At 35.6% G+C, this 72,089-nt stretch overlaps 5 protein-coding genes across 5 annotated transcripts; 1 reads left to right on the top strand and 4 right to left on the bottom strand.

Annotated features, from left to right (window-relative positions):
- Positions 1 to 1,081: 1,081 nt before the first annotated feature.
- On the bottom strand, positions 1,082 to 1,880 carry LOC103975054 (dirigent protein 11-like). The gene has a single exon (XM_009389965.3). The coding sequence runs from the start codon at positions 1,826 to 1,828 to the stop codon at positions 1,301 to 1,303; it is 528 nt and encodes a 175-aa protein (XP_009388240.2). The 5' UTR covers positions 1,829 to 1,880; the 3' UTR covers positions 1,082 to 1,300.
- Positions 1,881 to 23,223: 21,343 nt separating this feature from the next.
- LOC103994672 (pterocarpan synthase 1-like) lies at positions 23,224 to 23,748 on the top strand. The gene has a single exon (XM_009415077.3). The coding sequence runs from the start codon at positions 23,224 to 23,226 to the stop codon at positions 23,746 to 23,748; it is 525 nt and encodes a 174-aa protein (XP_009413352.1).
- Positions 23,749 to 37,557: 13,809 nt separating this feature from the next.
- LOC135587847 (dirigent protein 11-like) lies at positions 37,558 to 38,352 on the bottom strand. The gene has a single exon (XM_065079658.1). It carries the CDS (start codon positions 38,298 to 38,300, stop codon positions 37,773 to 37,775), a length of 528 nt encoding a protein of 175 aa, XP_064935730.1. The 5' UTR covers positions 38,301 to 38,352; the 3' UTR covers positions 37,558 to 37,772.
- A 20,322-nt stretch (positions 38,353 to 58,674) lies between these two features.
- LOC135680343 (dirigent protein 1-like) lies at positions 58,675 to 59,214 on the bottom strand. The gene has a single exon (XM_065194222.1). The coding sequence runs from the start codon at positions 59,212 to 59,214 to the stop codon at positions 58,675 to 58,677; it is 540 nt and encodes a 179-aa protein (XP_065050294.1).
- Positions 59,215 to 62,800: 3,586 nt separating this feature from the next.
- On the bottom strand, positions 62,801 to 63,629 carry LOC103994674 (dirigent protein 1-like). Its single transcript, XM_009415079.3, has one exon. The coding sequence runs from the start codon at positions 63,569 to 63,571 to the stop codon at positions 63,056 to 63,058; it is 516 nt and encodes a 171-aa protein (XP_009413354.2). The 5' UTR covers positions 63,572 to 63,629; the 3' UTR covers positions 62,801 to 63,055.
- Between the last annotated feature and the right edge of the window lie 8,460 nt (positions 63,630 to 72,089).

Raw genomic sequence — 72,089 nt, 5'->3', positions numbered from 1 at the left:
GAAAAGGAAAAAAAAAATGAAAGTGTGACATGTGATATAATTCTTGTTATTGTTATATGATGTGTTTTTATTAAAATATTATTATTTTACAATAGAGTAAATATTTGAATAAGTAGGTGTTATATATGATTGATATGATTGATTTTTTTGGTGACATCAACATATGACTAATGCAGATAATTTTAAATTAATTATTGTGAGTATACTTGTGCTATACAGGTCATATACATCTATGCATTCTTTTTCTACTGGATATTCATGGTAAAAAAACTATAGATTTGTTTGAAGATCGTATGGTATCGAGCAAGAGACTGATTCGATGATGGATTTGGTAATTATATATGTAATGATTATTAATTACAGAATTTTGTTTATGCACGACTCATTGAAATGGGAGGATGGTTTTATAGAATATTAGAATCAGATGATGTAAGTTTAACGTCTTGAGATAATTAATCTGAGACGCCGTAGTCATAGTATGATTAATGACCATTAGACGTACCGATCACGACAACTATGATTGCTTGGTTTTGCAAACCCATTGATCAGCTCACCCAAGTCGGAAGCGGTAGTCGCCCTGAAGACTACGCTGCTCGATGCTTTTGTTCTTCTTCTTGTTTCGGGCAACTTTTTTTAACTTTTTCTTTCTTCCAACTCTATAAACTAAGTATTAATTAATTGCAGGAAATACAAAGAGGTTTAAAAAGTTCAAGTTGACTTTATGGATAGATCTCAGATTTCTGCTACAGCTTCCACGTATCAACAATGTTTCGGATTGTTTTCTTCGTTGAGAGAGATGTTCGCACGGCCACTGACGTTTAGATTAAGCAAACGGAATGTCCTACTCTTCCCAGCTACGAAGATAAAGAAGATAACATGAAGCGCAGCTCAGTAGTGGATTAAAGTATCGTCCAGCTATGATCGCCATCATTTGCGCTAAAAGTGAATCGAACATGTGGATATAAGCACCACAAGATGGCTTAGTGCATGGGCTTGTGATCATCCTCTATGCAACCTTGGTTTGCCTCCTTTCCCCATGTCCCCCCACCATATCCCACTTAACCTACTCGATCAAATGTGCTTATTACTCGAAACGAACGAGTTCCTTATTAATTCCTTGGTATGAATCACAGATATAGAACTCACAGTACGAGTATAAGAAGCTCTTACATGGACACGAACCTTAAACTTATCAATCGTGGAACAACCACGAGGATGTCTTGACAGAGACGGTAAGAATGTCTTATTACGACGCACAAAAGTACTAAATCACACAAGAACGGACCGCCGAGGCAGCTCATCAGTAGTGATAGATGTAAGCATCGTACTCCATCACAAGCTCGAGTTCGGTAGTTCCAGTTGACCTGATGAGCTTGCTGAGGGTGTAGCCCCGCGCCATTCGGAACATGCCGGTGCCCCCGACGATGCCCCGCTCCATCGTCTCCGTCAACACCGCCCTGCCGAAGATGGAGAAGCCGCTCCCGTTGTACTCTCCGGCGGTGAACACGAAGTTTAACGCCGAGAGATAGGCCGTGCTCTCCTGGCCCGCCTGCACCGCGAGCTCCTGCGCCCTCCCGATGAGCCTGGAGCTCGACTCGGGCCCTTCCCTCAGAATGTTGTCACCCACACCGATGCTCCCGAAGGAGGAGTTGCCGGGAGGGCTGACGACGGTGACGGTGGTCGCGTTCGGGCCACCGTAGTAGTCGTAAAAGTAGAAGTGGAGGTGGGTTATCTTCTCTTTGGGTTCATCACTGCTGCTTCCAATGGCAACAGTGGCCAAGATGACGAGGGGAAGGAGGAGAAGAGGAGAGAATGGAGATGAGGCCATGGAGAAGCTTCTTGCAGGGAAGTGAAGAGGCTAATGGAGGATGGGGTAGAGAGGGATGAGGAGCTCATGGGCATTTTATAGATAGAGAAAGAAGTAGGTAGAACAGTTCGAGGGAACACATTTTGATTCAGACATTAACTTCTTGGACTAAAATTTTTGACAAAGTTTAAGATTTTCTTGGAAAGAAACTTCTTTACGAAGAAAAATATATATATCTCGGACTAAAGTCTTTGACATTAACTTGGTTAGGTAGGGAAAAAAATTATTAGAGCTTATCTTTTTTAAGAAACTTTTTTAGTGATTATACATCTCTCAGACTAATATCTAAAATATTAATTTAGTGATAATATTTCAAATCCACTTATCAAAAGTTAAGATTTGAAATCTCATCCGATATATTTTCAGGGTGTCAGTTAATTTAGCTAATAAAAAAATATATAGTAAGATCTTGAGTTCAAATCTTATTTTCGTCACTTATTTTATGTAAAAAAAAATTATGACACTCTAAATATTATTAGTATAACTATTTTAATGATCAAATGACAAGTATTTAAGAGTGGTTAACTGCAAAGGTATGAATGCAAATTTTTGGAATTTGCAAAGATACATGCAAACTTAAGTTGAGAAGGATAAATAGAAAATTTACCAACTTTGAACACACGCGTATACATTTACTTTTTTATGTATGCATATTGTTGTCTTCTTTTCTACCTTTTAACATAACATATTATGTATTTTTCATTTGATATCCATCAAAAAAATTTAAATTAATCACCAATAATCATGGTTTACCTTAGCTAGCATTGATTGGTTGGTCTACCTTACCTTACCTTACCTTACTTTAGCTAGCTAACAACAAATGAAAATTATTACAAAAACATGCATACAAGTTTTTTGGGTTTTGTAATGACAAACATATAAATATGCTATATTACATAAATATACATAAACATAAAAAATATTATCTCCTGAAGACTAGCATTGATTGGTTGGTCTACCTTAGTCACAGGACAAACATATAAATGGACGGTCGTCCATGTGTTTAATATATTATAATTGGTTGATTTCGTAATAAGTTCTAAGAAGGTGATATAAGCATCGACTTTATTTATTTTAAGCGACAAAATTGTTCCCAGTTGTGACTAAGAATCAACGTAGTTACTATATAAGATTATTTCAGACAATTATTTTATTCCTCTACTGCTATTTTCAACAATATAAGTGAGTCAGTCAAGTGGACATGACAAAATAGACGATTGTTGCCATAAAAATTTGACTATTTAATTGACGATTTTTGCCTTGATAATGTTACACAAAATGTGGAAATTTTTGTTGCTGTCAAATAATGATGTACAAGAGAAGGCTGAATAATATAAGTGTGAGCAATATACATGGAGCTTAAAATGTACCAATACACCAAATGCTATCGCCGATTTCTTTTTCCACATGATAATTGGGCTATTCCCAAGAAAACAACTCTACACTCTTAATCCACATTGCTAATTGGACTAACTAAAGGTGTGACATATTATGGATGCTCTGATGTTCCATGATTTTGATTGGTATATGAGTCTATATATATATATATATATATATATATATATATATATATATATATATATATATGCACAATTTTACCTTTGGACTGGAGAATTACTCCAAAGCAATGAGATGAAAGCTTCAGAAGATGTGGAAAAAGTCAACAAACTGTTGTTTACTTTGTTCAAGCTCAGTTCAGTGGATCTCTAGAAGGAGTATGTGCTGGCTTCATCTTATAATTTCTTGGTTAAGGGAGTAAAATTCGTTTCATTCAAACTTGATGAGGGTTGTTGGTGGAAGCCCTCGAAGAAGAAATAGTGCACGTTACGGAACAATGATGTGCCATTACAGCAGTGGAAGAATTGGGATCCTAACACTGCAACTTTCTCGACGACGCCCTCTCGTTTCAACTCGAGGCACCAAGAAAAAGAATAGCTCTTCGGAGATCAAATGGTTTGGGGTTCAAGGTGACGTTTTGATGCTTTGTTCCTGCCAAAGTTTACTAAATCTATTCTCTGGATTTGGTGTCAACAATGATAATGACATAAACGTCCTTGGTGAGTAGGTGAAGAAGATCTAGAAGAATATATATAATCCGGTCATAAATAATATGACCAGTAATTTTGAAGTTGTTCAGAAAAAAATATATGTAGAGAACATAAAAATGAACAGCAGAAGCAAATTTATGTTAGGCTTTCTAAAATTCGAAATATTTGTTTTGACAAATCATCTTTTTTCGGTCTTCTTATTTAAGAATGGAAAAATCGCCCACATCAGACAGTCAAGTTTATGTGATCAACAAAATAAACGAATGCAAAGGTACAATTAACGTAAGGAAATTCTGAGGGCCTCTCGCTATTTATGCTCTTGAATTGGTAGAGAAAAGCTTTCGAACTGTAACGACGCATCGTATACTATCTCTGAGCACGTCATTGTGTCCAAACCATCATTTTTTATCTTCGCCACCATCCTAATTGAGCCATTTCACAAGCCAATTCAAATGCTCGTTTGAATTTATACCACCAATTTTCTACTGTCACCAAGAGGGATCAACCCATGATCCCTACCTATCCTAGCTCCCCAAAAAAATCCCCCAAGACCCACACATCAATGACATCATGGCCGAAGAAAGGGCCACACATTAATGGGTTGAAACAAAATAGCTCCTTTCGGATGAAATCCGCTCACGACATGATTTGCCTCTCTCACACCCTCCTTTCGGATAACCGAAGGACAGATCATTGCGTTGGGTGACTCAAAATAGCTAAAAGGTCATGTAGGGAATGTCATCCTGATCGCCCAGCATCGATGCCGGCCTTGGGACGGTTGAAAACCCATAAATAGCATGGACAGCAAAAAGTAATTAATTTCTCAAAATAATATTATCTAATCATTGTAGTAAAGTTCAGGAGTGAAAAACTCAAAATGATAAAACTCATAAAGTGGTTGAGACGGTGATCTACATAGTGGATACGATGACGACGTACCTCCTTGTGCAACATGTTCCTTCCTCGCATTTACGCACCATCACACTACAGTAACCAAGAAGGGATTGGTCCCTCTTGTTGTCCTCTCATGCTAAAAAGGGGGTAGTCAGCTGGAGGAAGAGGCAAGGCGAAGATGTAGGAGGTGATGAAAATAGGAGTCTAGCTTAGGATCCTTTAAGCCCCAACTCCTATTGCTAGCCATAGGTGCCCTACAAGCTAATCATGTGAGTGATGACACATGTGACATGATATATACTTTTTTTATTTATTATATTATTTTATATTATATTATTTTATATACATATATATATATATATATATATATATATATATATATATATATATATATATATATATATATAATGATGTCCATGGATTTGTGTAATGGGAATCGGGTTATGATGAGATCATGATAATGAGACCGATTTATCTTTAAACACATACCCTAAATAATCATGATCATATGTTACTTGAGAAGGACATCGAGATAACAAGACAGACTGATATGTTATATATCCATTCATATGATAAAGGTGACTATTCTCATAGCTATTCCTCTTGCAGGTCACTTCAAATTGTGCTCAGAACAAAGTCCGTCAAGTGATGAGGAGAAGGAGAAAATGCAAAAGGTTCCTTAAGCTTCAGCAGTTGGAAGTTTAATGTATGCAATGGTATGTACGAGGCTAGACATCGCATATGCAGTTGGTGTTACTGGCAGATTTCTTGCAAATCTAGACAAAGAGCATTGGGCAGTAGTGAAGTGGATTTTTAGATATCTCAGAGGGAGCTTTAAGGTTTGTTTAAGCTTTGGAGGTGGACCACATGTGTTGACAGGTTATACAGATGCAGATATGGCAAGAGATGTAGATACGAGAAAGTCTACTTCGGGTTATGTACTTACTTTTGCAGGGGGAGCTGTGTCATGGCAATCCAGGTTGCAATGGTGTATTGCTCTCTCCACCACAGAAGCAGAATATATTGCTGCTACAGAGGTATGCAAAGAAATGTTATAGATGAAAGAATTTTTACAAGAATTGGGACTGAAATAGAAAAATTATGTGGTGCATTGTGACAGCCAGAGTGGCATCCATTTGTGTAAGAACCCAATGTTTCATTCCATGTCAAAGCATATAGATGTTAGATACCACTCGATTCGAAATGCATTTGAAGAGAAGCAGTTGCAGCTTTAGAAAATTCACCCAGATGACAATGGAGCAGACATGTTGACAAAAATTTTACCAAAAGAAAGACATGAGATATGCCGACAGCTGGTCGGCATGGCTTCACATTGAGGAGTCATGGGACAGCCTCCCTTATGGGCTGAAGGGGGAGGTTGTTGGGTTGGCAGCCCACAAATTCAGCCCATAGTGGGCTTGGGCAGCCCACAGTTCACCCCCTCTTAACCTAACCCTAATTAACATTAGGGGGGTGTGGTGGCTGCGTTTTGGAGGTAGAAAAAGGCATAAATAGGACAGCAACGTGGGAGAAGAAAACAACAATAGGATTCCAAAGAAAAGGAAGAGAAAGAAAGGAAAGAAGACAAGGACAATGCAAAGAGGCTGTTCTCAATCATCTAGCAGTGTTCTCATCTCAGGTTAGATCAAATCTACAGTAGACTCTTGCTGTGATTACTTGGGGAGGTTTTAGATATCGTGGACAGTGACATGATCCTTGTATCCCAATTGTTCTCTTATGATTGTTGCTAGGGTTTAGGGCAAGAGATTGAGATTTGTATATTCATTATTCTCATAGTGGATTATCTCTAGTTTACCCTGTGGTTTTTACGCTTCACATTGGAGAGGTTTTCCACGTATATATTGGTGTTCCATTTGATTGTGGTTCCATTTAATTCTGCTGCGTATTATGGTCTTCTAGTATTTGTTCATATACAAAAGTTATTCCGCTTTATATCCCCATCATTGTGTTTTAGAAAATCTTTTAACATCAAAATCATTGACGCAAAAGCGAGAAATGGCTACAACTATTGCTGCCCTTACTGCCCTCATAGATGGCAGCTTGCTGCCATCTACATGCATGCAACGATGGTTGTAGGCAAGCAGCACAGCACCCGCAAGCGTAGCGATTGTTGCTGCGAGCAGTTGCATGCATGCGTTGTGCCTATAGCGCAAGCGGCAACACCCGTGGGTGATGCTTGCGAGCATAATGCTTGCGGGCGACCTGTTCGTAGGGGCTCTCGCCCGCTATGGCGGTAGTGCTTGTAAGGGCGACACTGCCAGTGGGCACACCGCCCGTGGGCAAGGGAGGCATCACCCGCAAGCGCATCACCCACGAGCGAGCCACCCATGGGTAGAGACAACGCCCTCATCCCTCCGTAGTGTCCATCGCCGACGGGGTAGCGACAATCGTCGCAACGCAGCAAGGGTGGAGAAGGGAATTAGGGTTTTTGGCCAATGATAGTTTTGCCCATTAGAATTTTAGAAATATTGAGTTCTATCCTTTCTATCTAAATTACCAAAATACCCTTCATAATTCAAAAAATTTGCTATATGTCCCTAATTTTAAAAAATATTAGTTAATTAAAAAGTTTAATTAAGTAATAATAATAATAATAATAATAATAATATTATTATTATTATTATTATTATTTATCTAGTAGTCATATATTATGATATTTACATGTGATGTATGATGTAGACGGTTGATCATGGACCGTGTGATGTGTGTACATGTGATTATTATTATTAGGGCATACGAGCCTCTAATTTTATTCTCATTTATTGTTGAGCTTATGGACTTATGATTAAGTTGTAATTACATGAGTAGGTGTAGCGGGAGCGTAGAAGCGATAGCGGGACCCACGAGGCCGGGACGGATGATTACGATGCATGGAGATGCGTTGAGATGTCGACAAAATCGACAAGGATGAGATGGATGATCATAAGACATGAAGATGCATCGCTACACACATAGATCATGATGTGAGTGATTAGGCCCACTGGCTCAGGTTTGATTATATTAGGTTGTTGTCTATGATCATCTGGTATGATTACTTGTACACCTACTAGATATGTATATATATTTACATGCGATATAGATGTAAATTAAATATGTATGTGTGTGACATATCATATTACGAGACCAAATCAAAATCTCCTCTCTCGATAATATTAAGTTAGTAAATGTGAAGAAATTAGATTGACTCACGTGGCCTTCCATCGTTATAGGTAGGGATCGATTCCCAATGTAGGTTGAGTTGGTCAAGTCCCTCGAGGCTCACCTATATCGTGATTCACTATCTTTCCTACGATATATAGATGTCACCGATGACTTGAGGACATGGTATGCTTGGTCGAGTCTCTCAAGATTATATGATCGAATCAGACTCATCTTGTAACGATGGTGTTAACTTAATCAAACATTATGGTTGGTCGAGTCCCTCGAGACCATGGTGGTTCGGAGACCGAATAGGATAGGAATCATAAGGAGTTATGATCAACAAGAGTTGTCTACCTTTTGGTCTTAGTGTGATTGGTCGAATTCCTCGAGATTACACTAAGACGCTGATTGGATCTCTATCCCCACTAGAAGTCTGCCGGAGACTTCCGTTTCACATGCTAAGGGTGTCACGTGAATTGCTAGAAAAATAGGGGAGTAGAATAAGATAGAAGTCCATATCTTGATTGTTTATTTTTCTATAAAATATGCATGTTATTTTTTTATAAAATCTGCATGGATAATATACTCATAATAGCACTGATCATCATTTGTGAGGATTTGATAACTATTGTCTTCAATTTAGTTTCTTTAAAGGGTCTTTGAAGATATGCAAAGCTCTTCTACTGGATATATAAGAGAATTGGGCTACTCGGTTTCGCTCATTCTCTTAAGAGTTGAGAAGGTAAAGGTTACTTTGATTTCGCATGCCTCCTCAAGGTTTATACTCTATGCATCGAGATGGTTACTAGCCTTCGCTCGCTCTTTGCTTACACTTATGGAGCACTCGAAGTGTTTGCACTCCTTGCGTTAAGTTAGCTACTATGATTCACCTTCTTAATGCCATCAAACTTCTAGAATATAGAAAGTTTTTATCCCAACTTGGAGTAAGTCTCTAATAGTTTTGGTCACCTTTGGGATTGTATCATCATCTCCATCAACTCGTACCGCATATTGCCTACTTCGTTCCTTAGTCGTGCACTCTTGTATCAACTCGAAGTCTTCAACTTTCGGCTATCTTGATAAGAAGCTCGTTGACATCGGTCTTACAAAGTTCCCTGGCTTCTACCCCTTAGCCTTGTCTTGGTACTTGGAGTTTGCCTTCATATTCTCCACTTCCTCGGCCCCTTTCATGACTAAGCGCTCTCTCTCCATGAGAGCAAGGGATTGTTGACTTCACAAAAGTCCCGCCTTTGTAGTAGTACCATGGTGCTATCATGCCCATGGCCCTATTATCCATCGCCTCGCATCTGCATCCATTTCTTCACGATCGGTAGATCTGCCTCTGTGGCATTATGGCACTCCTCCGAGTCCACCTCCATTCTAACCGATACTTGGTTTTTTTAGATAGCTAAGTCCCTTTGGACTTGTCGTCGCTTCCTCACCCCTTTCGACCCCTCTTGCTTCAATACCTTTGTGTTCTCCAAGCAGTTCCCCTTGATCGATGGAAAGACATACTACAACTCCTATGCATGGCCTCTACCATCATGTTGTAAGGTTTGTATCGATTCTATTCTCTTTAGCTTCATTGGTAGTAACATTCGCTTACTTGGCCTTGTCCTCTAACTTGTCGAGCTCCCTTAAGCCAATATGAGCTCTAGAGTAGTCTAACTCTCTAGCCACTCTGATCATATCTCTGCATGGCCAAGTCCCTCCCATGAGACTCAATGGTACTTGCATTAGGTATAATCCCTTGGTGGTACACAAACTCCATATGCTGATTACCAAGGCTTTTATTCGATACAAAATTCAATGCATGCACGGAAGACCCACCTCTAGAAGACCATGACATTCACTCCTTGAATCCATAGCCTTTTTTGTTGTCATGTTATTCACCGAAGTGGAGCTCCTGATCATACCTCCATATGATATAGTCCCTCACGGGACTAGATTCGTGTGTATCGCATTGCTATGAATTATTCCACCACGATCCATTGCACCATGTCGCTTCCTGGTGACATCTCCATTGCATTCTGATCCTTGTGGGATGAACTCGGATTGTGATATGCTCCCTTGGCAATCAACCTTCATCCACCCACTCTCGGGTCACACTTAGACGAAACACCGTTCTAGGACAGTCCATCGCCTAGTAGCTTCCGAAGTCCATCGACTTTGCTGAAATTGGTGCACCATTATCTAGATCTTAAGCCTCTATCTCTATCTGCACAATCTTCATTGCACACTGTTTCCTTCATGATAACTTGAATGGTAGTACTATGACATATTCTTTAAGAGTACCCGCCTCCACGTCCTCTTACCCCATGCCAAAGCCTTCTGAACCCAACTTCGCCTCCGTAAGTTGAGTCACCTTGGTTCCTCCATCAAATACTTCTTCGAGATAAGGTGCATGTTCTTATGATTGGGTTTGTGAACAACTTATAAAAAATATGGTGATGCATATTTGAGTAGACATTATAATTGACATTCTTATTTATATAATTAAAATTATTTATTTTTGCTATCATATTCATATTTATGTCTATACATATTATGGTTTAATATGAATAACAAGATTGTCTTGACAAAATAAATTATATGGGTCATTTTGGACTATATAAAAAAGGCTAATAGTAGTATAGTATATAGAAGGAAGTATGATATTGATGATATATAACCACTATAACTTGCATTGTTAGTTAGGATTAATGTAATATTATTGTATTTATTGGACATATTGGCCTATTTTTAAATTTGTGTATGTATAAATAATTTTTAAAGCTTTAGAACCTAATAAGATAAAATTAATTTTAAATAAATTTTATTTTATTGATTTTAATTTTTAACCATTTTATATCTTATCAATTAATGGGTAAGTGAGAGAATATTTATATTATATGACCCTATTTAATTATGTCAGATATTATAGATATGGTTGGATTCTTATTAAGATTATCCAATAGAAAGAAAGTATAATTATTACAGGATTCATAGTATATGATTTTGATTGAAGAAACTTTTCTAATTAACTTTCTTGGACCCTTTATGAGAGTCTAACTTCTTTACTATGTAGATTGATGATATATACATATCATGATACATTACTTCATGATATCTAAGATATCTTATTGATTATCATATTCAAAATGTATATATATTTTATCCTATATCTACTCTACTTGATTTCAATTTTGGTAGTAAATTTTAGCATAATAATTTTTATATTTTTACCATGAAAGCGAGGCTTGCGTGGCGAGCCCCTCCGCTCGTTTTGAGCTTGGGTCAGGGCCTTCCTAAAGCATGTCATTAATGACGTTGATCGCTCCACAGGTGGTGAAGGAGAAGTTTTGGCCCGGAGGGACCACCATGGTGACTGTGATCACGTTTGGATTGGAGTATATCTCGTGGAAGTAGATGAGTCATCTTCTCTTCGGGTGTAGTGTAAGTAGTAGCCATAGAGTTGACGAGAAGGAGAACAAGAAAGATGGGAGAGGAGTTGGCCATGGAGAAGCTCAATATGGCACGAATTCAAGGAGTGGATCGAGGAGGATTGGTGGGAGATGAATTTTATAGGCGAGATTAAGGGAGGTTCTAAAGATGAAGCAACTCACATTTTTTTGTCTTCAAGCAATGCATATACAAGAAGAGCCATTTGTTAAGATTAGGATCTTGACCATCTTTAATGCGTCAACATTCATAAAATTATGCACACCAACTACGTAAAGATAGAGATGGTGAACAAAACAAAATAATCTGACTATTTGGTGTGTTGGGCTGATAGCATATGAGTTTAGTTCATAGTGGGTTTTAATAGTTTATAGCTCATTTTTTTTTTAATCTAAATCTAGATCTAATAAGGGGGTATAGTGACTACGAAAAATATAAAGAAAACTGTAACACAGAGCAGAAAACTACAACAGTAATGTGATTCAAAAAGAGAAGAAAAGTATAGAAAAATAAGAAAAGGGAAGGGAAGAAAATAAGGACAATGTAGAGAGACCGTTCTAAGTCATCTAGGTAGTATTCTCATCTTAGGTTAGATTAGATCTATAGTAGATTCTTACTATGATTACTTGGGGATATTTTAGATATTATACATAGTAACATAATCCTTGTATCCCAGTTATTCTCTTGTGATTGTTGCTTGAGTTTTGGGAAAGAGGCTCTGAGATTTGAATATTCATTATTCTTATAGTGGATTTTCTCCGGTTTGTCCCATGGGTTTTACTCTTTATGTTTGAGGGATTTTCCATGTAAATCTTGGTTTCCTATTTTATTATGATTCCATTTAATTCTGCTGCATTTTATGGTCTACTTGTATTTGTTTGTATATAAAGTTTGTTCTTCTTTATATCCCATCAGAGCAGGTTTTGGTAATTTAATTTTTGTATTCGAGGTCGATAGTGTTTCTCGCATGATTAATTTGAATGGAAATAATTGGATGATATCAAAACCAAGAATGAAAGATATCTTATATTGCAAAGATTCATATAGATCTTTGTAGGAGGATAATGCAAAGTTTGCAACTATAACAGATGATAAGTGGAAGAGGTTAGACTGAAAAACGGTCGAGTTTATTCGATAATTACTCGATGATAGTGTCTTTCACTATGTTTCTACTGAAAGTTCTGCATATTCTCTTTGGAAAAAGTTGGAATGTCTCTATAAAAGAAAAACAACTAGTAACAAAGCTTTCTTGATCAAAAAACTTGTAAACCTGAAATATAAAGATGATGCTTCTATTGCTGAATATTTAACTGAAATACAGAGTATCACTAACTAGTTATTCTTTATGAAAATTTCTCTTGATGATAAGTTGCAAGGATTGTTATTTCTCAGTTCATTACTAGAAATTTAGGAGACATTGGTGGTTTCCCTTAGTAATTCTACGCTAGATGGTGTTGTCACCATGAGTCAAGTAATAAGCAATTTATTGAATAAGAAGTTGAGAAGAAAGAATTCAACAACATCTCAGAATGATTCACAGACACTTATCTCAGAGAACAGAGAAAAGTCTAAGTCTAAGGAAAGAAGCAGTTCACTCATGGGTAGAAATAAGTCAAGATCAAGAAAAAATATTGTTTGCTATAATTATGGTGAGAAAGGATATTACAAGAACCAATACAAGCAACCTAAGAAGAGCAAGTAAAAGGGAAAAGAAGTGGAGTCTACATAGTCAAAAGATAACACCACAACTATAGTGCAAGGTGGTGATTATTTGATTTTGTCTCATTCTGATGATATTTTTTCTTGTGTGTCAGGATTTTGAGTGGGTGACTGACATATGTGCTTCTTATCATCCTATACCACGGATGGAGCTTTTTGCTACCTACAAGTCTAAAAATTTTAGTATTGTCAAGATGGGCAACTATGGCACGACAAACATCATTGGCATGGGTGATATCCACAAAAAGACCAACTTTGGCTGTAAGTTAGTGCTTAAGGATATGAGGCATATGGTTGGCTTGAGACTAAATTTAATTTCAACTGGAAGGCTAGATGATGAAGAATTTGATAGCAGATTTCACAAAGGGCAATAGAAGCTCAGTAAAGGTTCTCTTGTTATAGCTAGTAAAGAGAAATGTCACACCTTATATAGGTTGTAGGCCAAAGCTTATGGTGAGCAACTGAATGCTACAGAGAAAGACTTCAACATTGACTTGTGGCATAGGCGATTGAGACACATAAGCGAGAAGGGGCTGCAAGCTCTTTCCAAGAGAGAGATATTGCCAGACTTCAGAGGTACACATCTAAACCCTTATATTGATTGTTTGATCAGTAAATAATACAGAGTTTCATTTACTAGTCTTGCTTTGTCTAGAAAAATGCATGCCATAGACCGTGTTTATATACATGTAAATGATCTTTTAAGGATAAAAACTCCTAGTGGATCTGTTAATGTTCCTAGCATCAATTATGTACTTTATTTTATTATTTTTATAGATGACTTTTCCAGGAAAGTTTGGGCCTATGCTATGAAGACCAAAGATCAAGTTATTAATGTATTCAAAAAGTTTCATGCCAGAGTTGAAAGGGAGACGAAAAGACAATTGAAATGCATAAGATCAGATAATGGTGGTGAGTACACAGATTGTTTAATGATTATTGTAGGTCACATGACATCTAACATGAGATGATAGTTCTTGGTACACCTCAGCATAATACAATTGCAGAGAGGATGAATCACACCATCATAAAAAAGATCAGATGAGTATGTGATGCTTACTAATATAGGTGAACCTTACTTGAGAAGATCTTCTAGACAACGTCAACCTTCTGAAAGATACTATACAAATGAGTATGTGATACTTATTGATGCAGGTGAACTAGAGAGTTACCAAGAAGTAGTTAAAAGTGAGTAGAAAAAGAAATGATTAGTTGCTAAGCAGAAAGAGATGGATGCTCTACAGAAGAACCACACTTATGATTTGGTGCAACTACCAGAAGGAATAAAGGCCTCGAAGAACAAGTGATTTTTAAATTGAAGACTCAAGAATATTGTTCTCAACCAAAGTACAAAGCTAGATTAGTTGTGAAAGACTTTGGTCAAAGAAAAGGTATTGACTTTAAAGAGATTTTTTATCCTATTATTAAAATATCTTCTATTTGTGTTGCTCTGGGTATTGCTGCTAACTTTCCTAATGGTGATTTGGAGGAGAAAATTTATATGGAGCAACCAAAATGCTTCAAAGTCAATGGTAAAAAAAATTTTGTCTACAAGTTAAAGAAGAGTTTGTATAAGCTAAAGCAAGCTCTAAGATAGTGATATAGAAAGTTTGATTTGTTTATAATTGAAATTAGATATAAAAGAATGGCTTCAGATCATTGTATGTACATCAAACAGTTTGGTGAGGATTTTATTATTCTCTTACTTTATGTTGATGACATGCTTATCCTTAGGAAAGATATGTCTACAATTGATAAGTTGAAGAAAAAACAAAGTGAATCATTTGCAATGAAAGACATGGGGCAAACAAAGCAAATACTAGGCATGCAGATTTCCCGTGATAGAAAGAAAAAGAAGATTTGGTTGTCACAAGAGAAATACATCGAGAAGATATTAGAAAAGTTTAGTATGAGTAATGCAAAGCCAGTTGGTTCTCCTCTTATAGGTCACTTCAAGTTCAGTATGGGTATATGTCGCAAACTCGATTTCCAACCTTTCCAGAATTCAAATTGTGTCTTTAGGATAGCCTTGGTTAGAACTCGATTTAATAAATACACAGCCGTCTTTAGTGCTTTAGTCTATAAGAACTTAGGAAGATTGGAGTTTCTAAGCATACTCTACATCATATCTAATAATGTTCGATTTCTTCTTTCTGCAACACCATTCCTGTTTGGAGAACCAAGCATAGTGTATTGGGCAACAATCTCATGTTCTTAAAGAAACTTAGCAAAATGACTAGGTGCTTATCCATTTTCAATATATCTATCATAATATTCTCCATGTATCTGGTCTCACAATTTTAATTTCCTTATCACATTGGTTCTCAATTTCAGCCTTAAAGACTTGGAAGGCATCCAATGTTTCATTTTTATTATAAAGCAAATATATATATATATATATATATATATATATATATATATATATATATATATATATATATATATATATATATATATCGTGAGTAATCATCTATAAAGGAGATGATGTATTTTTGACCATATGTGTCCATGTTTGGATAACATATATCAATATAAATGATCTCTAATATGTTTGAACTCCTATTAGCACCTTTTTTTAGATTTGTTGATCTGCTTTCCCTTAATACAGTCCACATAAGTCTTAAAATTAGTAAAATCAAGAGTACTAAGTACCCCATCATTAATTAATCTTTTAATTCTCTCTATGGAGATATGTTTTAATCTCCGATGTCATAACATAGATGAGTCCTTATTAATATTACACCTTTTAGTGCCAGCGTGAACATGCATTGAACTTTGAGTGTCATTATTTTGCAAGGAAATACGATAAAGACCATCAGATAAAATATCTTTCCCAACACAATCAGATTTATATAATAAATAAAATGATGTGTTTTGAAAATTAAAGAAATATCCAACTAGTACGAGTCTGGAAATAGAAATTAAGTTTCGTGAGAAACTTGGTACATAAAAGGTCTTTTCCAATTTTAAAACAAAATCATTACTTAAAGTTAAAATACACATTTTAATTACCTCCACGTGTGAGCCCATCTTATTACCTGATAAGATGCTTTGCTCACTTCCCACTAGCTTCCTAAGGTTTTGCATATCCTGTAAATAGTTTGCAATATGGATTGTTGATCCAGAGTGAATCCACCAGGTATTAATATTAACATTAACCATATCAGATTCATAACACACAAATGAGGTTGGTTTACCTTTCTTTTCAAGCTATTGTTGGAATTTAGTGCATTCCTTCATCATGTGTCCCTTCCTTTTATAAAAGAAACACTTTGCTTCTTTCTTGATATCAGGTTGAGGTGGTATTTGATTGTTTCTCTACTGATGAGCTTTATGATTAGCTTGATTTTTATTAGTTTTATTCTTCCCGCGAGTGGTTACTATCAATGCACTCTCACCCAGTTCCATCACTAGCCTATCTTCTTCTTGAACACACATTGTCATTAGGTCATTGATTGACCATTTATCCTTATGTGTGTTGTATGAAATCTTAAAAGTCCCGTATTGATGTAGAAGGAAGTTCAGAATATAGTGCACCAGGAAGGATTATGACATATTAACCTCGAGTTTCTTAAGTTGAGCTGCAATATCTCGCATTTGTATTATATGCTCACGCACACCCTTTATGTTGGTAAGTCTAAGGGATGAGAATTTCATTATTAGGGTACTTGCTAGTGACTTTCCGAAATGGCAAATTGTTTATCGATAGCTTGTAGTAGGTCTCGGACCTTCTCATGCTGGTCAACAGAACCACGTATACCAGCAATTATCTTAGTCTTGATAAACATCACGTTGAGTCGATTAGATCGCTCCCATCGCTCATATAATGTGACTTCAGTTGGAGTATTGCTATTGGTGATTGTAGGTGGTTCATCTTTCCTAATAGCATAATTAATATTCATTCACCCTAAAAGGAGGAGAACCCTCTCCTTCCATATCTTATAATTATCACATCTAAGTTCAGGAATATCATATCGAATATCAGAGAAATTAACAGTTTGAGAAACTGGATAAAATCAAACATTGTTATGTCAAAATTGAAGGCTTAATAGTTTAAATTGCATGTTTAATCAATGTGAAACATGCCAAAAGATGAATCTCATGACATAAAAGTTATCCGTGGGCTAAAATTTTAATTTAAATAGATTCAAATGGTCTTTATGATAAAACTATCAAATTATATTCCAATTTATGGGTAAATTATGAAAATAATTTGATATTATCTTGATTAATTATATGAATATAATAAAAGATCATGTTGAATAACGATTATTATATTAAATATAATTTATCACAATATTATGTCTAATTACTTATGAGATCCTTATTTTAACTTTATATATAATTTTAATTAATTAAGGATGCTGTGATTAATCCCTAATTAATTAAGATTATATAAGTCACTAGATATTTTGGACATATAAATTTGACTCATAAGCATGAATTAATATAACTAAATATTCATACATAATATAAGCATTTTACCAACTAAAAATACTGAAAATATTATATCCTCATTATTTTCAACATGAAATATATTAAGAAGTTTCAAAAAGAAACCAAAATCAAGCCATATTCATGGTATAAAAATAAAAACTCTTTCATATTAAGAGTAGAGTTAATAGTTGTGATACCAATTGTTAAAAATTTTAATACCAAATATGTGTTTCTAAACCATTATAATAGAAACACAAGAAAACTTATGCAGAAACAAAAATTGCATACCTCCAACGTTGTTAATAATTTCAGCAACAATTTCTCTTCTTATTTTCACACTTCTTAGCTTTGAACTCTCACTTTAGAAGGTGTAGGAAATCATTTAGACTTTTAGAGATATTAAGCTCAAGGACTTAAACCCTCGTTTATATAGATGTTCTCTCATCAAGAATATTTATTATTATCACCTTTATAACGTTCAATAATTAATTCAAATTTGTAATGTTTAGATCATAATAAAAAAATTTAATGATATTAAATAAATATTTAATAATAACGATTACATTTATAATGAATAAAAACTAAAATATATGAACCACAATAAATTAAGAAATGAATAATGAATCATAATGAGAATGGTTACGCCAAGCACATATGATACATCTAATCACCGACGAACCGCTCGTCCTCTATCGACTCAATATATTAGGTTGATTCGATGAGTTAGACATTCATTACATCCTAACAACGGCAAACCTAAGACATCAGCAGATTTTATCTCGATCTCAGCCGACAATCACTTGAGGCCGCACAAGCTCCTCGAGGATAGGCCCTATTCATAAGCAAGTATACGAGTATGAACTATATTCAAAATTTCTAATAACGAGATGGGAGTACGAAGTACTTTTATCCGAGCTCCAACTTGTGAAGGAGCTTCTAGTTCAAGAGCTTCAAGTTCCGCTGTGTGACAATATTATTATGTGCATATATAAAAAAAACAAACAATCACACAAGAAAAAATTAGCCGAATAAATCTAAATTGATGTTCTACATAATAGTACATAGATAAGTGTTTAATTTGGTACAACACAACGAACTCGTTGTAGTATAGCGGTTAGAATATCATGCGTGCGACCCTGGTTAATTTTCGGCTTTACGTTACTAACAGCGTTATGTTGTAATTATATATTACTAACAGTGTTATAAGCGCCTCCAATAAACTCCTACCATTGACCAGTACGTCAAACCGTACTCTTCCTCCTCCAAATCCATTTGACTGTTGTAATGATGTAATATCTCAAGAACCTATCTGCTTCTTCATCGATGGCACTCTTGCTCAAGGGTGTATAAATGACCCTCTTTTTCTTGTTTTAACAAGGTTGTGGTGACATGGCCCAACCTACTAAGGTTGGCATTGGGGTGCCAAACCTGTGAAGGTTGTGCCTACCGCGAACTATTCGACTTGCTAAGGTCGAGTTTGATCTCACAGTCACCCTCACGAAGAGATTGCGAACCTTGTGTTCCCTTTTGAACTTTTATTATCAGCACATTAAGGTTAAACGAAAATATACCAAGGTTGAGGACTCTTTGTTTTAAGGAGAAGATCAAGCCTCAAATTTTATCATTTTATTTCTTTTTTATACCAAGTTGCAACCTTAGGGGGCATGACCGACTTGAAACACAATCCTTTTAGGCATACACCAATATCTAAGAGTATGATCGATGATGATTGTTCTTATGATGATGTAAGAGGATATGATCATCTCAAAGGATATGATCGATGTTAAGACGTGCCCGGCCTAAAGGATACAATGTATTTAAGAGTGCAATTAACCTAAAAGATGTAATCATTTTAAAGGTACGATTATCTTGAGGATATGATCAACTTGAAGAAATAGTTTACTTGGACGAGTCAAGACATCGTCAACTCAGAAGAGTTAGGGTGTAAGACAACTTTTGACTTTAGAATAGATACATCCTTGGACATTTATTAACTATAGACAACTTAGCATCATGCCATGATGGAGGTTGAATTTACGAAGATTGTTTTTCTCTATATCTAGTATTGTCCTATTTTAGTGTCACGACTACTATGTGTCGGATTTCCTTTAAAGCGGATCGGAAAGCTTCGTTTTGGCCTTCTTGGTTATCAACTTGGAACCATGACGTTTAAAGCCAATGATAAAGGTATGAATGAGTAAAGTGAGAGTTGGATCAACCACATCTTGACTTCATGAGTCTCTCTATAGAACCTCCAGATGTAGCTGACTGAGGACTCGTCCACATCTTGTCGAACAGTCAACAAGACTTTGTAGACTACTTTTAGATATTGGCCGTTGACAAGGTAGACATAAACTCTTTCATCAACTCCCTAAAGGTTGTCGTTGATGTAAGAAGAATGTAAGAATATCGATCTCATCTAGTAGGAGCTCTGTATCATGATTGGCCCATAGCTCTTTCACACGGAGCTCATTCCAACTTTATTATAATATCAATCTTGATCTTAATTAATGTTTAAACACAAAGAATCGTTGGTCACAAAATTCATCAACACCATCAAGCTCTTCATCCGCATCTTATGGAAGTCATTGTTTAGCTTCTGGTCTGTCGCTTCCATTTGCATTGTCATCTTTCTGCATGCAATCTCCAATGTCATGATTCCTCTAGACATCCAACTATTTGTTGACCTTGCTAGCTAGGGCTAGGGGTAGAAAGCATTCAGGAACCATGTATCCCTCATCCTTGCCAAAACGATCATATGCAAGGTCGTGATCCATGAGCCTAGCAAGGTCCACAACGCCCAACTTGCCTTCGAATGCTAAATCCTGCAAGACATTGCTGGCTTGATGTTGCGATGCACCACACATGCACTTACTTGTCCTAGTCGATCTTCTTAGCCTGTGCCTCACAGGCCACTCAAAGTACTTCATGGTGCTATAGAGGTCGGAGTCGAGGCTTCGGTTGGGCATGAACTAGTAGATGAGCAACACTTGCTATGGCACCAACCGATGAACTGCTCAAAGTTTCGATCACCCAACGGCTAATGACCTTATCCTCCGACATGCTTTCTTTTCTTTCCTATTTTGATCTCATGAAAATCCTTTTGATGGTCACATCAAGCCTCACCTCTTTAAAGTAACCTTTATAGACCTACCCAAGCCATCCTCTTTTCTCCCTGAGAAGTCTCTTGTTGTGGTAACTAGCTCTCATGCTCTCGAACTCATGGTATATTGTTTAGCCCTTGTTGTAATGACCAGCTCTCATGCTCTCTGTACGAGAACCTCTTTAGCCCTCTCAAGCTCTCGAACTCATGGTAGAAGTCTTTAGCCCTCTCATGCTCTCGAACTCATGGTACGAGAACCTCTTTAGCCCTCTCCGTACGAGAACCTCTTTAGCCCTCTCATGCTCTCAAACTCATGGTAGATGTCTCTTGTTGTGGTGACCAGCTCTCATGCTCTCAAACTCATGGTAGATTGTTTCATCATTTTTTTTTTTCGCATTCAATCCTTTTTTTTTAACTAAGATCCTTTGTTGTAGCATCTTAATTAATTCTACATTAAAAAAAAAATAATATTAACTTATAAAAATATGATGAATATATTATATTTAATTTTAATTTAAATATTTTAACTAATAGTTTGAACCACATGAAACTGATAGGTCAGTTAGCTTCAGGATATGGTTACTCATAGATAAAGTAAAATAATTCATCAACTACGACTACACCTCATATGTACCATGTTATGATAGGTATAATACTATCAATTTCAATTTAAGAAACTTCACCATGGCCTTATCTCCATCCTTCACTCTTTCTCTTTGCAACTATTGTCATCGAGAGTAGTACCTATGGGTAAAACTAAGATTGACTTGTAATAATTAGATTTGTATAATATTATCAAACTTCAATTTCAAAAGCTTTACCATAGCCTCATCTCCATCCTTCACTCTCCTTTTTCTCTGTCATTATTTGCCAATGGGAGTAGTAGTTAAGAATATAAAGGGAAAAATATTCACCCTTGCTTCTGCTTTTATGACTACTGCAAGGCTCAAACATAATCGTCACTGTCGTCAGCTCTCTCAGCAATAACATCTTTAGAGTCTGAATTAAATCTTTGCATCAAATATGACTTATCCATCCTATTAATTTCATTGATATAGTAAATTTATTAATTTAGTGGTATATCGATAATACGATGACTTATACAAGTTAGAGGTGTCCTCACGAAAGAAGCTACATATGAATATAATGATTATACCAAGCTCTTCGACGTTAACGAAGTTCATAAATAGCTTTTTATAGTTTACAAACATGGCTTGGATATTGATGGTGGATGAACCTAGGAGACTATTGCAGAAAGACATCTTTAATTAGAGTCTCCTATAAAAATACGTTGTAAAATAATATATTATTATATTATTAATAATATAGGCTAAATTTATAGTATGCTTTGAGGTCACAAATCAAGTCTTATGACTATAAAATTTTATCTCAAGACTTGGTGTGGTCAAACTCAATTGTCAAATTGCTAAAGATACATTGTGACATATCACAGTAATTTTCTTATCTAAGAATGACAAGTATTATTGTAGGTTTATATATTATGTATATAGTACTCGATGGTTAGATAAAAGAGTTTAGAAACAATCAATGTTAATTAATAACTTGAGTCTTACTATATTGATCGCTGATCCATTCACTTGGACTTACAACCTAAAATGTTTTAAAAAAAATATTCTTATGATTTAGTTTATGAATAAACTATAAAAGCTATGGTGATGCATATTTAAATGGATATTATAATTGATATTCTTGCTTACATACATAAAGTTATTTATTTTTATTATCACATTTATGTATGTATATATTATAATTGAATGTGATGATAAAATTATCTTAACAAGATAAATTATATAGGTTATTTTAGACTATATTAGGAAGAGCTAACAATGTTATGATACATACAAAGAAGTATGATATTAATGACATTCAATTATTATAACTTGTATTTTGGAATTCGATTTAGTGAAGCCTAATGTGCTAAAGGTGTTCCTGTGCTGTTGTCTGCCCGATCCTTGTCTATCTTGTTATCGTTGCCTCCACTAGAAGGATAGGAAGCTGCAGCGAATCAGACATGTATATGCAATCTCCCGGTGCTGTCAAAGCAAAAATGACAAGTAATTGTTCAATCACCTACTCCTTCCACGTTTGAATACGATGTATCAATATTTCTTTGCACGACTGAGTTGGAATTCAGAGCAAGGAGCAGCTTGCGTTTGAACAACTTACACAGCTGCTTGACTTCTCCCATGTCTCTACCCTCCACCCAGCCACGTTCATGTCACAATGGATTTAATATGAAGGGCCAAATATGCACGCAATTTGCTCTCACAACATGAGATTTATTTAATCTCTTGGATAAGAAGATATATACATTATTTAATATTAATTTGTTTAATCTACCCAAAAATCATGAGATTTTGATTGTCAAAGGAATTGAGGTGCAATTGAAGCGAATTCTCACGTGCTGTTGAACGAAAAATACGTGTGGAATAATAGTATCTCTACTTCTTTGTCCATAAAAGCCCACGAAACCCTCATGCCTCGCCACCCAATCCTCCACCCACCTGTGCACTTCCTGCACAAGCTTCTCCATGGCCTCATCTCCATCCTTCACTCTCCTTCTCCTCTTTCTCTTCGCCACTGTTGCCATTGGGAGCAGCAGCCGTGAACACAAAGAGAAGATGACGCACCTCCACTTCTACTTTTACGACTACTACGGTGGTTCGAACGCGACCACCATCACCGTCGTCAGCCCTCCCGGCAACAACACCTTCGGGAGCATCGGGGTGGGCGAAAACATTCTCAGGGTAGGGCGTGAGTCGAGCTCCAAGCTCATCGGAAAAGCGCAGGAGCTCACCGTGCAGGCATCCTTGGAGAGTCCGGCCTACCTCTCGGCGCTAAACTTCGTGTTCACCGCCGGAAAGTACAACGGGAGCAGCTTCTCCATCTTGGGCAGGGCGGTGCTGACGGAGCCTAGGATGGAGCGGGGCATCGTTGGGGGCACCGGCAAGTTCCGGATGGCCCGAGGCTACACCATCAGCAGGCTCATCAGGTCGACTGGAACTACTCAGATGGAGCTTGTTTTTGAGTACGACGCCTACATCTATCACTACTGATGAGCTGCCGTCTGCTGCCTCTCATTGTTTGTTGCAATAAAAGCTGCTCTGCCTTGCAGCTTGTTCTACATCAATACTTTGCTCTTTCTCTTTCATACCGCATCGCTGCCATTGGCTCGTGTACTTTATATCTTCTCTTTGTACCGAGTGATTAGTAATTAACAGTTGCCGCTAAAATTCTTACGACAAAGTAATAAGCGTGTTTGAGCATTCAGGAGACGTACAACAAAGAGCAACTGAAGCAGAGTAAATAAGCTGTGTCGTCAGTACTGTAGATGATGCCATTCGGCTACCTGCTCATACTTGACTATCTCGGTCTTGTTGCCTCCACTTGAAAGAGGCTGCGTTGTCGTACAAAATTCTATGGTGAATCGAAGATGCCTTGTCGATCTACATCAAGTGCTGAAAATATTTGAAGTACTTCCTGGTGTGATTCCAGAACAACTGAGAAACAAACACGATCACCTACTCTTTACAAGTTCGAATGTGACGTAGGACATCTGTTGAATCTGTTTTCTCCTTTATAAAGTATGATCAAGCCACCAAAGAAGAGTCTGCAGTCGAAGGAAGAACGATCGACTGTCTTTTTCCGCCCGATGTCCTAAGGTCACTGGTCAACCAAGCTTTTCAAACGTAAAAGTCGAATCGACCTTCGCCTTGATGACTTGGTTGCCTTCAAGATTCTCGATGGCCTTGTCTTCATCCTCCTCATCCCCGTTCTGTCTTATCTTCCTCTTTATCTGTCATAAGAGGGAAGATGAGGCACCTGCACTTCCACGGTGGTAAGAGCACGACCGCCGTCACCGATGTGAACCCTCCGGTGATAATGGCTCTACATAAATCAAAACATCGAACATGAGACTAATTCACTGTTATAAATTATGCAAATATTAAAAAAATATAATTTCTAGTTATTGGACATTTGATAGATAGTTTCTTTTTGGTTATTTTGATAATTATTTACCAAAGGTTATATTTTTTTGTTAAAATATCTATAAATAGATATTTGAGAATAAATTATAAGTAATATTTTTTTATTCTTCTTTTTTCTTGATTGAATTAAATATTTTCTAATTCCTCTTTGAAGATTTTTTATTGTTTGCTCAATATATTTTTAAAAAAATATTTTTATATGTTTTAAGCCTAAATACATTTCTTATAGTGTTCTTTGTCTTGTGTTTGTTATTTATAGTTGGTTTCCATAGTATCATTCATCCTCTTCATTTTTACCTTTTCTAATATTCATACCAGCAATAATCATAAATTAGAAATATATTAAAATTTCATAATTAACCGATGGGTTATATACATCATTATTTGACCACAATTAAAATTTCACACATCTCAACCGAGAGATATATTAGTTAAATGATCTATTATCAAAAGCATTACCTCTGTGTCGACATGATTTCTCGATGGACACATTTATTTATGAAATAAAACATTTGATATATAAAAGTTTTGCTCTTGTAGATATCAATTAACGTTAATGACTTTAAACTTCATCAGTCACAGTAATAACGTCAAGGATGTCGTAGATATTTTACATAATTTTCTATAATGGAGTCCAAATACTACTAAATATAAACGAAAAGAAAATATGTGGATAAATATACATATCCCCAGAGATATCTCCTCCCCAGTTCTGAGATTTGGACTTTGTCGAAGTCGGCTATCATTCTCAATCCAATGGTGGCGGAGTCCAAACACAACTTCCGTGCATGAACACACAATACTTCTTTGTCTGAATGTATAAAAGCCCACAACCCCCTCCCCTCATGCCTCGCCACCCAATCCTCCATACTCCGGGTCGCTTCCTGCATAGGCTTTTCCATGGCCTCGTCTCCATTTTCTGCTCCTGTCGCACTGGGAGCAACAGTGACGAACACGTGGGGGTGTTTCTTTCATCAAAAGTCAACATGTTCCTCTCGTGAACTACCGATTCAAGAATTCGATCTACGCGACCCGACAAGAAAGCAAATCGCAGTTCTTGTCTAGCTTCTCTCTCATTCCGATGAGAGAGAACATTGGTTTTTGACGCTAGCATGTGCCGGATTCATCTTCGCTAATGAGCAATGATATCCGTGAATTTGTCAGCCATGATGCTGCACAGAGCGAGGATTTTATGCCTTGTGTTCTGCTTGTCCACCATGATCGCCTGTACGAGCTCTCTGTCCTTCAACTTTCTCCAGTTTTAGTCAAGACACGAGGTCGAAGATGAACTAAGGCGACGCAGTCATCGACGACACTCCGTACTACTCACCAACTATGTCCGCCAATCGAGAAGTTGGTGTTTCCACATGCGACCGTAAGGAAGCTTCGATCTTGCTTCCAACTGTTAGAAATTTTAATATCAAATGTGTTTCTAAACTTTTATAATAGAAACATAGAAAAACTTGTGCGAAAACAAAAATTATATACCTTCCGGTCATTATTATCAAGAATTTTAGGAATGAAATTTCTTTTTATTTTGGCACTTCTCGATTTATAACTCTCGCTTTAGATAGTATAGGAAATCCTTTAGACCTTTAGACATATTATGCCCAAGAACCAAAACCCTAATTTATATAGACGTTCTCTCATAAGAATATTTATTATCACAAACTTTGTAACGTTCAAGAATTAATCTAAATTTATAATGTTTAAATTATAATAAAGAATTTTAATGATATTATATAAAATATTTAATAATAATGATTACATTTATAATGAATAAAAAATCAAAATATTTAAACCACAATAAATGAAGAAATGAATGATGAATCTTAACGAGAATGATTACATTCTCCCACTTGGTTCATACGTTTAGCTTAATAATTTGAATTAATCTTTATCGAACAACTTTCTTAATAAACAAATATATGAATCATAGCGATAAGTCCTCTAAGAGTGAGTATTATCATCTATGTATCATGATATATTTAGTTTCTTAATCTTAATATGACAATATTACTTAATGAATAAACCTTGTGTTTATTCTTGGTCCAGTACCAATATATTTTCTCAAATTAATGTGCACATGAATAAGAAAATATCATAATATATATATGAGTTTTAATATAATTATAAGTTAGAACCAAGTCCCATTTTCTCTATATGATCCTTGAATTTTAGAGGTGGCATGCCTTTAGTCAAAGGATCAATAATCATCAATTCAGTGCTAATATGCTCAATGACTACTTTCTTTTCTTTTACATGTTCTTTTATGGCTAAATACTTAATGTTGATATGTTTACTTCGACTTTAATTTTTATTATTTTTAGTCATAAAGACGGTAGTTGAATTATCATAAAAAATTCTTAATGGCCTAGAAATAAAATTTATGATTCTAAGCCTAGAAATGAAACTCTTAAGCCATACACCATATGAAATAGCCTCAAAACAGGAAACAAACTCAACTTCCATGGTAGAAGTAGCAATCAAGGTCTGCTTGGTGCTTCTCCAAGAAATAGCTCCACCAGCCATCATAAAAATATATCCTGATATTGATTTATGAGAATCAATACAATTGGTGAAGTTTGAATCTGAGTAACCAATCAAATCCAGATTGTTTGTATGTTTATACATAAGCATGTAATCTTTGGTTCCTTATAGATACCTCATCACTTTCTTTGCAGCTCTCTAATGGTCCATACCTGGATTACTCTGAGATCAACCTAGCATCCCTACAACAAATACAATATCAGGTCTAGTACGGATATGAGCATATATAATCTTCCTATGGCAATAGTATATAAGATGTTTTTCATTGATTCCCTCTAAAAGTTGTTCTTTAGGCATTGGTTCAAATTGAACATATCACCTTTCATAATGGGAGCAACACTTGGTGAACAATCATTGATCCAAAATCTTTCTAAAAGTTTATTGATATAAGTTTCTTATGATAGACCTAAAATGCCTCGAGGTCTATCTATATGGATCTTAATACTAATAGCATAAGATGCTTCACCCATATCCTTCATGTCAAATTTTTTAGAAATAAATTGTTTCACCTCATGTAGTAAACCCTTATCATTGGTTGTAAGCAAAATATCATCTACATATAAAACAAGAAAACACATTTTACTCCCACTGACCTTTTGGTATATACATTAATCCATAGGATTTTCAACAAATCCAAATAAAGAAATCACTTCATAGAATTTAAAATACCATTAGCGGGAGGCTTGTTTTAAACCGTATATAGACTTCTTAAGCTTACAAACCAAGTGTTCACCAACACTAGTGGAGAAACCTTCAGGTTGTTTCTTATAAACCTCTTTCTTTAGATCTTCATTAAAAATGTTATTTTCACATCCATTTGTTGCAACTCAAGGTCAAAATGAGCAACCAATGCCAAAATGATACGAAGAGAATCTTCCTTAGATACAAGAGAAAACGTCTCTATATAATCGATTCCCTCTTTTTGAGTAAATCCCTTTGCAACAAGTCTTGCCTTGTATCTCTCAATGTTGCATAACGAATCTTTCTTGGTTTTAAAGATCAATTTACAACCAATAGTCTTTGCTTCATTAGGTAACTCTACAAGATCCCAGACTTCGTTGCTCTTCATGGAATTCATCTCTACTTTTATGACATCATGCCACAAATTTCACTCATTGCAACTCATGGCCTATGAAAAGGTTTCATGATCAATTTTGGCTCCTATATTATAGTTAGATTCTTTTAGATATACAACATAATTACTAGGAATTGCTGATCTTTTATTTCTAAGTAGATCTTCTTAATGTTGTACCAATGTTTCCGTGAGAAACTTGTGGTTCATTTAGTTGTTCAGGAACTTGTTATAATTCTTGAACTGCTTGATCTATTAGAATAATGTTAACAACTTGTGGAATCTTAATGATTGATTGTTCAGCACCAGTTTGTACTTGATGAGTGTTATGAACTATAACTAATCTATTATTTGATGTGGATGGTTGATATTCTATATAATAATGTGCAGAAACTATGTTCCTGAACTGATCGCTCCTGGTAAACATGTCATCCTCTAGAAATTTAGTGTTTCTTGATTTCATAATCCTAGTTGTGTGAGATGGACAATAGAACCTGTACCTTTGGACTTTTCGACATATGCAATGAAATACCCACTAATAGTCCTTGGGTCTAATTTCTTTTCTTGTGGATTATATATCCTGACCTCCGATAGGCATTTCCAAACGCGCATATGTCACAAACTCGATTTCCAACCTTTCCATAATTCAAATGGTGTCTTTAGGATAGCCTTGGTTAAAACTCGATTTAATATATACATAGCCGTCTTTAGTGCTTCAGTCTATAAGAACTTAGGAAGATTGGAGTTGCTAAGCATACTCAACATCATATCTAATAATGTTTGATTTCTTCTTTCTGCAATACCATTCTGGTCTAGAGAACCAAGCATAGCGTATTGGGCAACAATCTCATGTTCTTGAAGAAACTTAGCAAAAGGACTAGATGCTTATCCATTTTCAATATATCTATCATAATATTCTCTACCTCTATCTGATTTCACAATTTTAATTTGCTTATCACATTAGTTCTCAATTTCAGCCTTAAAGACTTTGAAGGCATCCGCTTTATCTTTGTTATAAAGCAAATATATATACGTATGTATATCGTGAGTAATCATCTATAAATGAGATGATGTATTTTTTACCATGTGTGTCCATGTTTGGACAACATATATCAATATGAATGATCTCTAATATGTTTGAACTCCTATTAGCACCATTTTTTGGATATGTTTGAACTCCTATTAGCACCTTTTTTTTCTTGATTTTGAACCAAATGTTCATTGAACTAGATCGATTTAAGTCGATTTGACTTAAATAAAATCTAATTAAATCTAAATTAGACTACTTTTGGATGACTCTAAATCAATTAAATAAGAATTAAAGGTTAATTCAGTGGTATCTAGCTAAATTGATTCATGTCGATCGATTGAGCTAAGTTAAAGTCAATTGTGAGGTAATAGATATTCTTTGATATTAATGATGTTTGAAAGATAATTTAAAGATATTTTAATATAATATTTTGATTCTAAGATGAATATAACCTATATGAGATGATTATGTTTCCCTGTTGAGATATGTCAAGTGATTCTCTTGGAGAGTTAACAAGCCATTAGATATGACGGTTGAATGATTCCTCCATTCATTATGGGACAAATATATCTCGACTTTGATAGGTAAGATATGTCACTTTATATCTCGTTGAGAGTACAATATAGATTTGTCTCCCTTCGTTATTATGAGAATACTCTATCGGATATTTGACATACATTAATTGAATGAATCTTATTGACTTTTTAGATTTATATTTACTTATATATATTTTAGAGTTGACTTATAGGAGTTCTTGCTTAGCTTAATTATTTTATTTTTATTATTTTTTATTTTCAAAGCTATAATCAACTCTCTTAATTAAGCACTAATTTCTTGATTTTATTTCTTGCTAATAAACTTTATAAGGGAATATTTAATATTCCAAGTTGGTGATTCCATTTTAGTTAGTAATAAAAAACTAAAAATAAATAAAAATAAATAATTGTTATCTTTTGGAGAGGACTCATCTTCTCCTATTTAAAAGGTGAGATTCCTCTTCGAGCCTAATAGCGAGAGGAACAAAGAGTGAGGTAGATTTCTTTGTGTTTGTTAAAAATAATTTTTTTTAATAATTTAAATTTTTTTACATTTAGATTTAGATCTAAATTATGTTATAGTTATTTTATATAATTTATGCTATATTTAATTTTCTTAAAAATTTATATATCTTGTATGATGCTAGTTGTTGAAGTATTACTTGATTTCTCTTAGATTTTATATACAAGTTAATTAAAAATATTTTATTTTATTTTTTAAATATAATTTTATCTTGTTAATCTAATATTAATAGTTACAATGTAATGGTTTAATTAGTTTGATTAAATATTTAAAATTAAATAAGTGAAGGGTTGGTTGGGTTCAAGCTCAATTCAACTCATAGGTTAGTTAGACCAATTTAAGATAGTTATAAACCAATTAAATGAGGATAAAAGGTTAGTTAAATGGCACCACTTCATTTAGAGTATGATATGAGTTTATCTCTATTACTATTGAAGGAATATAAACTCATCTCGTAAGATAAATTTCTACATCATATATTATTTGATTTGTGTTGCTTTCATAGATTCATTGTATTTGATTTGAGCTTAAAAAATTATGAATTAATTTTTCTTAAACTTGAATGACTACGGAATTGCTGTCTAACAATAAGACATTATTAACCATCCAGCATTTCGTAAGCGGATCAATCAGTGAACTCATTCCCCAATAAGCACTTGTATTGTATCTCTAGTGTCCTCACATGAGCAGCTATGAGACCGTCTGATATAGTCTTGGAGGCTGTATCTCGTAGACTGAGCCATTAGCGGTGCCACTACCTAACTCGACTTTTGTGTCATTGAATGAGCCTTTTTCTTAGCCCAAAACAACCCTACTTTTGGCCAAGTTGGCCCCTAATTGAGTTAGCCTAATTACATTCTAAACCGACTCAATTATACTCTAAACTAACTCAATCTAGACATAATCGAATACAAACGAATCCTATGTTGTCCGACATGTCATTAGTTCTTCCGGCGCTTTATCCGATCCTTCGACGCATCATCCTTTCCTTCGACGTATTGCCCAATCAACATATTGTCTTCTTGCAACATCCAATCTCCTTGGTGTAATGTCCAATCTTCTTGGCCCGATGCCCGAATTCACAGATCGAAGCCTTCTGCCGACAAGTCAACCGATCCTTTGGCCCGTTATCCAATCTTTTGTCATGTTTGCTTCGGCTCAACGTCTGATTTCTTCTACTTTAATCGATTTACCTTTTCTGATCAAAGCTAGTCCTATGTCACTTAAACCCACATTAGATGATAAACACATCAATTGATTTCATTATCAAAATCTGAGTTTCAATAGTTACTTTATATCATTCATTATATATTTAGTTTTTTTAAAAAAATTACATATGATTTATAATGCTAATTGTTGTAGTATTATTTGATTTCACTTAAGTTTTACATAAAAGTTAATTAAAAATAATATTATCTTCTTTTTAAATATAATTTCATCTTGTTAATCTAATACTAATAGTTACATTGTAATGATTTAATTAGTTTGATTAATATTAAAAATTAAATTAGTAGATGGTTGGTTGGGTCTAGGTTTGATTTAATTAGTTTGATTAATGCTAATAAGCTAGGCTCAGATTACATGTTAGGCCTTCAACAAGTTGGCTAGGTACAACCCGTAAGCTAGGTCTCTAGCAGACAGATTATTCTTGGCCTAGCTTATTGGTCGGATGTGACTCAGCCCATGTGACCTACTTCCATTCAACCCATTACTCTTTATCCATTTGTTTGGATAGACATATACGGTGCACATGATCATTATAGAGACATGCAGGTGTTAGGAACGAGTAGGCACTAAGGGGGGGTGAATTAGTGCAATGGATAAAAATAACGGTTTTGAAAAACTCTGATAAACTTCGTACGATGAAAAATCATATCGAAAATATACTTGACTTGAAAGCATATGGAAGCATAATGAATAAGTAAGTAAAGCATTTTGCAGTATGTAAATGGCAACAATAGAAATGCAAACCAGAGAAGAATATGACAATTTTATAGTGGTTCGATCATCCGACCTACATTCACTCCCAATACCTCCTCCAATGAGGTTACTAGCTTCCACTATTGATCTTTCTTGAAGGACAAAGATCAATCACCTATTTACAGAACTTTCACAAGTGGCTCATTCTCCTTTTACAAACTTTCACACTTAGAAACGATGGAGGGGAACTCTCAACTTTTGCAAGCTATTTTACTATAGTTTCATATCAGTTCTTATCATTTCTCTTGCCTTACCAGCTGAGAAGTAAGGGGTATTTATAGCCCTCAATTAGCTTCAAAATTGGAGCTAAGAAAGGTCTTATCCTGGGTTTCCCGGGTCCTAGCGGTACCACCACCTACAACACTGATATTGAGCGGTACCACCGCCCAGTTTAGTAGTATCATCATCTAAAAGACTGTGTCTGGGTGGTACCGCCACCTGACACTGACATTGGGTGGTACCATCACCCAGTTTGGCGGTACCACTACCTGACATAGTCTCCGAGACTGTGCCACGACGGTGGCACCTGTTGGGTCACTATTTGGGCCTTGCACTTAGCCCAACAAAGTCCATACATGGGCCCAACTGACCCATAATTGGGTGGCCCAATTCTAATCCCAATTATGTGTGAACTACGAATTCTAAGGTATACACTAAGTAAATTCGGTCCGATTAGTCTAGTTTCTTTCGACGAACTTCCGATAATCTCTCGGCAATGTTCCAACAGACTCTTGGCAAGCTCCTAGACTTCATGATGATCTTCTTGGCAAGTTCTAATGAGCTTCTTTGGCAAGCTCTTGGATTTCTCGGTTAATTCCAATAGAACTTCCGATGAACGTTCGGACTTCCGACGAACTCTCGAACTCCCAACGAAATCACGTTCTTGACTCTGGGACTTTATTTTACATTATGCTTTGCTATCATAGTTAATCCTGTACACATAAAATCTACTTCGATCTAGACAATTATTACAAAACTTAAATCAAAGTTGTCCGACATGTCATTGGTTTATTGACGCTTTGTTTGATTCTTCGGCGTATCATCCTCTCTTGTGGCTCATTGCCCAATCGACTAGTTGACCTCTGGAACTCTGATTTTCTTGGTGTAATTTTTACTCTTCTTAGCCCGATGCTCGAATTCATGGCCCAAAGCCTTCTATCGATACATCGACCAATCCTTCGACTCGATGTCCAATCTTCTGACATGTTTCTCTCTGGCTCAACATGATTCTTCCTACTTTAATTGTTTATCCCTAATCGAAGCTTCCTGTATCACTCAAAATGTAAATCAAATCATAAACTCTATCAATTGGTTTTATCATCAAAATCCGTGATTCAACAATCTCTCCCTTTTAAAATGATGACAACCAATTGTTGACGGAGTTAACCTTAACTCCCCCCTATCAATATGTCATATTGATATAACTCTTGGATTCAAAAATCTAAGCAACATGTCATGATAAAATCATACATAACATCATACTTCTCCCCTTTTGTCATCAACAAAAAGGAGAAGTTCAATTATCAAGTTCAATTATCAAGTGTTTTAGACATACAAGTTCAAATCATTGCATAATCTCTAGTTTTATCATCATGCAAGTTTTATAATATAGAACTAGCAAATTTGTTCATCACCTTACAACATGCATAATCACCAAATCACCATTAATTTTGAAGATGTGCAAGATTGTAAATTTTATAAGTTTATATTTTTGTTTCTTAAGATAGGCAAGCTAGCAATCTTTGGTGATGTTCAAGATAGCATTTTCTTCTCTTTCGAGTAGTATGATTTTTTTGCTTCCTTTGCAAAATGCAAACTAACAAAATTTTACGTCATTTTACAACATGGAAGCTAGCAATTTGGCAAGTGTTATTTTTTTTTGAAGTATGAAGGTTAACAAGTTTTTGAAAAAAATGCAAGATAACAAACTAGCAAGATAGCAATGCATCATTTTAGAATATGCAAGCTAGCAAATTTTAAGTTTTGCAAGTTTATAATTTTTGCTATATATGCATGTTAGTATTTTTGCTTTTTCTTTACGATGTTCAAATTAGCAATTTTTTTCACACATGAAAGTTGGAAAAAATTTTGCATCTTAAGCTAGCAATTTTTCTCCCCCTTTATCATTGTCAAAAAGAATGGAAGAATACAATATTGTAATTCTTTTTTCATTTACATCAATTTTTAAATCATGACAAAGTTAAAGTATCAATCTTTTTTCAATATGTTTGTGCATCATAATAGTTTCAAATTAAAACATGTACAATTTTAAAACCTTACATTTCATTCTTACTTCATGCATGATACCAAAAATAGATTAATCATTACTACAACTCATCATGCATAATATCAAAATGTAAAATCATCAAACATGATGCAAATATTTATTTTTAAAATATTCATCATTATTTTCAACTCATTTAATTTGTTAAATCAACAAAATCACTTTCAATAGATTCAAAATGAAATAAAGAGATTTATTGATCTTTTTAAATGCAAATGATTTCTTTTCTCCCTTTGGTCATTGTAAATAAGAAAGAAGAATTTTTAATAGTGTAATTTATTTCTTTCTTACATCAATGCTCTAAGCATCACATGAATACAAAGGTAATCATATGAAAGTGACATGAAGGATGAAAGATCAAGAAAGATCTAATTCGCAAATAATTCATCTTGATAAATCTCCTTTAAATAACAAAAAGAAATCTTAGGAAATTAAATAGTCAATGATCTTCAAAGATAATCTCATCCTATAAATTCTGAGAAATCAAGAGAGAAACCATGATTCATTTGGATAAATCTCAATAAGAAGATACAAGAACACATAATAAGAGATCTTGATTCATAAACGATTTCAAGTTATAAATAACAAGAAATCAAGATCATGATTTCGATAAAACCCATTAAATTCAAATCATTTTCATAATCCATGAGATTCACAAAAGCATAATATACATGGATTCATTAATCTTTTATTGAAAAATCAATAAGATAGAGATGTTTCATTTTAAGTTGTTGGTTTCATACAAGTATTCTTTATCTTTTTATGTCAAATAAAAATATGCATCAAAGTTTAAGATCGAAAAATAAATTTCGTCATAAAAACCATCCATCTTGTTTATAACTGAAAAAGCAACTTTCATTGCGACAAAGATCAATAAGCCATGAAACACAAAAATCATCATGCATAATTTTGAAATATAAACTTATTAAACATAATCATTATGCATCATTACTTTAGGCATGATATCATGGTTCAAGTTTTTTAAGGTACAACATACATAATTTCACATTAAGCATGATATCAAACCTCTTAATATTTTCATTAAGACATCAAGCATGATTTCATAAAGCATTTTCAATCAAAATTAGAAATAATCAAGATACATATTATTTCTTCTTAAAAAACATATATAGGATTATCATTCGTTTATCTCCATTGCTATTGGAGGAATATAAACTCATCCCGTAAGATAAAACATCTACATCATATTTTATTTGATTTGTATTGCCTTCGTAGATTCATTGTATTTGATTTGAACTTAATACTTGAATGACTGGGTTGTGAGATTCAATACAGTCCAATAATTAATTATTATGCTTTATCTTATGTATAAAAAATTATGAATTATGAATTAATTTTTCTTAAACATGTATAATAGTATAGTGTTGATATGAGACATGTGATTGAGCATTATATATTTGTTATATAATTTTAATGTCAAGTAAGTTTCTTGATAATTTTTTCACTATAGATTTATATCTCGTTCGTAGATTCCAAGATGGTAAACCTTCAAACCGATGAAGAGATAATGTTTAAATCTACAAAGGCGAAGGCTATGAGATAGTAGCTTTAGTAAGAGAGCTAGAAAATATATTTTTGCTAAAGTGAATTGAGTTTCAGCAATACTATGTGAAAAATAATGACATGTTATATCATCTTACGAGAAATGTATCGATAAACCCATGACTGGACATGAGTGTCATAATTATTTTTATCTACTTTATGAATAAGAAAGTATTGTGTAAATAATATAACATGTGACGTGAAAGGAATATGAAAGAAAAGGAAAAAAAATGAAAGTGTGACATGTGATATAATTCTTGTTATTCTTACATGATGTGTTTTTATTAAAATATTATTATTTTACAATAGAGTAAATATTTGAATAAGTAGGTGTTGTATATGATTGATATGATTGATTTTTTGGTGACATCAACATATGACTAATGCAGATAATTTTAAATTAATTATTGTGAGTATACTTGTGCTATACAGGTCATACATCTATGCATTGTATATGTTGATGCTCTACTTGTATTTTCTTTGAACTTTATTCTTTTTCTACTGGATATTCATGCTAAAAAAATATAGATTTGTTTGAGGATCGTATGGTATCGAGCAAGAGACTGATTCGATGATGGATTTGGTAATTATATATGTAATGATTATTAATTACAGAAATTTGTTTGTGCACGACTCATTGAAATGTGAGGATGGTTGTATAGAATTTTAGAATCAGATGATGTAAGTTTAACGTCTTGAGATAATTAATCTGAGCCGCCGTAGTCATAGTATGATTAATTACCATTACACGTACCGATCACGACAACTATGATTGCATGGTTTTGCAAACCCATTGAACAGCTCACCCAAGTCGGAAGCGGTAGTCGCCTTGAAGACTACGCTGCTCGATGCTTTTGTTGTTGTTCTTGTTTCGGGCAACATTTTTAACTTTTTCTTTCTTCCAACTCTATAAACTAAGTATTAATTAATTGCAGGAAATACAAAGAGGTTTAAAAAGTTCAAATTGACTTTGTGGATAGATCTCAGATTTCTGCTACAGCTTCCACGTATCAACATGTTTCGGATTGTTTTCTTCATTGGGAGAGATGTTCGCGCGGCCACTGACGTTTAGATTAAGCAAACGGAATCTCCTACTCTTCCCAGCTACGAAGATAAAGAAGATAACATGAAGCGCAGCTCAGTGGTGGATTAAAATATCGTCCAGCTATGATCGCCATCATTTGCGCTAAAAGTGAATCAAACATGTGGATATAAGCACCATCTCAAGATGGCTTAGTGCATGGGCTTGTGATCCTTTATGCAACCTTGGTTTGCCTCCTTTCCCCATGTCTCCCCACCATATCCCACTTAACTTACTCGATCAAATGTGCTTATTACTCGAAACGAACCAAACGTTCCTTATTAATTCCTTGGTATGAATCACAGATATAGAACTCACAGTACGAGTATAAGAAGCTCTTACATGGACACGAACCTTAAACTTATCAATCGTGGAACAACCACGAGGATGTCTTGACAGAGACGGTAAGAATGTCTTATTACGACGCACAAAAGTACTAAATCACACAAGAACGGACCGCCGAGGCAGCTCATCAGTAGTGATAGATGTAAGCATCGTACTCCATCACAAGCTCGAGTTCGGTAGTTCCAGTTGACCTGATGAGCTTGCTGAGGGTGTAGCCCCGCGCCATTCGGAACATGCCGGTGCCCCCGACGATGCCCCGCTCCATCGTCTCCGTCAACACCGCCCTGCCGAAGATGGAGAAGCCGCTCCCGTTGTACTCTCCGGCGGTGAACACGAAGTTTAACGCCGAGAGATAGGCCGTGCTCTCCTGGCCCGCCTGCACCGCGAGCTCCTGCGCCCTCCCGATGAGCCTGGAGCTCGACTCGGGCCCTTCCCTCAGAATGTTGTCACCCACACCGATGCTCCCGAAGGAGGAGTTGCCGGGAGGGCTGACGACGGTGACGGTGGTCGCGTTCGGGCCACCGTAGTAGTCGTAAAAGTAGAAGTGGAGGTGGGTTATCTTCTCTTTGGGTTCATCACTGCTGCTTCCAATGGCAACAGTGGCCAAGATGACGAGGGGAAGGAGGAGAAGAGGAGAGAATGGAGATGAGGCCATGGAGAAGCTTCTTGCAGGGAAGTGAAGAGGCTAATGGAGGATGGGGTAGAGAGGGATGAGGAGCTCATGGGCATTTTATAGATAGAGAAAGAAGTAGGTAGAACAGTTCGAGGGAACACATTTTGATTCAGACATTAACTTCTTGGACTAAAATTTTTGACAAAGTTTAAGATTTTCTTGGAAAGAAACTTCTTTACGAAGAAAAATATATATATCTCGGACTAAAGTCTTTGACATTAACTTGGTTAGGTAGGGAAAAAAATTATTAGAGCTTATCTTTTTTAAGAAACTTTTTTAGTGATTATACATCTCTCAGACTAATATCTAAAATATTAATTTAGTGATAATATTTCAAATCCACTTATCAAAAGTTAAGATTTGAAATCTCATCCGATATATTTTCAGGGTGTCAGTTAATTTAGCTAATAAAAAAATATATAGTAAGATCTTGAGTTCAAATCTTATTTTCGTCACTTATTTTATGTAAAAAAAAATTATGACACTCTAAATATTATTAGTATAACTATTTTAATGATCAAATGACAAGTATTTAAGAGTGGTTAACTGCAAAGGTATGAATGCAAATTTTTGGAATTTGCAAAGATACATGCAAACTTAAGTTGAGAAGGATAAATAGAAAATTTACCAACTTTGAACACACGCGTATACATTTACTTTTTTATGTATGCATATTGTTGTCTTCTTTTCTACCTTTTAACATAACATATTATGTATTTTTCATTTGATATCCATCAAAAAAATTTAAATTAATCACCAATAATCATGGTTTACCTTAGCTAGCATTGATTGGTTGGTCTACCTTACCTTACCTTACCTTACTTTAGCTAGCTAACAACAAATGAAAATTATTACAAAAACATGCATACAAGTTTTTTGGGTTTTGTAATGACAAACATATAAATATGCTATATTACATAAATATACATAAACATAAAAAATATTATCTCCTGAAGACTAGCATTGATTGGTTGGTCTACCTTAGTCACAGGACAAACATATAAATGGACGGTCGTCCATGTGTTTAATATATTATAATTGGTTGATTTCGTAATAAGTTCTAAGAAGGTGATATAAGCATCGACTTTATTTATTTTAAGCGACAAAATTGTTCCCAGTTGTGACTAAGAATCAACGTAGTTACTATATAAGATTATTTCAGACAATTATTTTATTCCTCTACTGCTATTTTCAACAATATAAGTGAGTCAGTCAAGTGGACATGACAAAATAGACGATTGTTGCCATAAAAATTTGACTATTTAATTGACGATTTTTGCCTTGATAATGTTACACAAAATGTGGAAATTTTTGTTGCTGTCAAATAATGATGTACAAGAGAAGGCTGAATAATATAAGTGTGAGCAATATACATGGAGCTTAAAATGTACCAATACACCAAATGCTATCGCCGATTTCTTTTTCCACATGATAATTGGGCTATTCCCAAGAAAACAACTCTACACTCTTAATCCACATTGCTAATTGGACTAACTAAAGGTGTGACATATTATGGATGCTCTGATGTTCCATGATTTTGATTGGTATATGAGTCTATATATATATATATATATATATATATATATATATATATATATATATATATGCACAATTTTACCTTTGGACTGGAGAATTACTCCAAAGCAATGAGATGAAAGCTTCAGAAGATGTGGAAAAAGTCAACAAACTGTTGTTTACTTTGTTCAAGCTCAGTTCAGTGGATCTCTAGAAGGAGTATGTGCTGGCTTCATCTTATAATTTCTTGGTTAAGGGAGTAAAATTCGTTTCATTCAAACTTGATGAGGGTTGTTGGTGGAAGCCCTCGAAGAAGAAATAGTGCACGTTACGGAACAATGATGTGCCATTACAGCAGTGGAAGAATTGGGATCCTAACACTGCAACTTTCTCGACGACGCCCTCTCGTTTCAACTCGAGGCACCAAGAAAAAGAATAGCTCTTCGGAGATCAAATGGTTTGGGGTTCAAGGTGACGTTTTGATGCTTTGTTCCTGCCAAAGTTTACTAAATCTATTCTCTGGATTTGGTGTCAACAATGATAATGACATAAACGTCCTTGGTGAGTAGGTGAAGAAGATCTAGAAGAATATATATAATCCGGTCATAAATAATATGACCAGTAATTTTGAAGTTGTTCAGAAAAAAATATATGTAGAGAACATAAAAATGAACAGCAGAAGCAAATTTATGTTAGGCTTTCTAAAATTCGAAATATTTGTTTTGACAAATCATCTTTTTTCGGTCTTCTTATTTAAGAATGGAAAAATCGCCCACATCAGACAGTCAAGTTTATGTGATCAACAAAATAAACGAATGCAAAGGTACAATTAACGTAAGGAAATTCTGAGGGCCTCTCGCTATTTATGCTCTTGAATTGGTAGAGAAAAGCTTTCGAACTGTAACGACGCATCGTATACTATCTCTGAGCACGTCATTGTGTCCAAACCATCATTTTTTATCTTCGCCACCATCCTAATTGAGCCATTTCACAAGCCAATTCAAATGCTCGTTTGAATTTATACCACCAATTTTCTACTGTCACCAAGAGGGATCAACCCATGATCCCTACCTATCCTAGCTCCCCAAAAAAATCCCCCAAGACCCACACATCAATGACATCATGGCCGAAGAAAGGGCCACACATTAATGGGTTGAAACAAAATAGCTCCTTTCGGATGAAATCCGCTCACGACATGATTTGCCTCTCTCACACCCTCCTTTCGGATAACCGAAGGACAGATCATTGCGTTGGGTGACTCAAAATAGCTAAAAGGTCATGTAGGGAATGTCATCCTGATCGCCCAGCATCGATGCCGGCCTTGGGACGGTTGAAAACCCATAAATAGCATGGACAGCAAAAAGTAATTAATTTCTCAAAATAATATTATCTAATCATTGTAGTAAAGTTCAGGAGTGAAAAACTCAAAATGATAAAACTCATAAAGTGGTTGAGACGTTCTTAACCTAGGAAAAATCATATATCTCCAAATCTGTATATCTCAGTTTATGGATGAAGGAGCTCTTACAAACTCCTTTCCAACGGTGATCTAAATAGTGGATACGATGACGACGTACCTCCTTGTGCAACATGTTCCTTCCTTGCATTTACGCACCATCACACTACAGTAACCAAGAAGGGATTGGTCCCTCTTGTTGTCCTCTCATGTTAAAGAGGGGGTAGTCAGCTGGAGGAAGAGGCAAGGCGAAGATGTAGGAGGTGATGAAAATAGGAGTCTAGCTTAGGATCCTTTAAGCCCCAACTCCTATTGCTAGCCATAGGTGTCATACAAGCCAATCACGTGAATGATGACACGTGTGACATGACATACACTTTTTTTATTTATTATATTATATAATATTTTATTATTTTATATTACTTATGTGTGAATATACAATGGGAATCGGATTGTGATGAGATCACAATAATGAGACCGATTTACCTCTAAACACATACCCTAAATTATTCATGGTCATATGCTACTTGAGAAGGACATTAAGATAACCAGACATACTGGTATGCTATATACCCATCCATATGATGAAGGCGACTATTCTCATAGTTGCTCATGTGGGGACACTAGGGATATAATGTAGGTGCTCATTGGAGAATGAGTTCACTAATTAATCCGCTCACGGAACATTGGATAGTTAATGCTGTCTTATTGTCAGACAGTGATTTCATCGTCCCAATGATGTATCTAGTCCTTAGACTTGAGGCACAAAGGATGTCTTGTATGAATACTTCATTCTTTGATACCAGACTTATAGGCCTAGAAGTTCTAGATCTAACACAACTGGTCATCAGGAGTGGTAGTCAACCTTACGAGGGAGGGCTATTGAGTGTCGATAGAGGATCATCCACTCTTGATGTCATGAGAGGAATATTCCATATGTTATTGCTCAGACAAATCCCTAGCTAGGGTCATTCGGATTGAAAGAGAAAGAGTTCTTCGGGAGAATCCGATTAGAGTGAGACTTGAATAGAAACTATATTGGTCTAACAGTATCATACCTAGTATATAATCTCTAAGGTATTAGATGGATGAGGGACTATAGATACATGGTAATTAAGGACAAACATGTCCAATGGATTGGATTCCCCTGTATCATTTGGGGACTACGACATAGTGGCATTGTACGTCTGTAATCGATGAGTCGAGTGCATTATTATGAAGATAATAATTCACTGAGACAAAAGGAGTTCTGACAAGTATAACTCACTGCTAACTCGATACTGGGCCTAGAGGGTCACACACATATAGTATGCATTACGACGATTAGAGATTCAGATATGAGATATTCGCCGAAACCCTTATCTTATTGGATATCCAATAAGCCCTTGAATTATTGGATCATATGGATGTGATTCAACAAAAGCCAATGAGAGATCATTGGATAAAGATCCACTAATCTAAGAGGCTTGGGTAGTTGGTTGGAGATTCAATACCCAATAGGACATGATTCATTAGGGTTAAGTTGATAGAGAGGCCTCTATAAATAGGAGGGAACTAAAGACCCATAGGCCAAAGGCTTCCTGGTTCCCACCTCTTATTCTCCTCTCCCCTTCTCCTCCTCAGATAGTAGGTGTAGAGTTTTGGACAGCAATTAGAGGAGCGTCGTCGGAGCCATATTGTGTGGATCACTACTAGAGAGGAGGACGCTTGACCTCCTTCATCCTCTCCTACATATATGTAGAGATTTAGAGATATACGATCTCCTTAGGTAAAACATAATTATCTCAAACATAGATTTAAGTTTCACAAATTTTTAAGCACCAATCTTCATACGATGATGAACATATTTTTAAAAAAATTAAAAAAATTTATTTTTTGTTCTTCCATTGCACATGTGATGTCGCCCCTAGATTTCCCTACAGTGGTGTCAGAGCTAGGTTATTTGTGCGAAAGATTGGTTTTAAACTACGTGTGTTATGTTTTAGAAAATCTTTCGATGTCAAAATCATTAACATAAAAGTGAGAAAGGGCAGCAACTATTGCTGCCCTTACTGCCCTCGCAAATGGCAGCTTGCATGCATGCAGTGACAGTTGTAGGTAGGCAGCACAGTGCTCGCAGGCTTAGTGACTATTGTTGCTAGCAGTTGCAATTGTAGGCGACTGGCCGCCCCGCAGGCAAAGTTGCTTGTATGCAAGCACTATGCTTGTAGCGCAAGCGGCAACACCTGTGGGCGATGCCTGCAAGCACAATGCCCATAGGCAATATTTCCGTAAGAGCTCCCGCCCGCAGTGGCGGCGGTGCTTATAAGGGCAGCACTGCTAGTGGGCACACCGCCCACGGGCAAGGGCGACCGTAGCCCATAAGGGCGACGTCGCCCGCGGGTCCACCACCCACGGGCGAGCCACCCACGGGTAGAGGCGACGCCCCCATCCCCCAACAGTGGCCACCGTCGGCGGGATAGCGATAGTCGCCACAACGCAATAGGGGAGGAGAAGGGAATTAGGGTTTTTGACCAAATGATAGTTTTGCCCATCAGAATTTTAGAAATGTCGAGTTCTATCATTTCTGTCCAAATTATCAAAATACCTTTCATAATTCGAAAAATTCACTACATGTCCCCAATTTTAAAAAATATTAGTTGATTAAAAAGTTTAATTAATTATTATTATTATTATTTATCTAGTAGTCCTATATTATGATATGTATATGTGATGTATGGTATAGATGGATGATCATGAACCGTGTGATGTGTGTACATGTGATTATTATTATTGGGGCCAACGAGCCTATAATTTTATTCTCATTTATTATCGAGCTTGCATGCCTATGATTAAGTTGTAATTACATAAGTAGGCACAGGGAGAGCGTAGAAACGATAGCGGGACCCACGAGGCCAGGACGAACGATCGCGATGCATGGAGATGCGTCGAGATGCCAACGGAATCAACAAGAATGAGATGGACGATCACAGGGCATGGAGATGCATCGCTGTACACATAGATCTTGATGTGAGTGATTAGGCCCACTAGCTTAGGTCTGATCATATTAGGTTGTGGTCTATAATCATCTGGTGTGATTACTTATACACCTACTAGATATGTATATATATTTACATGCGATGTAGATATATATTAAATATATATATGTGTGGCATGTCATATTACGAGACCAAATCAAAATCTCCTCTCTCGATAATATTAAAGTCGGTGAATATGAGGCAATTAGATTGACCCATATGGCCTTCCATCGTTATAGGTAGGGATCGATTCCTAATGTAAGTTGAGTTGGTCGAGTCCCTCGAGGCTCACCCATATCGCGATTCACTATCTTTCCTATGACAAAGAGATATCGCCGATGACCTGAGGACATGGTATGCTTGGTCGAGTCCCTCGAGATTATATGATCGAATCAGAGTCATCTTGTAATGATGGTATTGACTTAACCGAACATCATGGTTGGTCAAGTCCCTCGAGACCAAGATGGTTCGAAGAACGAACAAGATGAGAATCACAAGGAGTTATGATCAACAAGAGTTGTCTACCTTTTGGGCTTAGTGTGATTGGTTGAATCCCTTGAGATTACACTAATATGCTGATTGGATCTCGATCCCCACTAGAAGTCTGCCGGAGACTTCCGTTTCTTGTGCTGAGGGTGTTATGTGAATCCCCACTAGTAGTTCATACATGGGTAGAAGTAGGTCAAGATCAAGAAAAGATATTGTTTGCTATAATTATGATGAGAATGGATATTACAAGAATAAAGGAAAAGAAGTGGAGTCTATAGAGTCAAAAGATAATACCACAACTATAGTGCAAGGTGGTGATTATTTGATTTTGTCTCATTCTGATGATATTTTTTCTTATATGTGTCAGGATCTTGAATGGGTGATTGACACATGTGCTTCTTATCATGCTACACCATAGAGGCTTCTTATCATGCTACACCACGGAGGGAGTTTTTTGCTACCTACAAGTTTAAAAATTTTAGTGTTGTCAAGATGGGTAACTATGGCATGACAAACATCATTGGCATGTGTGATATCCACATAAAGACTAACCTTGGCTGTAAGTTAGTGTTTAAGGATGTGAGACATGTGGTTGACTTAAGGCTAAATTTAATTTCAATTGGAAGTCTAGATGATGAAGACTTTGATAGCAGATTTCATAGAGGGCAATGGAAGCTCAGTAAAGGTTCTCTTGTTATAGCCAGTGGAAAGAAATGTCCCACCTTATATAGGTTGCAGGCCAAAGCTTATAGTGAGCAACTGAATGCTATAGAGAAAGACTTCAGCATGAAATTGTGGCATAGACATTTGTGACACATAAGCGAGAAGGGGCTGTAAGCTCTTTCCAAGAAAGAGATATTGTCAAACCTTAGAGGTACATATCTAAACCCTTGTATTGATTATTTGGCTAGTAAACAACACGGAGTTTCATTTACTAGTCTTGCTTTATCTATAAAAATGTATGTCTTAAATCATATTTATACAGATATATATAGTCCTTTGAGGACAAAAACTCCTAGTAGATCTATTAATGTTCTTGGCATCAATTGTACACTTTATTTTATTACTTTTATAGATGATATTTTCAAAAAAGTTTGGGCCTTGAAGATTAAAGATAAGATTATTAATATCTTCAAGGAGTTTTATGCTAGAGTTGAAAAGGGGACAAAAAGATAATTGAAATACTTAGATAATAGTGGTGAGTACACAAGATTATTTATTGATTATTCCATGTCACATGATATCCAACATAAGATGATAGTTTTTGGTACACCTCAGCATAATACAATTGCAAAGAGGATGAATCGCACTATCATGAAAAAGATCATATGAGTATATGATGCTTACTAATGTAGGTGAACCTTAGTTGAGAAGATCTTCTAGACAACGTTAACATTCCAAACGATATTCTATAAATGAGTATGTGATGCTTACTGATGCAGGTGAACTAGAGAGTTATCAGGAAGCAATTGAAAGTGAGTAAAAAAAAAAGTGGTTAGTTGCTATGCAGGAAGAGATAGATGCTTTGCAAAGAACCATACTTATGATTTAGTGCAACTACCAAAGAGAATAAAGATATTGCAGAACAAGTGGTTTTCAAGTTGAAGACTCCATAATATTGTTCTCAACCAAACTATAAAGCCAGATTAGTTGTGAAAGACTTTGATCAAAGGAAATGTATTGACTTTAAATAGATTTTTTCTCCTATTATTAAAATGTCTTCTATTTGTGTTTCTCTTGGTATTGCTGTTAGCTTGGACTTGGAGGTTGAGTAATTAGATATGAAGGCAACTTTCCTTTGTGGTGATTTGGAGAAAAAAATTTATATGGAGCAACTAGAAGGTTTCAAAGTCAAAGGTAAAGAAAATTTTGTTTGCAAGTTGAAGAAGAGATTGTATAAACTAAAGCAAGTTTCAAAATAGTGGTAAAGAAAACTTGATTCATTTATGATTGAAAATGGATATAAAAGAATGACTTCAGATCATTGTATGTATATCAAATGGTTTGGTGAAAATTTTATTATTCTCTTACTTTATGTTGATGACACACTTATCCTTGAAAAAGATATGTTTACAATTGACAGGTTAAAGAAGGAACTAAATGAATCATTTACAATAAAGGATATGGGGCTAAAAAAGTAAATACTAGGCATGCAGATTTCCTACGATAGAAAAAAATAAGAAGATTTGATTGTCACAAGAGAAATATATCGAGAAAGTATTAGAAAGGTTCAGTATGAGCAATGCAAAGCCAGTTGGTTCTCCTCTTGCAGGTCACTTCAAGTTGTGCTCAGAACAAAGTCCGTCAAGCGATGAGGAGGATGAGAAAATACAAAAGATATCCTATACTTCAGTAGTTGGAAGTTTAATATATACAATAGTATGTACGAGGCCGTATATCACATATGTAGTGGGTGTAACTAACAGATTTCTTGCAAATCTAGACAAAAAGCACTAGGCAACAGTGAAGTGGATCTTTAGATATCTCAAAGAGAGTTCTAAAGTTTGTTTAAGCTTTGAAGGTAAACCACTTATATTGATAGATTACATAGATGTAGATATGACAAGAGATATTGATATAAGGAAATCCACATCTGGTTTTGTACTTACATTTTTCAGGGGGAGCTGTATCATAACAATCCAAATTGCAAAGGTGTATTACTCTCTCTATCATAGAGGCAGAATATATTATTGCTACGGAGGTTTGCAAAGAAATATTTTGGACGAAAAAATTCTTATAAGAATTGGGAATGAAATAGGAAAACTATGTGATGAATTGTGATAGCCAAAGTGCCATACATTTGAGTAAGAATCTAATTTTTTATTCTAAGTCAAAGCATATAGATATCAGATACCACTAGATTCGAAATGTACTTCAAGAGAAGCAGTTACAACTTTAGGATATGGGGCTAACAAAGTAAATACTAGGCATGCAGATTTCCTGTGATAGAAAAAAATAAGAAGATTTGATTGTCACAAGAGAAATATATCGAGAAAGTATTAGAAAGGTTCAGTATGAGCAATGCAAAGCCAGTTGGTTCTCCTCTTGCAGGTCACTTCAAGTTGTGCTCAGAACAGAGTCCGTCAAGCGATGAGGAGAATGAGAAAATACAAAAGATACCCTATACTTCAGCAGTTGGAAGTTTAATATATACAATAATATGTATGAGGCCGTATAGCACATATGTAGTGGGTGTAACTAGCAGATTTCTTACGAATCTAGACAAAGAGCACTAGGCAACAGTGAAGTGGATCTTTAGATATCTCAAAGGGAGTTCTAAAGTTTGTTTAAGCTTTAAAGGTAAACCACTTATATTGATAGATTACATAGATGTAGATATGACAAGAGATATTGATATAAGGAAATCCACATCTGGTTTTGTACTTACATTTTTCAGGGGGAGATGTATCATAACAATCCAAATTGCAAAGGTGTATTACTCTCTCTATCAAAGAGGCAGAATATATTATTGCTACGGAGGTTTGCAAAGAAATATTTTTGATGAAAAAATTCTTATAAGAATTGGGACTGAAATATGAAAACTATGTGATGAATTGTGATAGCCAAAGTGCCATACATTTGAGTAAGAATCTAATTTTTTATTCTAAGTCAAAGCATATAGATATCAGATACCACTGGATTCGAAATGTACTTCAAGAGAAGCAGTTACAACTTTAGGATATGGGGCTAACAAAGTAAATACTAGGCATGCAGATTTCCTGTGATAGAAAAAAATAAGAAGATTTGATTGTCACAAGAGAAATATATCGAGAAAGTATTAGAAAGGTTCAGTATGAGCAATGCAAAGCCAGTTAGTTCTCCTCTTGCAGATCACTTCAAGTTGTGCTCAGAACAAAGTCCGTCAAGCGATGAGGAGAATGAGAAAATACAAAAGATACCCTATACTTCAGCAGTTGGAAGTTTAATATAAACAATAGTATGTACGAGGCCGTATATCACATATGTAGTGGGTGTAACTAGCAGATTTCTTGCAAATCTAGACAAAGAGCACTAGGCAATAGTGAAGTGGATCTTTAGATATCTCAAAGGGAATTTTAAAGTTTGTTTAAGCTTTGAAGGTAAACCACTTATATTAATACATTACATAGATGTAAATATGTCAAGAGATATTGATATAAGGAAATCCACATCTGGTTTTGTACTTACATTTTTCAGGGGGAGCTGTATCATAACAATCCAAATTGCAAATGTGTATTACTCTCTCTATCATAGAGGCAGAATATATTATTGCTACGGGGGTTTGCAAAGAAATATTTTGGATGAAAAAATTCTTATAAGAATTGGGACTGAAATAGGAAAATTATGTGACGAATTGTGATAGCCAAAGTGCCATACATTTGAGTAAGAATCTAATTTTTTATTCTAAGTCAAAGCATATAGATATCAGATACCACTGGATTCGAAATGTACTTCAAGAGAAGCAGTTACAACTTTAGGATATGGGGCTAACAAAGTAAATACTAGGCATGCAGATTTCCTGTGATAGAAAAAAATAAGAAGATTTGAATGTCACAAGAGAAATATATCGAGAAAGTATTAGAAAGGTTCAGTATGAGCAATGCAAAGCCAGTTGGTCCTCCTCTTGCAGGTCACTTCAAGTTGTGCTCAGAACAAAGTCCGTCAAGCGATGAGGAGAATGAGAAAATACAAAAGATACCCTATACTTCAACAGTTGGAAGTTTAATATATACAATAGTATGTACGAGACCGTATATCACATATGTAGTGGGTGTAACTAGCAGATTTCTTGCAAATCTAGACAAAGAGCACTAGGCAACAGTGAAGTGGATCTTTAGATATCTCAAAGAGAGTTCTAAAGTTTGTTTAAGCTTTGAAGGTAAACCACTTATATTGATAGATTACATAGATGTAGATATGACAAGAGATATTGATATAAGGAAATCCACATTTGGTTTTGTACTTACATTTTTCAGGGGGAGCTGTATCATAACAATCCAAATTGCAAAGGTGTATTACTCTCTCTATCATAGAGGCAGAATATATTATTGCTACGGAGATTCGTAAAAAAATATTTTGGATTAAAAATTCTTATAAGAATTGGAACTGAAATAGGAAAACTATGTGATGAATTGTGATAGCCAAAGTGCCATACATTTGAGTAAGAATCTAATTTTTTATTCTAAGTCAAAGCATATAGATATCAGATAACACTGGATTCGAAATGTACTTCAAGAGAAGCAGTTACAAGTTTAGGATATGGGGCTAACAAAGTAAATACTAGGCATGCAGATTTCCTGTGATAGAAAAAAATAAGAAGATTTGATTGTCACAAGAGAAATATATCGAGAAAGTATTAGAAAGGTTCAGTATGAGCAAAGCAAAGCTAGTTGGTTCTCCTCTTGCAGATCACTTCAAGTTGTGCTCAGAACAAAGTCCGTCAAGCGATGAGGAGAATGAGAAAATACAAAAGATACCCTATACTTCAGCAGTTGGAAGTTTAATATATACAATAGTATGTACGAGGCCGTATATCACATATGTAGTGGGTGTAACTAGCAGATTTCTTGCAAATCTAGACAAAGAGCACTAGGCAACAGTTAAGTGGATCTATAGATATCTCAAAGGGAGTTCTAAAGTTTGTTTAAGCTTTGAAGGTAAACCACTTATATTGATAGATTACATAGATGTAGATATGACAAGAGATATTGATATAAGGAAATCCACATCTGGTTTTGTACTTACATTTTTCAGGGGGAGCTGTATCATAACAATCCAAATTGCAAAGGTGTATTACTCTCTCTATCATAGAGGCAGAATATATTATTGCTACGTTGGTTTGCAAAGAAATATTTTGGATGAAAAAATTCTTATAAGAATTGGGACTGAAATATGAAAACTATGTGATGAATTGTGATAGCCAAAGTGCCATACATTTGAGTAAGAATCTAATTTTTTATTCTAAGTCAAAGCATATAGATATCAAATACCACTGGATTCGAAATGTACTTCAAGAGAAGCAGTTACAACTTTAGTATATGGGGCTAACAAAGTAAATACTAGGCATGCAGATTTCTTGTGATAGAAAAAAATAAGAAGATTTGATTGTCACAAGAGAAATATATCGAGAAAGTATTAGAAAGGTTCTGTATGAGCAATGCAAAGCCAGTTGGTTCTCCTCTTGCAGGTCACTTCAAGTTGTGCTCAGAACAAAGTCCGTCAAGCGATGAGGAGAATGAGAAAATACAAAAGATACCCTATACTTCAGCAGTTGGAATTTTAATATATACAATAGTATGTACGAGGCCATATATCACATATGTAGTGGGTGTAACTAGCAGATTTCTTGCAAATCTAGACAAAGAGCACTAGGCAACAGTGAAGTGGATCTTTAGATATCTCAAAGGGAGTTCTAAAGTTTGTTTAAGCTTTGAAGGTAAACCACTTATATTGATAGATTACATAGATGTAGATATGACAAGAGATATTGATATAAGGAAATCCACATCTGGTTTTGTACTTACATTTTTCAGGGGGAGCTGTATCATAACAATCCAAATTGCAAAGGTGTATTACTCTCTCTATCATAGAGGCAGAATATATTATTGCTACGGAGATTTGCAAAGAAATATTTTGGATGAAAAAATTCTTATAAGAATTGGGACTGAAATAGGAAAACTATGTGATGAATTGTGATTGCCAAAGTGCCATACATTTGAGTAAGAATCTAATTTTTTATTCTAAGTCAAAGCATATAGATATCAGATACCACTGGATTCGAAATGTACTTCAAGAGAAGCAGTTACAACTTTAGGATATGGGGCTAACAAAGTAAATACTAGGCATGCAGATTTCCTTTGATAGAAAAAAATAAGAAGATTTGACTGTCACAAGAGAAATATATCGAGAAAGTATTAGAAAGGTTCAGTTTGAGCAATGCAAAGCCTGTTGGTTCTCCTCTTGCAGGTCACTTCAAGTTGTGCTTAGAACAAAGTCCGTCAAGCGATGAGGAGAATGAGAAAATACAAAAGATACCCTATACTTCAGCAATTGGAAGTTTAATATATACAATAGTATGTACGAGGCCGTATATCACATATGTAGTTGGTGTAACTAGCAGATTTCTTGCAAATCTAGACAAAGAGCACTAGGCAACAGTGAAGTGGATCTTTAGATATCTCAAAGGGAGTTCTAAAGTTTGTTTAAGCTTTGAAGGTAAACCACTTATATTGATAGATTACATAGATGTAGATATGACAAGAGATATTGATATAAGGAAATCCACATCTGGTTTTGTACTTACATTTTTCAGGGGGAGCTGTATCATAACAATCCAAATTGCAAAGGTGTATTACTCTCTCTATCATAGAGGCAGAATATATTATTGCTACGGAGGTTTGCAAAGAAATATTTTGGATGAAAAAATTCTTATAAGAATTGGGACTGAAATATGAAAACTATGTGATGAATTGTGATAGCCAAAGTGCCATACATTTGAGTAAGAATCTAATTTTTTATTCTAAGTCAAAGCATATAGATATCAAATACCACTGGATTCGAAATGTACTTCAAGAGAAGCAGTTACAACTTTAGGATATGGGGCTAACAAAGTAAATACTAGGCATGCAGATTTCCTGTGATAGAAAAAAATAAGAAGATTTGATTGTCACAAGAGAAATATATCGAGAAAGTATTAGAAAGGTTCAGTATGAGCAATGCAAAGCCAGTTGGTTCTCCTCTTGCAGGTCACTTCAAGTTGTGCTCAGAACAAAGTCCGTCAAGCGATGAAGAGAATGAGAAAATACAAAAGATACCCTATACTTCAGCAGTTGGATGTTTAATATATATAATAGTATGTACGAGGCCGTATATCACATATGTAGTGGGTGTAAATAGCAGATTTCTTGCAAATCTAGACAAAGAGCACTAGGCAACAATGAAGTGGATCTTTTGATATCTCAAAGGGAGTTCTAAAGTTTGTTTAAGCTTTGAAGGTAAACAACTTATATTGATAGATTACATAGATGTAGATATGACAAGAGATATTGATATAAGGAAATCCACATCTGGTTTTGTACTTACATTTTTCAGGGGGAGCTATATCATAACAATCCAAATTGCAAAGGTGTATTACTCTCTCTATTATAGAGGCAGAATATATTATTGCTACGGAGGTTTGCAAAGAAATATTTTGGATGAAAAAATTCTTATAAGAATTGGGACTGAAATAGGAAAACTATGTGATGAATTGTGATAGCCAAAGTGCTATACATTTGAGTAAGAATCTAATTTTTTATTCTAAGTCAAAGCATATAGATATCAGATACCACTGGATTCGAAATGTACTTCAAGAGAAGCAGTTACAACTTTAGGATATGGGGCTAACAAAGTAAATACTAGGCATGCAGATTTCCTGTGATAGAAAAAAATAAGAAGATTTGATTGTCACAAGAGAAATATATCGAGAAAGTATTAGAAAGGTTCAGTATGAGCAATGCAAAGCCAGTTGGTTCTCCTCTTGCAGGTCACTTCAAGTTGTGCTCAGAACAAAGTCCGTCAAGCGATGAGGAGAATAAGAAAATACAAAAGATACCCTATACTTTAGCAGTTGGAAGTTTAATATATATAATAGTATGTACGAGGCCGTATATCACATATGTAGTGGGTGTAACTAGCAGATTTCTTGCAAATCTAGACAAAGAGCACTAGGCAACAGTGAAGTGGATCTTTAGATATCTCAAAGGGAGTTCTAAAGTTTGTTTAAGCTTTGAAGGTAAACCACTTATATTGATAGATTACATAGATGTAGATATGACAAGAGATATTGATATAAGGAAATCCACATCTGGTTTTGTACTTACATTTTTCAGGGGGAGCTGTATCATAACAATCCAAATTGTAAAGGTGTATTACTCTCTCTATCATAGAGGCAGAATATATTATTGCTACGGAGGTTTGCAAAGAAATATTTTGGATGAAAAAATTCTTATAAGAATTGGGACTGAAATAGGAAAACTATGTGATGAATTGTGATAGCCAAAGTGTCATACATTTGAGTAAGAATCTAATTTTTTATTCTAAGTCAAAGCATATAGATATCAGATACCACTGGATTCGAAATGTACTTCAAGAGAAGTAGTTACAACTTTAGGATATGGGGCTAACAAAGTAAATATTAGGCATGCAGATTTCCTGTGATAGAAAAAAATAAGAAGATTTGATTATCACAAGAGAAATATATCGAGAAAGTATTAGAAAGGTTCAGTATGAGCAATGCAAAGCCAGTTGGTTCTCCTCTTGCAGGTCACTTCAAGTTGTGCTCAGAACAAAGTCCGTCAAGCGATGAGGAGAATGAGAAAATACAAAAGATACCCTATACTTCAGCAGTTGGAAGTTTAATATATACAATAGTATGTACGAGGCCGTATATCACATATGTAGTGGGTGTAACTAGCAGATTTCTTGCAAATCTAGACAAAGAGCACTAGGCAACAGTGAAGTGGATCTTTAGATATCTCAAAGGGAGTTCTAAAGTTTGTTTAAGCTTTAAAGGTAAACCACTTATATTGATAGATTACATAGATGTAGATATGACAAGAGATATTGATATAAGGAAATCCACATCTGGTTTTGTACTTACATTTTTCAGGGGGAGCTGTATCATAACAATCCAAATTGTAAAGGTGTATTACTCTCTCTATCATAGAGGCAGAATATATTATTGCTACGGAGGTTTGCAAAGAAATATTTTGGATGAAAAAATTCTTATAAGAATTGGGACTGAAATAGGAAAACTATGTGATGAATTGTGATAGCCAAAGTGCCATACATTTGAGTAAGAATCTAATTTTTTATTCTAAGTCAAAGCATATAAATATCAGATACCACTGGATTCGAAATGTACTTCAAGAGAAGTAGTTACAATTTTAGAAAATTCATATAGATGATAATGGAGCTGACATATTAACAAAGACCTTACCGAAAGAAAGATAAGAGATTTGCTGATAGTTGGTCAGCATGGTTTCACGTTGAGGAGTAATGAGGCAACCTCCCTTATGACCTAAAGAGGGAGGTTATTAGGCTGACAGCTCATGAGTTTAGCCCAGGCTTTAACAGCCCATAGCCCACCTCTCTTTTATTCTAAACCTAGATCTAATAAGGGGGGTGTGGTAGCTGTGAAAAATATGGAGAAAACTATAACAACAGGGCATAAAATTATAGTAGCAATATGATTTAAAAAGATGAGGAAAGGACAAAAAAATAAGAAAAGAAAAGAAAAAAAGACAAGGATAATGTAGAGAGATTATTCTTAATTATCTAGGTAGTATTCTCATCTAATGTTAGATCATATCTACAGTAGATTCTTACTATGATTATTTGGATAGAAAGATTTTAGATATTATACGTAGTGAAATAATCCTTGTATCCCAATTATTCTCTTATGATTATTGCTTGGGTTTTGGGCAAGAGTCTCTGAGATTTGTATATTCATTATTCTTATAGTATATTTTCTCTGGTTTGCCCCATGATTTTTATCTTTCATGTTGGAGAGATTTTTCACGTAAATCTTGATGTCTTATTTTATTTTAATTATATTTAATTTTACTACGTTATGATCTACTTGTATTTATTCATATATAAAATTTATTCTTCTTTATATCTTATCACGATGTTGCTTAATTATTATAAACGTGACAGAATTTTGTTACACAGCTCGCTGCCATGTGAATAAACCTCCTGCCGCGCAATGTTTTCTGTAATAAACACCAAGTCAACTCGCTACAAGTCGTAAATTATACTTCTTTGGTTTGGGAGACAAGAATAGACTTCTTATTAACTTACGACAATAGGTATTGCTCTTTGCAGTCAATATTTACGATTAAGTAGGCCAATGGAAAGGGCGGATAGGGGAACTTTTTATAAATGCTAGTGCAAGTCGCAAGTAGACAATTCATATAAACATAAATTTGGAAGGATGTGATGACTCGTGGAAATGAGAAAGATGCCATACTCACAATAGAGATGAACGACTCATCTTTGTAATTTGGATTTATTTGATATCATAGCAGTGCCGTGAAGAAAGATGTTTGGAATCGGGTTTTTGATGTAATCCAACCAGCATTGAAAGCTGTTCTTGGCTTGCTTCAATTTTCGATTCGACTCAAGTCGGATTAATAGAGTTGGGAGTAAGTCAATGGGTCAACATGTCCTTTCGTTTTGTACTTTTAACCTTCTTTTGTGTTATCACTAAGGTCAAACACTGCGTGACTGGGACGATTTTAGCTGGTAAATTCTCCGTCTTTAGATGTGTGCTCTTGATCAGATCAATCAATTCTCGATTGATGTTGAAGTGCTCGTGTTACATTGTACGTCTCCTCTTAATTAAAGCTTCCGATAATGTCTACGATGATATACACTTTTTGTTAAAAAAAATATGTTAAAACGAAATATTATTTTCCTCTTTGTGTATCAAAATGAGTTCTTCATCAAAATACTAACTTGATATCCAAATGAAAATATCAACTAACACAGCATAAACAATAGAGCAAAAAATCAATTACACAGTGAGACTAAATCTTTATCTTTTTAATGTGAAAAATCCAATATGGGAAAAACCACGGGACCATAGTCCACCTCAAACTTTCACTATCAATAATAATGATAACAAGTTTACAGTAGGTCTTCTCTAGAATAACTAGAGGATCAAAATAACATCAAGGACATAGATCTTGGCTCTAGCATATCATCATATACGATGGATCTCCTCGTAAAAGAATTCTAGGTCTCACAGAGTGAATATAGTAGGAAAGTACCTTAGAGAGGGTAAACTGTAGATCAACACCATTAGGATTATAGAGTTTACTACAAGGATTCTTCACATAAAATTTAGGCCGAATTGTAGAGTTTACTACAAGGATTCTTCACATAAAACTCAGAAACCTAATCTTTCTCTCTCTATTCCTCTCTCCTCTTTTCTTTGCATGTCGCCGCACGCTGCACGCTCACCTGCACACACGCACGTTGCACTAAACCTTTTCTCTTGTTTGTTGACCTCAATTAGTGATTTGGGCTCAATAGACCCAATTGTCCAAGCCCACATATGGGCTGGACCCAACACTCTTGACTTGTCAAGAAGACTTATGCGGTTGATTTTTTTTTTTATAACAGATAGAAGAGAAATATAATAATCAGGAAAATAAATAAATAACTATGCTCTTGTTTAAGGATAACTATCAAATTTGACCTCATGTCACTCACACGCATATGATGGGGAAAAAGATTGATTCAATCTTTATTAAAGTGTTTTAGCTCCTTTATATGAAATAAATATATATATATATATATCTATATCTATTAATCCAAAAACCTGTGTTACAAGCTGCAGCTTGCCCATCAGAACACAAAAGGGAGTAAAAATCAGGATGCCAATCTAGCGTCCAAATCTGATTAGATTTTTGGTAAAAGAGACAAATCAGTAGGATACTGATTACCCTCTCTAAAAGTGTGAATCACCCTCCACTCGACGATCAAGTTGAGTAGAGTAAAACATTCACGAAGAGGGCTAAGGAGGAACCAAGAAGGAGGTTTCTCCTTGTTCAAAGCTTCTGTAATCCATGCTATATCAGCTTCAATCATAAGTTTATTTGCACTCAAATGGATTGTAGCCAAAATGTTCTCCTTGACTATCAAAACTTTATTTGTCCAATAGCTGCCACATGAATGAAGCTGTAATCCTGCTGGAAGAGCGCAAGCATCACTGTTCTTAGCGTAAAGTCGGCACCATCCCAACTTCGATTGGTCCTCGAAGGCCCATCAGGTTTAGCTTGGTCCACTTCGCAGCAGCGTGCGACCAACACATTTGAATTGAACTTATTTGTGAATGCATGGGCTGTATCCCTTCTGGCTGGTTGATAAAAGAGCTGTCATATAAGAATGGCAAATCATAAACAACACTACAAGTCATAGAGGGCTGCATCCCGTCGGGCATAGTGGTGTTGGCCCTACTTGTGAATGAGAAGTCAACAACAGCGCCTCAGAGAACAGGAGAAGCATATTTATACTGATTGAAAAACTTATTATATGAATTTAGCAACTCACAGTATAGGCTAAGTATAGTTGACTTTACAGAAAGGTTGGCAGAGACTAATTATTTATAGTTAGTGGCCCTGTCTGTTCTTACAGAATAATCATGTACTACGATTGATTAAAATAAAAAGGAATGATGATGAAGACGACCAAAACCATGGTGGAATTATTGTACACAAACTTCCAAAGTACATGGCAGTAAAAAGCAACGAGGGAAAAGAAAAGAACAAAGAAGAAAACATGCAAAGCAAAACAATTTGTGAAATTGATGACATGAGAATAATAAGAAGCGGAACAAATTCCCTTTTCTTTCAAATTTTAATGTTTTATATTTTAGTTTATTTATATTAATAACGGATGAATTGATTAGATACACATCCACATCCATGATGTATATTATTTGTCGATGATAATGAGATTTCAGATAGAATTAGTTTTCCATTCAAGTTAGGGAGACGATAACCTTGAGAAATTTAAAGTTTTAGTTAAAAACAATTTATCTTTTATTAAAAAAGTTTCCAAAATTTTTTTGGACCTATTAGCAAGATCCAAAAGTTAATGAAGACGTTATTAGTAGAGCGAAATTTAAGTGGTTCAGAAAAGGACAGGTATTATGAGTTGTGTGAACATAAACAGGCACTAGGGCGAAAAGCCAAACGCTTCTTATTAATCATAATCATGGTGGTGAGAGAACAAAGAGATGAGACATCAGCTGTGCTGTAAGAGCAAAGACAATGGGCGGCTTCCAACGTCAAAGAGACAACAAAGTATGGATGAAGAACAGAACACACATGCAGAGGTGAATGACAGCTGCTCAGTAGTGAAAGATGTATGCATCGTACTCCACCACAAGCACGATTTCGGTAGTCCCAGTTCTCCTGACGAGCCTACTAATGGTGTAGCCCCGGGCCATTCGGAACTTGCCGGTCCCGCCGATGATACCCCGCTCCATCGTCTCTGTGAGCACCGCCCGGCCGAAGATGGAGATGCTGCTGCCGTTGTACTCCCCGGCGGTGAACACGAAGTTGAACGCGGAGAGGTAGGCCGGGCTCTCCAAGGACGCCTGCACGGCCAGCTCCTGCGCTCTCCCGATGAGCTTGGAGCTCGGGTTGGGCCCTTCCCTAAGCATGTTGTCGCCCACCCCGATGCTCCCGAAGTTGTTGAACGAGTTGTTGCCGGGAGGGTTGACGACGGTGATGGTGGTCGTGTTGGGGCCGCCGTAGATCTCGTGGAAGTAGAAGTGCAAGTGGGTCATCTTCTCTTTGTGTGCAGCATATACATGTCCGCTTGCAGGGGCAACGTTGGCGAAGGCAAAGAGGTGGAGGAGGAAAAGAAAGTATGCAGATGAGGCCATGAAGACACTTGCAGGAATCATCAAGCGGCTGTAGGATTGGGTGGCGAGGCACCAGAGTTTGTGGGCTTTTATAATCAAAAGAATAGGTCGAATAGAGGCCTTTATTTAAGCTCATTCATGCCAATTTGCTTCCCGTTCATAGTACAAAAAAATTCACAAAAATAGTACATCGTTACTTGAATATTATAAAAAGTATTATATTTGGTTATTTTTTTAAGATCATTAATATTCTCAGCAGATTAATATCAGTAATTATAGAATGATGATATGGGAATGATAAGTTTCTAATAAATAAAGTGAAATTATCATTTTTTTTTGTGTCCCATAACCCCTATAAATGAATAAAGATTTGTCAAGTATAAATCCAAAAATCTAAGTCAGGTGCTAACATGGTAAATCTATTATAAATATGATAATTACTATCTTCTAAAATAAACTTTCAAAGATAGTAAAACTTGAGAGGACAACAATTTAACTATTATATCAAGTATGTAAAATGATTAGTTACAGGTGTGTTGCAAGCAGGAAAAGCTCATCATTTGTCTCATACTTTGTAAACAACAAATTACATGACATCTAAGGATCTGGATACTTCAAAATTAAGATTTGCTGGTAATCCCATTTTGAAAATAGCATGAATATATAATCATATAAATGATTTAGGCAGCCTACTAATAGCATCATGGAATGTATAATCTTGAGCCATATATATTCTATGATTATATGATCATGAAAATCTGAGAACTGGGGGACCAGATGAGCAATCATGCGTGGATTCCTCAAGGGAATCGGGGGACCAAATATGAAGCCTCTAGCCTCAATTCCTGTCGAGAAAAACTCAATTATTGTTATAATGATGTTCCAAAATTTTGCACAGATTCCAATGATATGTCCAAGGAAAAAACAACAAGGAGTTGGAGGATAAAAAAAAACGAAATTAAATGCAAGGATACAGGTTGGATTTATTGTCAGACCAAATCTTATCTAAATTTACATGTCTTTATTTCTGAAAGTGCTCAAAACATTGTGCAAGTCATATACAGGTTGAACTTAGGTTACAGAATTTGATCATATCCATAATTCAACAGTGAAGATTAAAATGATAACTGTCAGGATCTTTAATTGAGAATTTGCTCAAAGGGATAAGGTTGCACATATTGAACATTCTAGAATCCCACATGGTGGAACCCTCATACAACTACAAAGCCCTCATATTTTATTATTTGCATATCAAAATTTCAAAGCAGTATAAGAATCAACATTTCAAGAAAAGACCAACATGCAAACATAGTAGTTTATGCATCACATATTTCTACAGCACATTTTTTATGAACCCCGATTGATCCATATGTAGCTTTCAGATTGGTATCATCAATCTTTGCTACATAAGATGGGTACAAAACTTAACAACATTAGGCCATAAGGAATTCCATAATATTTATTATGGTTAAAAATTATCAAAATGATAATATTTGGTTCGAGTACTTCAGATTCACTTCGTATAGCATCGGCCATCTTACAAGTATCAAATAATTTGTATAGAGTCTCTACAGAGACGGGTGAGACACTATCTATCCCATATACCATACAATAATACTATATATAGTCCCATCACATATTTACTCAGTTAATGTCAATTTAGAAAAGTTAGGACTTCATCTGTGCTTGACCATTACAATTACCATCAACATTATCTCTACAAGATATAATCTAGTAAGATCATATCATCAGATACAAAAAAAAAAACTATTCACTTGCATGTAGAAAAAGAGAAAATATATTGTGTTGGTCATGTAATTCTAACATGGATATGCCCAAAGGCAATTAATTTAATAATGAGAGGAGAAGCAAAGCAAGATCTATGACAAGCATAATCAATGGTAATAAGAAATTTATTGCTACCAGTTTGACCAGTGACTTGCAACACAGCGCAGTAGCAGGAAATAGACCCTAAAAAGTTACATTCTTATGGCTTGTTGTCAACGGAGAAAGTGTTCGAAGGCACTGTAAAAGCAGACAAATGTAGAGGCCCATCAAACAGTAGCAATGCTTAGCAGCACATCATCATCTTAGTTATTCAGTAAATATTTATTAAATATTATCATATATATTTTTACGTAAAATAATTCACTGATCAATAACACCTAATACATCATAATTATTAGGATTTATGTCATATTCAATTTTATCTTATAATATTTCTTTAGTAAGACATCACCACTATCATCATCTTTATCGTAATAAAATGAGCCATTTAAGTTTATGAAAAGAATCTCAAAACGTGAGTCATTTGACAAAGGATTTCACCTAAATTTGATGTCTTACCTAATATTCATCTATCAATATCATAAAAAACTGAAAATATTTTATCAAAAATAGAATCCTTCATACAAAGAGATCATTAGAATTAAAAATTTTATTTTTTAAATCAAGGAATTAATATAATAGTACAGAATGAATTAATATACTTACATAATTTTTTTTGTCTTATTCAAGAAGAAAGGAAAGATAAAAAACAAAGAGATGGGTAAGAAGAAAAATGACAAAAGAGAAGCTTTTTATTTCTTCATCGAGATCAGTATGACAGCAACTTATTATACACTGTACTAGCCACTTTGTATATCTTCTTAACAGAGTTAAAATGTTAAATCGGTAATGAACTATCTCAACCCAAATCGATAAGCAATACCTTACTAAACCAACGGTCCAAGAGCCACTGTTTTGGGCAGAAAACAATGACTTAGCTATCCACGAGTAAATGGATAGAATAACTCACCAAGGATACTATTTTCAAAGTAGGAACCCTATGCAAGAAAAAGATAAAGCTAGAAACTTTTCTTATGAATATATATACATATATCTCACATGAACTGAACTGGTCAACGATGGTAGGTTATTACTACCGTTGACACACTTCATTTATTGTTAAACTACAAGGAGAGGATGATTATGATGGATGGATTTACTATCATCTTCAAGTTACTATCATCTTTAAGTCGTGTGATATCCGATCAATCAACTTAACAAGTCCAATTAAGGTGTTACGATTAATGAGAGAAGAATGTCGTACCAACCATGACGACTGGATTCAATTTAAAAATGTCACACACGTCAGCACATGAAGCCCAATTTTTTCCACAGATTAGACTTCTTATCGCAAGTGGAAGGAAAAAAGAATTGTGACAGGACATACTATTTGACGGAGTGGAACCAAACAGCGACAACTAAGACTAAGCTGTCCCAATCCAACCAAATAATAGGAAGATGTCGCCGGCACGACTACGCCGCTCGAAGTCTACGTTGTATTCTCTTTGTTTAATGTCTGCAAACCAAAAAAGAAAAAGGTCTTTTTATATAAGATCTCAAATTTCTAATGCAGCTTCCACTTACCGACATAATTGGGATCGTTTGTTTATTAATGCTGTGATGCAGGTTTGGAGTATGAGTGAGAGCATGTTCGGTGCCATTGACGTTGACATCATTTAAGGAAAAGGTTCTCTCAGACAAGCAAGGCTGATAATGGCTGACTTCCTCCACGTTCAAAGATACAAGAAGACAGCATGTTATCATGGAAGATACACAAACATAACAGTGGCATATGAATGCAGATAAAGCCACAAACAGGATTTATTAACCACACAAGGAGAGGCACCAGCAGCAGCAGGCAACTCACAGGTAGTGAAAGATAAAGGCATCATACTACACTGCGTTACAAAACAAAGCCCTTATACCATGGGTGACTCCCAGAATCGTAGAGAAGAAACAAAGTGGAGGATGTAGAAGAAGCAACGAGCAGGTTTTATTGCAACACACAAGGAGAGAGAGAGGCAGCTCATCAGCACTAGTGATAGATATAAGCATCGTACTCTGACACAAGAAAGAGTTCGGTGGTTCCAGTTGAACTGATGAGAGTGCTGACCGTGTAACCCCGCGCCATCCGAAACATGCCGGTCCCTCCGACAATGGTCCTCTCCGAGGTCATGCCGATCACCTCCCTGCCGACGATGGCGATGCTGCTCCCGTTGTACTCTCCGGCGGTGAACACGAAGTTCAACATATAGAGGTACGACGGGCTCTCTATGGACGCCTGCGCGGTGAGATCGTTCGTCCTTCCGATGAGCATCGAGCTCGGCTCGGGCCCTTCCTTCAGGATGTTGTTGCCCACCCCGATGCTCCCGAAGGTGCTGTTGCCGGGTGGGCTAACAACGGTGACGGTGGTCGCGTTGGGGCCGCCGTAGTAGACGTGCAAATAGAAGTGCAGGTGGGTCATATTCTCCTTGGGTTCATCGCTGCTCACAATGGCAACAGCGGCAAAGAGGAAGAGGAGGAGAAGAGGGAGGGATGGAGACGAGGCCATGGATAAGCTTAGGCAGGGGGTGAAAAGGTGGATGGAGGATTGGAGGGAGAGACATGAGAGGTCTGTGGGCTTTTATAACCAAAGGAGTAGGTAGAACAATGTTGTGTTTTGAAGCTCAAGCTTGTAATAAGACATGCAGTCTTGCTTCAATTCAAACGGAGACATCACGGTTTCTATTTATGCATGTCCAAAAGAAAATAAATTACATTAGTTCGACTCTTTCATGCAAACGGCACATAATGTATATGTGACGGTTAGGTTTAGGGAACTTATAAAACATTCATATGGATAAGATATAGATAAAGACGAGGAAGATATTGGTACCTATTGCAAAGATTAATTAAATTGGATGACGTTGGAATTTGGTCCACTACTTAGCAATTCCAACCTTAAGGCTATATTGTGTCCAATCTCCCACATATGGTGGTCAGATTATTCAAACAAGGTAGATTGATTATGTGATCTTGTCAAACTATGATGCGTGTGAATGAAATTGAAGCTACATGTGATATGTATAAAAGTCCCAACGTAGGCAAAATGTCAATACTGAAAGAGAGATGTATAAATTTGCAGCACATGATCAGCACAATCATCCACAGTTCCCTTCATGCTTACTGAGAGATCAGCATACATTTTAGTCAAACTGCAAGCATCCGAAGAAGAAACAATTCACAGCTTTGAGCACTGATTCACTGCATTCTCCACAGCTCGTCCTTGTCTCACCCATGGATGCATGCCGATGGCAACATCTTCGATAACGAAACTGTTCGAAGGATGAGCGTACGATGGACGGCGTTGGAGGTGGCATTTCTCTTACGCCGTTGTTTCGGAACTTTCGCTAAATCTCATGTGGATTTGGTACCTTACGGTAGCTGATGAAAAAGACAAAAACATCCTCCCGATCGAGTGAGTAGGTGGCGATTTGGAAGAACAATCTGCTCATAAATAATAGTAATGGCCTCTTCGAGGACATCGATCCCATTAAATTGCAGAGTCGTTTATTTTTGTTTTGGACATTTCTCTTGCGCTATCTGAAAAAAATGCAGACTCGGAATTGACAAATATGGACACAGAAGAAGTCACAGGTAGGCTGTACCATCACAGAAACGTAAACATGCCGCAACCAGCATTCATACCAATACAAAATAAGAGGTAGCGGGCACCTCACCATCGTTGAAAGTGACGCATGTGTGTTCTCGTGGTTTAAATTATGAGACACTGAGTGTTCAAAGTATTGGGCAAATTCACAAAAAAAAAATTATTATTTTTATTTTTTAAAAGGAGTCTGCCATTTGTAATTTTTTTATTATTTATAACTCTATGTTAAGAAATTTGAATATTTCTAGATTATCCATTTATAAATAGATGTAAATGTAATTAATTTATAACTTAATTTTAATAGAATCTTTTTATTCTTTACCTCTAACCTCTTTTCTTTCCTCCATTTCGTCTCCTCTTAATCATCGAATGTGATATAAAATGATAAATAAAAATATATGTTGAAATGAGATAAATTGAATATTAAAAAGAAGGTAAAAAATATTTTTTGACGGTTACAATGATTTAAGATTATATGCATTCTATAATAGCCCAAAAGATATTATCTTCTAAGTTAGTTATATTAACTTAAGATATTATTTTTTAGATCTTTGCAAACTGCCTAGTAGGATGTATGGGTGGTGAGGAGAGTTGACGATAGTAGGGTGTGCAAGTGAGGGCTATCGGGAAGGAAAAAAAGAAAAAGAGAAAAGTAAAAATGAAATTAGAGCATGAATAGTAAAATATTATTTTATTATTTCTTAAAAGATTGTGAATAACAAAGGATTATGAATAGTAAGGAGTCTTTAAATAGTAATCTCTTTTTCTATTAACATCCATTTTTTCATTCATTTTCGTAGATGTTCTTTATTTTCTAAAACATGAAATTGCTTGTGGCCTCACTCCATTACTCGTCACCTTTGTCTATTGTTGTTATTCATTGCCTCCACCCCACCATTAGACCTCGTTGCCCTCACCTCCCCTCCTATTTTTCTGACCTTGAAGGCATCGGCAACACAACAGCCCACAATCACACTTCTCTTTATCATAATGGCATTACCTACGTGCTCAATTGCGTGAGTGGCACATGCCCCAATCACTTTTGTGGTGAGCTAGCTATTGTATCTTTGACTATGTAATTGCCCCATCGAGGACCTCGTTTTCGTCCTCTACAGTCCCTTCAACTTCCTCAAGCACACTCATTTCTTCCCATACCGTTGCATACTCATTCACTACTCTTGTGACTCTCCATTGCCCCTTTTATCTTACTTTGCTTGTGCTCCCCTCTCCTCCCCTCTTCCTCTATTGCCCTAGTCTGCCCTCCCGTCTTCCTCAATTGCACTTGCCTCCACTCCCCTGCTCGCCAACCACTGAGTCCACTTTAAAATCATATAATGATCAGGGATGATCTCAACAACCCTCAATTGAACCAGACAAGCTATATTAAAGCATCCCTAGAAGTCTCAAAGTCCTATTTGTTGATATTTGATTCATAGTTATCTATCTAGATAGTTTTAATAACTATCTTGATCTAGTAGTTATAAGGTAGTTGTCACTAGGTCCTATAAATAGAACCATAGTTCATGAAGCAAATAGAGTGAATCTGTGTGCATTTGGTATATTGTAAGTGTTCTTATCAATCCTCCTGCTTTTTAATACTACATCAGTTTTCTTGAGTCAAAAGGCTTCTTTTTACTTGCATTGTAGTATTATGTTTTTTCCTTGCTCCTCCATCCCTAACATTTGTGGTATCAGAGCCTAGTTTCAATATGAACTGGGCATTATGGCTTTTAACGGTAATTCCATGTCTCAACCCCTTATCCTCATCTTCTCGGGCAAAAGCTATAAATTTTGGAGTATCAAGATGAAGACTCTATTCAAGTCTCAAGATCTTTGGGACTTAATAGAGAATGAATATGCAGATCTAGATGATGAAATCAGGCTGAGGGAGAATAGAAAGAAGGACTCAAAGGCATTGTTCTTCATTTAATAAGCTGTACATAAGATGATCTTCTCAAGAATTGCAGCAGCGACAATCTCAAAGCAAGCTTGATTGATACTTCAAAATGAATTTCAAGGCTCATCAAGAGTGATTACGGTAAAACTTCAAACCCTCCGTCGTGAGTTTGAAATTTTGTTCATGAAAAGCAATGAATCGGTGCAAGATTTTTTTTCTCGAGTGACTGAAATTGTTAATCAAATGAAATCTTATGGTGAATATTTTCCTGATCATATAATTGTTGCAAAAGTTTTGAGAAGTTTAACTCCGAAATTTGATCATGTTGTTACCGCAATTGAGGAGTCAAAAGATTTATCTACTTATTCATTTGATGAACTAATGGGTTCATTGCAAGCACACGAAGTAAGGTTGTACAGGTCACTTGAAAAAAGTGAAGAAAAAGCATTTCAAGTTAAGGGGGAGTCTTCTACTTCAAAAGAAGACAAAAAATCAGCAAGAAGAAGACGTGGCAGAGGAGGATTTCGTGGTAGAGGAAATGGAAGAGGAAGAGAACACTTTGATGGGCATGATGAACAAGGGAAATCAAATTATGATAAAAAAAAATTACAAAAGTGGAATTCAATGTCATTATTGTAAAAAGTTTGGTCATATGAAGGCAGATTGCTGGAAAAGAGAAAAGCAAGCAAGCTATGTGGAGAAAAATGAAGAAAATAGTAAGTTGTTTATGACTCATTCACAAGTTCATAATATCTCAAATGATATTTGGTTTCTAGATAGTGGATGTTCTAATTATATGTCAGGCATGATATTGATGAGACTCACAAGTTGAATATTAGACTTGGAGATAACAAGTAAATCCAAGTGGAAGGGAAAGGAACAATTGAGGTGAAGACAAATCAAGGGAAGGTAAAATACCTTGATAATGTTTTCTTTGTTCCTACTTTATCACATAACTTGTTGAGTGTTGGACAATTAGTAGATGATGGATATACAGTAATATTTGATGATGGTTCATGCACTATTAGAGATAAAAAAATCTGGTTTGATTATAGTAAATGTTTGCATGACACAAAACAAGATGTTTTCACTTGATATGTCAAATATTGAAAGGCATGTGCTTATCACAACTCAAAAGAATGAGTCTAGTTTATAACATTTAAGATATGAACACCTTAATATTAAAGGTTTAAGGTTGTTAAGTTAAAAAGGAATGATTTTCGGATTGCCCAAGATTAGTACACATGTGAAGGATGTATTTATGGCAAACAAAATAAAAAATCATTTCCTATTGGAAAAGCATGGAGAGCATCCAATTGTCTTGAATTAATTCATGCTGACTTATGTGGACGTATGAATACAAAATCATTTGGTGGAAGTCAATATTTTTTATTGTTTACGGATGATTATAGTCGCATGAGTTGGATATATTTTTTGAAATTGAAATCTGAAACATTTGATAATTTTTGAAAGTTTAAGGCACTTGTAGAAAGGAAAAGTGGTAGATATATAAAGACACTTTGGACAAATAGAGGTGGTGAATTTTTATTTAATGAGTTTAGTTCTTTTTGTGATGAAAATGGTATAAATAGAGAATTGACAACACCATATACACCAGAGTAAAATGGTGTAGCTGAACGTAAGAATCGGACTGTCATTGAAATGACAAGAAGTTTGCTTAAAGAAAAACATCTTCCAAATCAGTTTTGGATAAAAGCAGTTGCAACAGTAGTTTATTTGTTGAATATTTCACCAACAAAGGTTATTATGAATCGAACTCCTTTTGAGGCATGGTATGGTATGAAACCAAGTGTCAGACATCTAAGAATTTTTGGTTGTATTGCTTATGCTTTGGTGAATTCACAAAATCATCACAAGCTTGATAAAAAATCTGAAAAATATATTTTAATTGATTATTCTTTACAATCAAAAGTATATCGATTATATAACCATGTTAGTGGTAAAGTTATTATTAACAGAAATGTTATGTTTGATGAAAGGGCAAGTTGGAATTGGGAGACAAATAAAGGTGAAACACAAATGTAGATTCCAGTAGAACTAGACACTCCGCAGAATCAAGGACAGATCTTGTGCCAACAAGTTCATCGTCAACCTCACCCAATAGCAGTTCAAATTCGGATTCCTCAGATGAAACCCCTCCAAGAAATTTCAGATCGTTAACAGAAATTTATAACTCAACATTTGCTTTATTTATTTCAGATCCAACAACCTTTAAGGAAGTCGTTAAAAAAGAGGAATGGAGAAAAACAATGAAGGAGGAAATCAAGTCAATTAAGAAGAATGAATCTTAGGAGCTAATGGATCTACCGAAAGAAAAGAAAGCGATTGGGTTAAAATGGGTGTTCAAAACAAAATTTAAATGTAAATTATTTGGTTTCACTGATAGTGATTGTGCAGGAGCTTTAGATGATCGTAAGAGTACTTCAGGCAAGTGGAGCCATAACAATGAAATATTATAGAACAAATGAATAAGTTGCGGATATCCTCACCAAATCACTTCCAGTTCGAAAGCATGTTTATTTTATGTCGCAAATTGGTGTATGCAATTATGAATCAAGTGAGAGTGTTGAGATTTGATTCATAGTTATTTATCTAGATAGTTATCATGATCTAGTGGTTACATGATGATTTCAATAACCACCTCAATCATGATCTAGTAGTTATAGGGTAGTTTCAATAACTACCTCAATCTAGTAGTTATAGGGTGGTTGTCACTAGGTCCTATAAATAGGACCGTAGTTCATGAAACAAATAGAGTGAGTCTGTGTGCATTTGGTATCTTGTAAGTGTTCTTATCAATCCTCCTGTTTTTTAATACTACATCAGTTTTCTTGAGTCGAAAGGCTTCTTTTCACTTGCATCATAGTATTCTATTTTTTTCTTGCTCCTCCATCCCCAATACTATTTGACTAAGAAAAGCTCATATTACAATAACTTATTTATCTTAATCCAAGTCCTAATATGACTCAAATTATGACAACCCTCACTCAAATAGGGGTAGCTACTAAGCAAGAGGGGTACAATAGCCATACAAGAAAGTATTAGCTGTGTACATCCTACAAGAAAAATACTTAAATTCGTAGGACTTAAGGCAACCCTCACCTTATAAAATAATACTCTCATCTAAAGGGAACTAAGAAGTCCCCGACAAGAGGCCGCCTAGCCCTAACTATTTCAGCCTTAGAATAAAGATTACAAAAAAAAGAGGAGAGAAAGATATAATTCTGCATGATGTAGCCAAGCCTCCCAACCACAACCATTTTTCTTGAATTCCAATAGCCAAAGCTCCATATTAAAGTTTTGTCCAGCCACTCTGTGAAGCCCCAAAGCCTATTGTCTATTGTTTAAACCTCGTAGATTCTAATAGTGAGAGAGAAAGAGAGATCAAAACAAATAGTGATACACAGTCTATGAAGATCACCGAAGTACTATCCAAAGACAACATGTATTCTTACACATTTATAAACTTTCTATCATATTTTTAAATATCATTATTTTAAGTCTTGTACTTAGTACTTTAGCTTTAGCTTTAGAAGTAATAGAGGTTTTTTTTTAGTTTTATGCTTGATCTTTCTGTGAAAGCTTTCACCTTCGTTATAACTTTCATCTAAAAGGTGGTATCAAGTTATCATCGAACTCAAACCCCATATAGATCAGATGGTATCAAGGTGGTATCAGATTCTAAACTTGGGGTTGATCTCTTTAGCGGATCGACCTCCTTGGAACTCTATAGGGGTTCCTCCCTCCAAGTTGCTGCTCAAAGGCTGCAGAAAAGATTCATCTATTACTTATCAAAAGAGGAGGAATACATGACTATTTATAGGGCTTCTAAACCCTAACTCCTAATACGACTCCTACTTAAAACTCTTACTTCTAACCAACTCCTAATAGGACTCCTACTCAAGACTCCTATTCCCTTACAACTCCTAATTCTTCTCTAAGAAAAAAACTCTTACATGAATATCCCTTTCAATTAGGTCTCTCCTAGCTAGAGTCCTAACAGAATGTCCCTCTCAATTAGGACTCTCCTAGCTAGAGTCCTAACAGACCCGCCCTCTTCAAATCAACCTTGTCCTCAAGGTTGAGATTCCATGAACCCAGGGAACCGGGTCTTCAGCTCCTCATATGATTCCCATGTAGTGTCTTCAAGTGGTAGATTATTCCAATGCACTAGTACTTCAGTAGAGGGATGTCGGCGACGCATCACGATCCTGCGATCGATGATGGCTTATGGTTGGGCTTGAGTAACTCCATCCTCAGTTGTGTTGGGCAGTTGGATCTAGGGTGACTCGTGTTCTCCCAACTTGAGCTTTAGGCATGATACGTGGAAGACAGGATGAATTTTGGCATCCTCAGGTAATTTAAGTCTGTATGCCACGGCTCCAATACGCTTTGTGATCTGATAGGGCCTATAAAAACGTGGGGATAGCTTCATGGAGGCTCGAGTATTGATAGAGAGTTGCTTGTATGGTTGTAGGCGAAGATAAACCCAATCTCCCACTGAAAATTCTCTTTCACTTCGTCATGTGTCGGCTTGCTGCTTCATTCTGGCTTGAGCGGTAGAGAGATTTTCTTTTAACAGTTGTAAGAGTTTGTCCCTATTAATCAATTCTTGGTCAACCTGATCTACTTTGGCCGAGCCAATTACATACTTTGGAATCACAAATGCTGGTCAACCATACAATGCTTCATAAGGGGCACATTTGGTAGATGAATGATATGTAGTATTATACCACCATTCGGCCCAGGGAAGCCATTTCGCCCACTCTTTTGGTCGGTTGCTAGCGAAACACCGGAGGTACGTCTCTAAGCACTTATTTACCACCTCTGTTTGGCCATCAGTTTATGGATGATATGTTGTGCTCATCTTGAGTTTGGTGCCTTGTAACTGAAATAACTCGGTCCAAAATTTACTAGTGAAGATCCTGTCACGATCACTTACGATGGACCTTGGCATCCCATGCAGTTTAACAATATTTTCTATGAAAATCTGGGCAATACTAGCAGTAGTGTAGGGATTTCTCACAGCACAAAAATGAGCATATTTCGTAAGTCGATCAACCACCACGAGAATTGTGCTTTTACCTTTGGAAGATGGCAGCTCTTCAATGAAGTCCATGGAGATGTCAGTCCACACCGAGTCTAGTATGGGTAGTGGTTGTAGCTTCCCTGGATTTACCATAGTTTCACCCTTGTGCTGTTGACATACATCACATTGTGCCACATATTCAGCAATCATTTTTTTCATCCCTCTCCAATAAAAATTTTGCTTCACACTTTTGTAGGTTCTTAGGAATCCAGAGTGCCCTACTGAAGGTATAGAGTGCATTTCATGCAAGATGATTGCGATGCAAGGGGAGTCAGGTATAAGCATAATGTGACATTTGTAGCGTAGATCCCTCGAATCCCAGGTGTAGTGGGCTATTGCACTTGGATCCTCCTCCAATTTTTTTATGATCTTGCTGATCTCTAGATCCTTCTTCCATTCTTCCCTAATGTCCT

The sequence above is a fragment of the Musa acuminata genome, chromosome BXJ1-8 (assembly GCF_036884655.1).
Source record: "Musa acuminata AAA Group cultivar baxijiao chromosome BXJ1-8, Cavendish_Baxijiao_AAA, whole genome shotgun sequence".
Classification (NCBI taxonomy): domain Eukaryota; kingdom Viridiplantae; phylum Streptophyta; class Magnoliopsida; order Zingiberales; family Musaceae; genus Musa; species Musa acuminata.
Note: the sequence above shows the minus strand (reverse complement) of the source record. Positions and strands in the feature narration are given on the sequence as shown.

Coding starts and splice junctions, on each gene's coding strand:
- LOC103975054 (XM_009389965.3), bottom strand. CDS start 1,828: ATGGCCTCATCTCCATTCTCTCCTCTTCTCCTCCTTCCCCTCGTCATC.
- LOC103994672 (XM_009415077.3), top strand. CDS start 23,224: ATGGCCTCATCTCCATCCTTCACTCTCCTTCTCCTCTTTCTCTTCGCC.
- LOC135587847 (XM_065079658.1), bottom strand. CDS start 38,300: ATGGCCTCATCTCCATTCTCTCCTCTTCTCCTCCTTCCCCTCGTCATC.
- LOC135680343 (XM_065194222.1), bottom strand. CDS start 59,214: ATGGCCTCATCTGCATACTTTCTTTTCCTCCTCCACCTCTTTGCCTTC.
- LOC103994674 (XM_009415079.3), bottom strand. CDS start 63,571: ATGGCCTCGTCTCCATCCCTCCCTCTTCTCCTCCTCTTCCTCTTTGCC.